The 72,089-nt window shown below is 44.6% G+C and overlaps 1 protein-coding gene across 1 annotated transcript; it reads right to left on the bottom strand.

Moving 5' to 3' along the window:
• Positions 1–8,363: 8,363 nt before the first annotated feature.
• On the bottom strand, positions 8,364–25,518 carry LOC103639123 (villin-2). The gene is made up of 24 exons (XM_008661919.3): positions 25,282–25,518; positions 24,964–25,074; positions 24,716–24,815; positions 24,550–24,615; positions 24,239–24,475; positions 23,978–24,155; positions 23,756–23,888; positions 23,048–23,207; positions 22,814–22,970; positions 22,630–22,739; positions 22,381–22,539; positions 21,938–22,006; positions 21,785–21,853; positions 21,485–21,622; positions 20,824–20,952; positions 11,414–11,564; positions 11,273–11,283; positions 11,039–11,179; positions 10,833–10,958; positions 10,143–10,199; positions 9,939–10,037; positions 9,687–9,840; positions 9,113–9,309; positions 8,364–8,911 (listed from the first exon to the last, which is right to left on the bottom strand). Exons 2-24 carry the CDS (start codon positions 25,017–25,019, stop codon positions 8,798–8,800), a joined length of 2,811 nt encoding a protein of 936 aa, XP_008660141.1. The 5' UTR covers positions 25,020–25,074; positions 25,282–25,518; the 3' UTR covers positions 8,364–8,797.
• Between the last annotated feature and the right edge of the window lie 46,571 nt (positions 25,519–72,089).

Below are 72,089 nucleotides of genomic sequence, written 5' to 3' on the forward strand. Positions count from 1 at the left end.
TGGATTCCACTGCTGGGTGCGAAACCCTGTCTTTCCTCGATGCCTACTCAGGGTATCACCAAATCAGGATGAAAGAGTCCGACCAGCTCGCGACTTCTTTCATCACACCTTTTGGCATGTACTGCTACGTTACTATGACATTTGGTTTGAGGAATGCGGGTGCGACGTACCAAAGGTGCATGAACCACGTGTTTGGCGAGCACATTGGTTGAACGGTCGAGGCTTACGTCGATGACATCGTAGTCAAGACGAGGAAAGCCTCCGACCTCCTCTCCGACCTTGAAACGACATTCCGGTGTCTCAAGGCGAAGGGCGTGAAACTCAATCCCGAGAAGTGTGTCTTCGGAGTCCCCCGAGGCATGCTCTTGGGGTTCATCGTCTCCGAGCGGGGCATTGAGGCCAACCTGGAGAAAATTGCGGCCATAACCAACATGGGGCCCATCAAGGACTTGAAAGCCGTACAGAGGGTCATGGGATGCCTTACGGCTCTGAGCCGTTTCATCTCGCGCCTCGGCGAAAGAGGCCTACCTCTGTACCGCCTCTTAAGAAAGGCTGAGTGCTTCACTTGGACCCCCGAGGCCGAGGAAGCCCTCGGGAACCTGAAGGCGCTCCTCACGAACGCGCCCATCTTGGTGCCCCCGGTGCCGGAGAAGCCCTCTTGATCTACGTCGCCGCTACCACTCAGGTGGTCAGCGCCGCGATCGTGGTTAAGAGAAGAGAAGAAGGGCATGCATTGCCCGTCCAGAGGCCGGTCTACTTCATCAGTGAGGTACTGTCCGAGACCAAGATCCTCTACCCACAAATTCAGAAGTTGCTGTACGCGGTGATTCTGACGCGGAGGAAGTTGCGACACTACTTCGAGTCTCATCCGGTGACTATGGTGTCATCCTTCCCCCTGGGGGAGATCATCCAGTGCCGAGAGGCCTCAGGTAGGATTGCAAAGTGGGTGGTGGAAATCATGGGCGAGACAATCTCGTTCGCCCCTCGGAAGGCCATCAAGTCCCAAGTCTTGGCGGACTTTGTGGCTGAATGGGTCGACACCCAACTTCTAGCAGCTCCGATCCAACCGGAACTCTGGACCATGTTTTTCGACGGGTCGCTGATGGAAACAGGGGCGGGCGCGGGCCTGCTCTTCATCTCGCCCCTCGGGAAGCACCTCCGCTACGTGCTGCGCCTCCATTTCCCGGCGTCCAACAATGTGGCTGAGTATGAGGCTCTGGTCAACAGGTTGCGCATCGCCATCGAGCTAGGGGTCCGACGCCTCGACGCTCGCGGTGACTTGCAGCTTGTCATCGACCAAGTCATGAAGAACTCCCACTGCCGCGACCCAAAGATGGAAGCCTACTGCAACGAGGTTCGACGCCTGGAAGACAAGTTCTACGGGCTCGAGCTCAACCACGTCGCCCGACGATACAACGAGACTGCGGACGAGCTGGCTAAGATTGCCTCGGGGCGAACAACGGTTCCCCCGGACGTCTTCTCTCGAGACCTATATCAACCCTCAGTCAAGACCGACGACACGCTCGAGCCCGAGAAGGCCCCGGCCCAGCCCGAGGCACCCTCGGCCCCCGAGGGTGAGGCACTGCGCGTCGAGGAAGAGCGGAATGGGATCCTGCCTAATCGAGACTGGCAAACCCCGTACCTGCAATATCTCCACCGAGGAGAGTTGCCCCTCGACCGAGCCGAAGCTCGGCGACTGGTGCGGCGCGCCAAGTCGTTCGTCTTGCTGGGGGACAGGAAGGAGCTCTACCATCGCAGCCCCTCCGTCATCCTCCAGCGATGCATATCCATCGCCGAAGGCCAGGAGCTCTTACAAGAAATACACTCGGGGGCTTGTGGTCATCACGCAGCGCCTCGAGCCCTTGTTGGAAACGCTTTCCGACAAGGTTTCTACTGGCCGACCGCGGTGGTCGACGCCACTAGAATTGTCCACACCTGCCAAGGGTGTCAATTCTACGCGAGGCAGACCCACCTGCCCGCTCAGGCTCTACAGACAATACCCATCACCTGGTCATTTGTTGTGTGGGGTCTGGACCTCGTCGATCCCTTGCAGAAGGCACCCGGGGGCTACACGCACCTGCTGGTCGCCATCGACAAATTCTCCAAGTGGATTGAGGTTCGACCCCTAAACAGCATCAGGTCCGAACAGGCGGTGGCGTTCTTCACCAACATCATCCATCGCTTTGGGGTCCCGAACTCCATCATCACTGACAACAGCACCCAGTTCACCGGCAGAAAGTTCCTGGACTTCTGCGAGGATCACCACATCCGGGTGGACTGGGCCGCCGTGGCTCACCCCATGACGAATGGGCAGGCAGAACGTGCCAACGACATGATTCTGCAAGGACTCAAGCCGAGGATCTACAACGACCTCAACAAGTTCGGCAAGCGATGGATGAAGGAACTCCCCTCGGTGGTCTGGAGTCTGAGGACAACGCCGAGCCGAGCCACGGGCTTCACATCGTTCTTTCTAGTCTATGGGGTCGAGGCCATCTTGCCCACAGACTTAGAATACGGTTCCCCGAGGGCGAGGGCCTACGACGACCAAAGCAATCGAACCAACCGAGAAGACTCACTGGACCAGCTGGAAGAGGCTCGGGACATGGCCTTACTACACTCGACGCGGTATCAGCAGTCCCTGCGACGCTACCACGCCCGAGGGGTTCGGTCCCGAGACCTCCAGGTGGGCGACTTGGTGCTTCGGCTGCGACAAGACGCCCGAGGGCGTCACAAGCTCACGCCTCCTTGGGAAGGGTCGTTCGTCATCGCCAAGGTTCTGAAGCCTGGGACATACAAGCTGGCCAACAGTCAAGGCGAGGTCTACAGCAACGCTTGGAACATCCGACAACTACGTCGCTTCTACCCTTAAGATGCTTTCAAGTTGTTCGTACACCTCGTTCACATACAAAGTCTAACCATCAAGGAAGGGTCAGCCTTGCCTCGGCAAAGCTCGACCCTCCCTCGGGGGCTAGAAGGGGTGAACCCCCTCTGTGTCAAAATTTTCCTCGAAAAAGGTCTTTCTGCCAGAACGTCTTTCGTGCTTTTCGACTACTTCAAAAGTGGGATCAAGAAAACGACGGAGTACACGCAAGCAACCAAGGCCGACCAAGCCGAGGGACTCCTACGCCTCCGGGATACGGATACCTCACTCATCACCTTCTGCGATAAGTAACTCACGCTCGGATAAGCGATTCCGCTGACCGAACAAGTCTTAATGCTCGGAAACTTCTGTGCCGAAAGGATTTTTCGGGTCTTCTCGACTATATCGATAGCAGAATCCTACGGACGAGTAAGAGTACACGTAAGCGGCAAGGCCGACCGAGCCGAGGGACTCCTACGCCTCCGGGATACGGATACCTCACTCATCACCTTCCGTGAAAAGTAATCTCGCTCGGACAAACAATTCTGTTACCGACAAATAAGTCTTGATACTCGAAACAAGGGGAAAAGAAACGCAGCTTTACAACACAACGACGATATGTTTGGGCCTCGGCGGCCGCAGAAAACATACGCACGCTACAAGATGAACCGATCCTGCAGGCTCATACATTGATGGAGGGGGAGCAGCAGCACCCTCGGCGTCAACTCCACCTTCGGCGAAGTCCGACCGAGCCTCGGACGGCAACACGGGCGAAGGATCTCCGCTTCGAAGGACGACGTCAGTACCATGCCCGGGCTATCGCCGCCAGGGTCTCCTCCAGGAATCCGGCCCGAGCAGACGGCTCGGTCGGCCGCCCCGAAGCCTCAGCCAGCTGTCCCCCGAGGACATGCATCAGCCCGGCTCATGGCCTTGGCAACTCGACTCCGGCGCTGGTCCCGCCAGTGGACGGCCCGGCCAGGCTCCGGCCGACGAAGTCCTCTTTTCGAGCCAACTCTGCCTCTGTCCACACTGACACCGCTGCCTCCGGCTTCGGCTCATCGCAGAGCGGCCGAGGGTTCCTTTAACTAAGCAAGAGAAGCCTCGGGCGGCAAGGCCGACCGAGACGAGGGACTCCTACGCCTCCAGGATACGGATACCTCACTCGTCACCTTCGCACGAGGCAACTCACACTTGGTGAAGCGGTTCAGTTAGCCGACATGCGAGTCCTAGTGCTCGAAATGAGGAAAAACACGGCTTCACGCCAAAATACATACATGTTCAGGCCCACGCGTCATGTAACCGGCGCGCCGGTTATTACATGCGAGAAACTGCACCGCCACTCGCGCCAGTGCCGCGCCTTCTCGACTGCGGAACCGGTGCCGCGACTCGAGGTGACCCTGCGCATGACCCGACAGTGCCAACCAAGCACATCGGTCACGGGTCAGTCAGCCGCGGGAGAAGGCGCGACGGTCGATACGGCCAGAAATGGGCTGGCAGGCGAGCGGAAGCAGCAGTCACGTCGTCAGCAAGCTCACGCCCCCTCTTGGGACAACGAGAGAACCCTCTCCCACGGCGTGAAGACGGCGCGTCCGTGTTCCGTTCCTCGAACGGCTCGCGCACGCACAACGACTGCCCCGTGAACCACTCGTCCCGTCGCATTAACTCTGCGGCAAGACATGCGACACCTTTAGCAGGCGAAGCAGGCGACGCTTCACCTCCGCCATAATGACCGCGTCAAAAAAGGTGCGCCACATCGTTCGATTTCATATCCTTTTCCACTTCCTCTTTCACTCTCTTGCTACAGGGACCGAGAAAGGGGATACTCCGAAAGGGATCCTTCTCCGCGAAGGAAGCGGGCCCCGAGCCCCACTACTGATCAGAGGTTCGAAGGCTGGCCCCTCAGAAGGGTTCAACAGTCGCCTCAGAGCACTCGGGCTCCGCGCCCACTACTGGTCAGAGGTTTGAAGGCTGGCCCCTCGGAAGGGTTCAACGGCCGCCTCAGGCCACTCAGGCTCTGCGCCCACTACTGATCAGGGGTTCGTAGGCTGGCCCCCGAAGGGTTCTGACAGCCGCCTTAGAGCACGCAGAGCGAGGGATGACCCTGGGTACGTTCGATACATAACCAAGGCTCGGGCTACGCTCCCGAGGTACCCTAGGACATTTCCGAGACCGATGGGAACAATTTTGTAACGGAATCCCACCAGAGGGAGGCATCAAGCCCTCGGACCCCGTCAAAAGGGGACCGGGTCCGGCAAATCACCCGCAGGTACTTTTGGAGCACGCCTCCGGGCCACTAGCCGACCCCTAACGAATGGGGGCATGGGCGTCCACTCGGATTACCCGTTAGCAACTCACTGGAGACACCATGTTCGGCGCCCTCCGAGGGCAACATGGCGCTTTCCCCCCCTCCTCCTTGCGGAAAGGCGACGCAGGGGCGTATGTAAAAAAGCCGAGTCTGTCCCTGACCGTCCTCTCGCTCTATGCGGAGGCTCGGGGGCTACTCTCGCAAACCCGGCTCCGGCCAAACCGTTGACAGCGTCAACATACCAGCCCGAGAACTTGGGACTCGACAACGCACCCGGGCTACGGCCAATTCGCATGAGGGAACAACCAGACCGGCCGAAGCATCACAAAACGCGCTAAGACCTCGAAGGAGTCAAATCACTCCTCCGAGGCCTCGGGGGCTACACCCGGCGAGTGCGCTCGCGCGCACCCCCAGAACGAAACGCAACCGAGAAAGGCCGGTCCCCTTGCAAAAAAGTGCGACAAAAGCCTCCAAGCGAGTATTAACACTCCCTTCGAGGCTCGGGGGCTACTGTCGGGGACCATAATTAGGGGTACCCCTAAGACTCCTAATCTCAGCTGGTAACCCCCATCAGCACAAAGCTGCAAAGGCCTGATGGGTGCGATTAAGTCAAGGCTCGGTCCACTCAAGGGACACGACCTCGCCTCGCCCGAGCCCAGTCTCGGGCAAGGGCAGCCGACCCCGGAGGATTCACGTCTCGCCCGAGGGCCCCCTCAAGCAACGGACACACCTTCGGCTCGCCCGAGGCCCAGTCTTCGCCGAGAAGCAACCTTGGCCAGATCGCCACGCCGACCGATCGTATCGCAGGAGCATTTAATGCAAGGATCGCCTGACACCTTATCCTGACGCGCGCTCCAATCGACAGAGCCGAAGTGACCGCAGTCACTTCGCCGCTCCACTGACCGACCTGACAAGAAGACAGCGTCGCCTGTGTCGCTCCGACTTCTGTGCCACTCGACAGAGTGAGGATGACAGCAGCCAAGTCCGGCCTCGGGCGCCATAGGAAGCTCCGCCTCGCCCGACCCCAGGGCTCGGCCCCCATCTCGGCCTCGGACGATGGACTCCGCCTCGCCCGACCCCAGGGCTCGGGCTCAGCCTCGGCTCCGGAAGACGACGAACTCCGCCTCGCCCGACCCCAGGGCTCGGACTCAGCCTCGGCTCCGGAAGACGACGAACTCCGCCTCGCCCGAGCCCAGGGCTCGGACTCGGCCTTGGCCTCGGACGACGGTCTCCGCCTCGCCCGACCCGGGGCTCGGACTCGACCCCGACCTCGGAAGACAGACTCGACCTCGACCTCGGAGGAGCCTCCGCCTCGCCCGACCCAGGGCTCGGACCGACCACGTCACAGGGGGCCATCATTACCCTACCCCTAGCTAGCTCAGGCTACGGGGAACAAGACCGGCGTCCCATCTGGCTCGCCCCGGTAAACAAATAATGATGGCGCCCCGCGTGCTCCATGACGACGGCGGCTCTCAGCCCCTTACGGAAGCAAGGAGATGTCAGGAAGGACTCGACAGCCCCGACAGCTGTCCTTCCGCAAGACTCCAGCGCTCATCCGACGGCCACGACATCACATGAACAGGGTGCCAAAATCTCTCCGGCTGCCACAACGGCATGTACTTAGGGCTCTAGCTCATCTCTGCTAGACACGTTAGCACACTGCTACATCCCCCATTGTACACCTGGGCCCTCTCCTTACGCCTATAAAAGGAAGGACCAGGGCTCTCGTACGAGAAGGTTGGCCGCGCGGGAGGACGGACCGACGCGTAAAGTCTCTCGCTCTCTCCCACGCGGACGCTTGTAACCTCCTACTGCAAGCGCACCCGACCTGGGCGCAGGGCAACACGAAGGCCGCGGGATTCCCCTTTTGCCTGTCTCCTTTTTTCCCCTTCGTGCTCCGTCTCGCGCCGACCCATCTGGGCTGGGACACGCGGCGACAATTTACTCGTCGGTTCAGGGATCCCCGGGGTCGAAACGCCGACAATACTACATAGTGAACTTTTTTTTCCTAAAAAAAGGAGCTAATTAATTACTGCCTACTGCCAACTAAAGCAATGCAAGCATGCATCTAATCTGATGGTGGTTGGGCGAACCGACGAGATAACACTTTCCAATGGAAGCCAGATTTGTCAGCATGCCTATCTGCAAATGGTATTCATACAGACCAACGCAACCAGACGATCACTTTTTTTTGCACGGACAAAATGGTCGTTGCTCGTCATTACAGTCGGTTGACGGACAGATGAGAATGGCGTGGTGTGGAAATCTGTTTCGGTGTGTCTGGCCGTTTCTGTGGCAGCTGAGCTGAGCTCCGCACGGGGGACAGGAAGGAGCTACAAAAGGCAGACCGGGTTCTAGAGCCCCGACGGCTGACGGCACGTATCTACCGCAGTGTTACTGTCCATAGATGTGTAGTGCTCAATCATTATTATCAACCTATAATCACGTCAACTTCCCATTCAACCTTTTCTTTTACAGTTTTTTTTGTTGCAAATAAAATATGATGTTTCATTAAAGGAAAAAAAAAATCATCGAACACCTAAATAAGCAAATATAAACTATTTACTTTAGAAATAAAATTAAAATTTACATTACTTAAAAAATTATATACCTCATAGGTTAGTCTAAAATATAAAACTTACATCACCCAAAAAAAGTACATAACTCGTAAAAATAAAATCTAAGTCTCGTGAGTCGTGATGTAGATTACAAATATCCTGCATTAAATTATTTTGAAGCTAATCATGCACCGATCATGAACAGAAACGAGAGTGAGATGAGAATAACAACTCAGTGGTGCTGAGCAGGACTGGAATCGGTTGTCTTGGCTTTCCAGATATGTGAATTCAGTCGTTTTGCCCTGCTATGCACCGCCATTTTCCTTCCACTGCTTCGGGACTTCCAATAAATTTAACTGGTCGCTCAGAATTCCGACTGAAATATGAAGCGGGCAGTGAACCTCACTAGTTGGCGCAATGGCGCCTGTTTGTATTGAGGTGGATTATGATACACTCTAATTTATCTCAATATATATGGATTGAGGTGAATACGGAAATATTTAAACAAAGCCTGAGTGGGCAGAGGCACTGGCCAACTGATTTCTACGGTTCAGATCTGTCCTTCCGGTAAAGGAGGTCCTGCCCTGCCAGGTAGCACTAGCAAGATGCATTCTGCTGATGAAATTCCGTGAGACAAACATGAGCAACGAGGAGGCCGGGGATCCTTCAATTAGACGAGTAGAACACCGCCAGAACAATAGAAGCTCAAGTCTTATAGCAAAAAAAAAAAAAATGTTCCATACACCTTGGTGCCAGTGCATCATTACATACGAAAATCTCACTGGTAATGACATCTGAACAAATTGATTTTTAATGATTACAAAAAGAAACACGTGAAAGGTCAACTTCCAGAACGTGGACTCCAGAATAATGGAGGGGCTAGGGGAATAATAATAATATATATAACGCGCCCAAAACGTGTGCAGATAAAGAGTATACAACTCACGGATAAAGCTGCTGGTGATCACGCATCCGTGGAACGAGCATGGTGAGAATGCTGGACGACAGCCGTGGAGAGAGAAAGGGTCGCGCAACGGGGAGGGCTTTTATTCGTAGCTAGCCGTGTGTGTGAGTTCAGAAAAGATCAGCTTTCTTCTTCTGCAACTCTTGCTTCCACCTTGGCTGCTCGTAGAACTCCTCTTTGGTCATGCCAAACACGGTCTCGAACTCATTGTCCACCAAATATGTCTGCAGAAGCAACATGGACTTAAGCCTTTGGAAACCCATAAACATAACATGTAATGCACTCAATGCAGAGAAGAGGCAGCCATCAGTTGTGATAAAATAGAACATGTGTAATTACGACAAACCACTCAGCCCTCACACAACGAAATGAGGTAATAGGAGAGATAGAGAGCTTTTCTCAAGGAAGCAGTGGGAATCACAAACCTCTCTGCGCTTGTGGTCTATCCCACTGACAGGGTCAGTAGACTTTGATACCAAGCGGTCGTAGCTAAAGGTGGTCTGGCCTCCGTTTTCGTTAGCAGTTTGTTCCTGTGAGACATCAGGCTCTGTCCGGACATCTTCTGCAGGCCCTGTTTCCAACTGGTGAGGAGAAGCAGGAGCTAATTCAGTCTTCTCAGCATCTGCATCAAGTGAAGGTATCGTCAACCTTTGGCACCAAAGCTAGGGGGTAAAAAAGAAAACAATCACAGAGTTCTCCTCGGTTCATCTTCACCTACTTCCTTGCCGGCTACTAAGCGAATCCTATTCATTATGATGAGTAAAAACTCGAATAAAAACAGTGAACAAACTAAAACACATCCCCAGACCCTTTTTTTACTCTTCTACAAAAATAAAACGAAGCACATGCCGGTGGTAAAAAAAATGCTCAATATTATTTACCGGAACTACTAGCATCACAGGAACAATATCGGTGGGAGCTTAGGACACGCTTCTAGTTTTGTTATCTTCCTAAAGAAAAGGGGAAACCGCAAATCAAATTCAGGCTGGCAAGTCTAACCTGCTGTTGGGGACGACCTACTGTGGCGGGGGCTGTGCGATCCCTCTGCAGTCAAAACATTGGAAAGTGCTGCAACAGCAGCGGCTCTCTGTGACCCTTGGCCTGAATGAGACTGCGCCTGTGTGCTGCTGGGTTTTGTGGGCCTCTCATCTGACTGAAAACCCACAGGATTTGGTGGTTAGCTGATAAGGAAAAACGGGAAGGGAATTATTAGTATTTTTGGAACGGAACGGAGGAGATTATTAACCGTACCTGTTTTCCTTGCGACGATGGATTCAATGCGGATGAAAGAGCTGCCAAGGCTGATGCCCTTTGAGTTGGTCCACCATCACCTGAGCTCTTATTGCCACCCTGCAAGGAGTTAAAAAGGCATGAAGCAAGAGAGAGAGATAGAGAGAGATGGAAAAACCATATGAGTATCACGCTTTGTAAATTGAATAGCAAAAGTGGACTTACCTCTGAACGCATTCCGAAAAGAACTGAAAGTTTCTTCTCAAAAGAGTTTCCATGAACCTGTTTCAAGGATGACACGTATCAGCTTTACCGCAAGCATTTCGTTCAAAAAAAAGCTTTACCGCAAGCAAAGAAAACAAAAGTACGCCCAAAAATAGTAGAATCTATTGGACATATGAAGAAAAAAACAATTCACTCCCTTCCCACTCTGACCCCCACCCCCCAACACACAAAAATATTCCAGGTAATCACGGTAATGTCCTACTAGAATAAATATCCTGCCCTTTTGAATGTTCACAAATATATGTTCTCCTTTTATATTATTTTCACTTTTGAATAGCATGACCCTAATTTTGTTCTTAAAATTTTATGCCAGCCTTCGAGCCTAGGCTAGCGAGTAGTGACGAGGTTTCATCGACCCACGGACTTCAATGATCTAACTAGTGTAACTCAGGAGAAGTTGGTAAAAGACAATGGAAATAAGTCCGCGGTTTTCATAAAATTGTTTCCAACAAGCTGAGCTGAAAGGTACTGAAACCTAGGAAGATGGCAAAGCTTTCTGTCTCTACAAAGTTGATGCTACCATTAAGTGAAAAAAGGTAAACCTTCAAAACATCAGCCGTCCGATACAAATACATAGTTAAACGAAAAGCTGAACTTATAAAATACAAAAGTAAATATCTAAGAGCATACCAGGGACCGTGTGCTATCCCAGGAGAAGAATGTCCTGAAGAAGCAAGGTTCATTCCCTTCATTGACTTTATAGAGAGGCACATCAGGAGAAATTCCTTCAAAGGCCACGGCATTTTGTACGTATTTCTGGGAGGGAAGCAATCGTTGCTAGGATTTGGAAGATAGTGATCCAACCAAAAACAGAAAGGTTAACACTTGGTACCTACCTGGCCAATGTCAAATGCTTTCTGTTTTTCTTTTGTCTCCACGCACTGACCCATCCAGACAAAAACCTCAGAGTGTGTATCAAGTATCATCATGTCTTCGGTCAACAAATCATCTTGTGAAAAATTGAAAATTTCAGTAACCTGCGTACAAGTGAGCTTTCAGTATTTTTTTTTCTAAAAAAACAAGATTACTGGAACACAACCAATTTGGATCAAATCAATAGAGCAACAAACCTCCAGCTTCCCTGATAAATGGTGATGATGTTATCGCGGTTGAAACCAAAAAATGAAAACAAAACATTAGGGTCGCTATGCATAAAACCCAGAATGTGGTAAGATTGAGAAACACTGTGAATAGAAGGTTTGACTACTAACCATTCCTAAGAGAGAAGGTATACAAATGAGGTTCTCTAAGAACAACATCAGGTACAACATTTCTACTTGTATAACTCTGCTTTCCACCAAGAGAAGACCAGAAAATAGAGCTCTCAGTGCCCTCCTTACAATGTTTGACAGCAACACCGGTCTGTACGATTGGGGGTACAAATAATGTAAGTGAGTAATAGTGGCAGGATAAGAAATGTCAGTAACTTCCAATTTTATCAGAATCAAGTGCTTTCGAGGAAGGAGGATTCAGCAACCAGTGTAGTTCTGTGTAACTTCGTTGGATCATGAATAGACCTTAAATTAGACAACAGTGAGAAAACACCAGTATTTGTGCATACAACTATTACCTTCCAGCATGATGAAATTTTATCCTAAAGATCATTCTGTTAGCAGCTCTCAACAAATTCATCTTTCAGAATTGTTCTCAAAACAGGTTTTCCATAAGTTTGACCATAATACTCCAATAAAGAAGCACAAAACTGCAAATAAACTTGAAAAATATATTCTAAAATCCTTCTCAATATCCACTCCCAACCAATCTACTAAGTGGTAGAGAAGAAATGTTTTTTTCCGTAGTGATGAGGTAGTACCTCCAACCAAAAATAAGACATTCAAACTTCAAAAATGTCTCCATTGTTATACATTAATCATTTTGATTGTCATATGCCATCAAGGTTCTAAATAGCCCACTATAACTTTTTATAGGGTATACTGACTACTGCTAAGTACACTATGATATTGTCAATTGTTCCACTATTGCCGCTAAAGATGCTCTAGCTCTACTAAACACCACTATTTGTCTTAGCTATGAAATAGCTTTAGCACCACTAATCATGACTGAGGCAAAAATTCATACCTTACTCTAAAGGAAAGGGTTGACTTAAGCACCCAACCTATTGATGGTTGTCTATTTCATGACCTCAACCTATAAAACCATGTATTATGCGCCTTAAACTATTGAAACCCGTATAAATAACCCCCTAAGGTAGTTTCCCTAACATGGCATACTAAAAAACCTACATAATCCTCTAACATATCAAGGGTTGACTACATAGCCCTTCAACTATAAAACCTAAAAATATGACCAAGTATCTAATTATGTTCAAATGACCACCTGATGATCTTGTAGGGTTGTTGGATACCATACACCGCTACACTGGCCTAAGTACCTATGCACATAGGTCCATTCCTTCCCTTCACCTCCCTACTCTTTCTAGGCTGGCCCACCGCCCAATAAGCAGCATGCGACATATTGTCTCTTGGTTCAGCTCCTATCAATCATCGATGATATTAAACTCAAGCACCACATCATCCATCCAATTGTCATTTAGCTTTTTAGGTAGCCACAAGAGAGTGAGAAGGGGTGAGGATGTGGGAGAAGCCAGATGACAAGGGCGAAGATGCAGTGCAAGAGCTCAATATGTCTCGAGAAGTGACGTGACATGGAACAAGAGACAATGTGGTGCTCATGGTAAGATGGCGCAAGCTTGGAAAGAGTAGGGAGAGGGAGACAACCAATAGGGTTTGCGTGCAAGCATGGGTGCTTAGGCCAGTGTGGTGGGATGCGATATCTAAACGGCCCAACAAGACCATCCAAGAGGGCTATTTGAGCATTATTAGATGCTCAATATAAAGTTTTATAGTTGAGAGTGGGTTATATAGTCAACCATTTAGACAGTTCTCAATAGTTTAAAGGGTAGGATACATGGTTTTATAGGTGAAGGGATGGAGTAGAGAACTACCAATAAATTTGGGGGCTAAGTAGATTTTTTTCTACTCTAAAACAATATATAATATGTGTCTCTCCATTAGGTTCCTGACATTATACTAATTTAATAAACCATTGAGCAATTATTGAATTATTGGACATTGAATATTGAATGAATATGATATTAATTGCAGTTGTGGGTACGTTGATTGTGTTAGATGTATATAGATGCATATCTGTGCCTTTTGTATTTCCCCATTGTATAAGGGGCTTAGTGCATATTTACCTTTATGTACTTATATATACTGGCGAGCCTCATATTGAATACAAGTGATATTCATAACATGGTATTGGTATGAGAGCCAAAAATTAGGGTTAGGGTTTCTTTCCTACGCACTTACCTGCTCGCTGCGGTTTTGTTCACATCTCAGCGGCTTTCCAACCGGCGACCGCACTGCTTCATCCAGGCCGCCGCGTCCGCCGCCTCATCATCCGTGACTGACGCAGTGCATCTCATCGCGCTCCTCTGCGTCAGCGCAAGCTCCACGTCCGCTCCCTCCTCTGCGTCGGCGCAGCTCGTCGCTCACCCCCCTGTTTCTCCGCTCGGTGCACGAACGACACATATCCTCGGGCTCTTCTGCAACGGTGTGGTGTGGGTTCCACCACGCCGTGTGCTCCCCTTCGTCGGTCGCGCGCCGCCCCTGTTGCTGCGCCTACGCGTGTCGTGTCACGTGTGCCACCCCTGCTGTTCCACTCGGTTTGGCTCTATTAAGTTGCATGTACCAACCAATTCAATCTAAAAGCTTAAGCTAATAAGAGTGGTGGACAATTCATTTATATTACGGTGTGTTTGGTTTGAAGTCAAAGTAGGATGAGTCGGGGCACCACCGTCTCTTTAATTTTTTTGGATCACGCCGCCCCCAAAAATCACTCTGGTGTTCACCTCGCCCCCGTTTGACTCTCAACCAAACACTATAGAAAACGTGGCCGCTTCATTCCATCCCTCTTTATACATGCAACCAAACGCACCCTTATATTCCAACACTCCCCCTCACGTCAAGCCTCTCTTGGATCTCAGACGTGGAACAAGAGCGAGCAACAATTATTTTATTTAATTGTGCTAACCAGGATTCGAACTCGTTACCTCTGCCTCTGATACCATATTAAGTTGCATGTACCAACCAATTCAACCTAAAAGCTTAAGCTAATAGGATAGGTTGACAATTCACTTATATTATATTCCAGCAGGCTCGGCTGACTCGGGCGAACTCGCCAAGTCGTGCGTAATATACGACAAGAGCGTAGGGGAAGCTGAGCAAACTACAGTTTTTAGCGAAGGGAATATATCTGGTTCATATTATATACAAATTTCAAGTTCAAATTCATTATACTTTAGCTCCTTTGGTCTTATTGACATAAGAGATGTCATTTATAGTCTATCTCTTTCTATATATGGAAAGTCAAGAAATTCTCATCGAAACATCGAGAAATTGTGCATATAGAAAACTCTAAAGAAAGAAAAAAAGGAGACCCATGCCATGATTTTCAAATCTTTTCTACTTAAGTAGTCTAAAGTAGTCTAAGTTTCTCGATGAGGATAATTAATTCGGTCGTTGTAATAAAAAAGATAAAATTTCTAACAAGTTTAAATTAGAAAACCGGCTAAAAATGTTCTTTTTTTTATTACAACTAAAATATAACAAATTTGAACTTGAAATTTTGTATATAGTAGGAGTAAAGTGAAAAGAATATGTATGTTTTTTTTTGTGAACTTTGTTAGTTCATGTGCATCACATGTGCACCAGGCATATTCCCTTCACTAAAAACTGTAGTTGGTTCAGCTTCTCCTACGCTCTTGCCGTATATTAATTGTTGTTGATCAGCTATGGTGTCATCTCATCTTTGATGGTATCAACTAGTAGGTTGTTTTTGGTGGATCATGTAAAATAGGGGATGTGAAACTGTAGATGACACTGTTTACATAGTAAAGTTTGAAATAAGGCATGAGATAGTGAATCTGCTGGAGATGACATTATGTTTAGATTGTATGTAGGGGTGGTAATAGATCACGATCTAAATGCTTCTTCACACTTTGTTTGAGCCTTTAAAAAAATTAGTTCAAAAATGAATAGAAATAGAATCTAATCTGATCCTTAAATTTCATAGCGTAAAATTTAAGAGTTTATTACCACCCCCTAATTGTATGTGGTAGCATATGTGGGGTCTTTGTTTCTTGGATTTTCTTACTAGCGAGCTTCCCTTCCCGTCTTGTCCTAAGGCTCCTGCCCAACCTGTGATATCAGACAGGGTAACTCCTAAGACTAAAGAGCAGCTGCTTGCAGATTATGATGATCAGTTGGCATCATATGAGACTCAGTGTAGTGTATATAGGATATGACTGGATAAAGATGCTCGAGTTGGTTCTATTCTCACCGCTAGTATGGAGGATCGCTTTGCTACATAGCTTATTGAGTGTGACAGTTCTCATCAGATGTGGATCCTTCTTTGTGATCGCTATGAGCGTGGCCACTCTACTTATCTTGTTGGTATTCGTTAGAAGTAGTCCTTAAGACAAGATGATTATACTATCGATGAGTTCTACAACCAAATGTCTACTGTCTAGCATCAGCTTGACACTCTTGGTCCACAGATATCTTCTTAACCCTTCTGCATGATGAATTTGAGCCTCTTCGTACCCAGATACTTGCTCGTCATACTTGTGTGTCTTTGATGGATGCTCTTATGATGTTCACAATGAGAAGACTCATCTTCGTACAACTGGTTTGTTGTCTTATTTGGTTTGTTGTCTTCTTTGGTTTCAGTTTTGGTTGCTCGGTCTTTGCTTTCGCCTTCACAGCCTGTTGCTTCCCCGTCGTTGTTGTTGTCATCGACACCTTCTTCTTATACAAGAGGGGGCAGTGGTCTTCATCATGATCATTGTGAACATGATGGACATGTGGAGTATTTCTGTTAAAGAAGAGTCTGCGAGCTGCTCGTCGTTCTTCACGGACTACTAGCAGCTCTGCTGCTGGAGGTTCTCAGAGAAGTTCTACTGATTCAAATACCCAGGAGATGCTCATGCTCCTTTGTTGTCTTGTTGCCTCTACACTGCCTAAAGTCGTTGGTTTAGTAACTCAATCTTTTGCTTCGACAGGTTGTGCTACTACTTCTCACTCTTCTACTGAGGGACCACATTTCACTCTAGGTACTCATGCCTAGATTCTTGACTCTGGTGCTTTTTTTCATATGACTCCTTATTTCACCCATCTTTCTTCCATCCGAACTCTGTACTGTTCTCTAACTGTTCATATAGCCGATGGTTCCCCATTGCCTGTTGCTGGACAGAGCAATCTTTTATCTACATCGTTTCATGTTACTGATGTTTCTTATGTTCCTAACTTTACCATGCAGCTTATGACTGCCGGTTAGCTTATTAATCATGACTGTCATATTATTCTTGATCCTGATTTTTGTTACTTTCAGGATCGTTCCACGGGTTGCCTAGTTCGTACTAGCCCTGGCTGCCATGACTCTTAGCGCCTTTGGGAGCTTGACTAGCTTCATCTTCCTTTCGGCGCCCTTGTCAGTTCTGTCGGCTCTGCTTTAGTTGCTTCATCCATGTCATCCTTTCCTTAGTGGCATCATCGTTTAGGTTATCTTTGTAGCTCTCACTTATCTACTCGGATTCATCGTGGTCTTCTAGGTTAGGTTTCTGGTCATGAGTCCTTAGCGCAGTGTTAGGGTTGTCGTTTAGACAAGAAAATTCAGTTGCCTTATCATTCTAGTGAGTTTGTGTCTAAGCGTCCTTTTGATCTTGTTCACTCAAACGTATGAGGTCTGGCTCCCTTTGATTCAAAAGGGGACATCGATATTATACTATTTTTATAGATTATTTTCTCGTCACACATAAATTTAATTTATGAAAAATCGTAGTGAGGCTTTATCTATCTATAAGATTTTCTCTGCTATGGTTCACACTCAATTTGATACATCTATTCATGTATTTCGTGTTGATTCTGCAGGAGTATGCCTTTTTAGGGCTCTTCACAAGGTTCTTGATGCGCAAGGTACGCTGGCTCAGTTTTCTTGTCTTGGTGCTCATCTCAGAACGATGTTGCTGAGCACAAGCATTGCCATCTTCTTGAGACCGCTTGCGCTCTCATGCTTGTTGTTCCCGTTCCCCTCACTTCTGGGTTGAGGCTCTCTGCCGCTACTTACTTGACTGACTCTTCCGCTCTTCAGGGAGGCATTCCTTTTGAGTGCCTTTGTGGCAAGATGTCTGATTACTCCAGCCTTCATCTTTTTTAGTATGTGTGTTATGTGCTTCTTGCGGATCGTGAGCATTCTAAGTTGTCTGTACAGTCCATTGAGTGTGTCTTCCTTAGGTACAATGCTGAGTATAAGTGGTATCGCTGATGAGATCCAATTGCTCGTTAGATGCAGATTTCTCAAGATGTTGTCTTTATTGAGACTCATCCTTTCTATCCTCACCCCTCTTAAGATATTTCCTCTGCATCCTTCATTGACCTTGTCTTTCCCATCTATCCCTGACTCTGTGTGTCTCCTGCTATGCACCGTCTATGTCTTATTCATAGACTTTTGTTCTGATTCCTAACTACACTTTCAAGACTCATGTGGCATATTCTATACACGATGCAGTCTTTTGACTTCTTCTCGCTCACCTTCCTCTAGTGTGCCCTCTTCTCTTGATGTTTTAGCCTCTCCTGATGATTCATCTTCTTCAGCTGGACCATCTTCTTCTAGTGATAGCTCTCCTGAGCTGATTACTCGTCATGGTCTTCACACTCGTCAGCCTATAGATCGCTATGGTTTTAGCCCTGTTATATGGTAGGGTTTTGTCAGATTTGTTCTTTCTAAGCCAACTTCTTATGCTGAGATATTCTTCATCTTGAATGGCAACTTGGGGTTGTCTAAGGAAATTGCTACTCTTGAGCTTACTAGCACTCAGAGATTGTTCCTCATGCCTATCACCTGCAAGTGGGTCTATAAGGTTAAGGACCGCTTTGATGGTTCTCTTGAGCATTATAAGGCTCGTCTTGTTGCCCATGGTTCCTAGTAAGAACATTGACGTGATTATGATGAGACTTTTGTTCATGTCGCTCGTATGACCACTGTTCACACCTTCCTTGCTGTGACTTATGTTCGACAGTAGTCCATCTCTCAGATTGATGTCAAGAATGCCTTTTTTTAATGGTGAGTTGTGTGAGGAGGTTTATATGTAGCCACCATCTGGATATCCTGTTTCTAAAGGCATGGTTTGTCGCCTTCGTCGTTCCCTTTATGACCTCAAACAGGCCCCTCGTGTTTGGTTTAAGCATTTTGCTTCTGTGGTCATTTATGCTGGTTTTTCTGCCAGTGCTCATGATCGTACTCTGTTCGTGCACACTTCATCTCGTGTTAGGACTCTTCTTCTCATTTATGTTGATGACATGATTATTACAGGGGATGATTCTCAGTAAATTGCCTTTGTGAAGGCGCGTCTTAGTGAGCAGTTCCTTATGTTTGATCTTGGTCCTCTTTGGTATTTCCTTGGGATTGAGGTGCCCTCTACTCTGGAGGGCTTATATCTCTCTCAGGAGAAATACATTCAGGAGCTTCTTGATCGGGCTTCTCTTACTTATCACCACACTGTTGAGACTCTCATGAACCTCAATGTTTGTCTTTGTGCCACTGATGGTGAGCCTCTTTTGGGTCCTACTCGCTATCGTCACATTGTTGGTAGTCTTGTCTACCTTAGTGTTACTCGCTATGACATTTGTATTCTATACATATTCTGAGTTAGTTTGTTTCTGCTCTCACGCGGTTTCACTATAGTCATGTTTTTTGTGTTCTACGTTATCTTCGTGGAACTATCTCTCGTCAACTGTTCTTTCCTCACTCTAGCTCCTTGCAGCTTCATGACTATTGTGATGCGACTTGGGCTAGTGATTCCTCAGATTATCTGTCTCTTTCTGTCTATTGTGTTTTTCTTGATGGTTCTCTCATTGCTTGGAAGACTAAGAAGTAGCTAGCAGTTTCTCGTTCAAGTACAGAGGCTGATTGTGTGCTATGGCTCTTGCGACGATAGAGGTGACTTGGCTACGGTGGTTGCTTGCTGATTTTGGTGTATATGTACATTGGTGCTATTAGTATTGCCCATGATCCGGTAAAGCATGAGCTTAGTAAGTACATTGATGTTGATGCTTCTTATGCACAAGCTTAGGTTCAGGATGATGTCATTGTTCTTCGATATGTTTCTTTAGAGCTTGAGTTGGTTCATTTCTTCACCAAGGCACAAACCAGAGCTTAGCGTCGGTTCTATCTCTCTAAACTCAATGTGGTCGATCCACCTTGAGTTTGAGGGGAAGGGTGTTAGATGTATATAGATGCATACCTATGCTTTATGTATTTTCCACTGTATAAGAGGTTTAGAGCATATTTACTCTCCTGTACATGTGTATATATACTGGCCTTAGGGCCTCATATTAAATACAAGTGTTATGCATAATATATTGATATGATCAATGTTAACTAACGGATGTGGAAGCATGTTCTCTATGTTGATTGATATGATTAATGTTAAGTAATAGAGCTTGTACATGCATTTAGTTATTTATGTTGATAGGACTTTAATTTGCAAAATGCTTCCATATATAATTAATTAAGAATTTCATGTTATCGCTAAATGAAATAGCTCTTGCATTCAATCATTTTTTGAAGGATCCCATAGCTAAATATCTTAGCCCATGATTTAAAGTATTGCATTCAATCATTTTTTAAAATCAAGCATTCAGTCAATATAAATATTAAAATATAGTTAATTACATTCAGAATCAAAATATACTGATGTCACTATAATTCAATATTTTTTGGCAATGTTACTTTGAAGAAATATAGTCAAATGTGTGACAAAGTTGGGAAGAGAGTTATTATTGTTGAAGTGTATGAGTGGATTCCCTATCTTCTCCCAATAGCTTAAACTTTTGGCTTAAATTGGTTAGTGCGTCCACTCTAACATGGCATCAAAGCTAAAGGTCTCGAGTTTGAATCCTACCAGAGGCTTCATTTGTGCCTTCGCCCCTTTATTTTCCATCTCTGTTTGCACGTGAGTGAGAATGTTTAAGTGTATAAGTGGGTTGCCTGCCTTTTCCCTACAACTTAAGCTTTTGAGTTAAATTGATTTTTCCAACAACTTAAGCTTTTGAGTTAAATTGGTCAGTACATCTACTCTAACAGTTATGAACTCGAGTTCATTAGGAGATAGCAAGGCAAAGTCAGATTGGAGGGAAACTAGAATATTGAGAGATCTAGAATTAATTGTTCTTCTTTACTTCTTTTACATCTCCCTTCGTACATAGAGGATTATTGGTCCTTTAAAAGGACCAATCAAATCCTAACAAATTATATTCAATCCTATCTCTAATTGACCTAAATATAATCGTATCCCTAACTGATCCGATTCCTCTAAGGCTCTGTTCGGTTGCAGGGAGATTGAAGAGAATTGAGGGGATTCAATCCCTTCTTATTCAATTTTGAACAGGGAGGGATTTAATCCCTCCAATCCCCCTTAATCCACCCTTTACCGAACAAACCCTAATTAATATTATGGGCAGTTGGTCCTTAACTGACGCCCCATACCAAGGTTACCATGCGTGAAAAAAATGTCAAATTTGGTTCCATTGTTCCATACCTTCAGAAATTCAGCAACTTTAGAAGCCCACTGTTGCTGTTCAACAGAACTTGAAGTTCCATTCCATACAAAAATGGAGTTTTTAGATTGCAAAACAAAACAATCTGTGGAACTCAAGGATGCTGGGACCTAGAAAATCAAAGAACAATTAGTTCAAGGGAGTAAAAAGTTGAACTCTTTTAAGTTATTTACAGTGCAGTTTTTATTAGCTATACAAACAAGGATAAAGTTTGTTTTCATCCATTTACTCTTTAATTAAGAATGCTGGCCAAGAAAATCAATTTTTTTTTAAAAGAGAGAGGATGCTAGTATGCATGCCATAATGAGAACATAGCGATTCCATCCAGCATTAGTTCCATTTCCACACTTCATTTTCCATAGCTTAGGATTTTGAACAAACTGATAGATGCATAAGACTTGATATGCTATAAGAGTATAAGAGCAAAAGTTCTCGAGCCTCGAGACTTAATAAAAGCAACGCAAACCTAGAAAATTGTTATGACCCATTTTTAATCCATGCCACAGGTGTAATGGATGATAGGCATGACGGGTAGTGCTTAAGTATTATTGCCTACTTTTTCTCATTAACTTAAATGTTCAGGATGCTTTTCTGAATGGAAGTCAACATATATTTATAAGAACATGTAGATGTAAGAGATACCGCATCAACTTGAATTGTTTTATTGCTATGAACTGCTGTTCCAGAAATTTGAATGAGAGCGACGCCATCAGAACAATATGTTTCATCTTTCAGACCCTTCTCTTCTACATATTTCTTATAACCAGAGCTGGTACCACCCTGCATGATTTATCAAATACATTCTGGTAATTTCTGGAGTAACGTTACAAAACATTTTTCATTTCCATAGAATGCAGAATGCTCCAATATGAGTTCTTTGCAGACCAGCACACATTTATCATTAACTCACTATACATGACATAATCACAGCGAGCATCATACCTTAAGAATAACCATTGGCTGGAAAAGAGCAACAAATTGTGGTGGTTCTTTTCCTTGATAAATGCGACCCTACAATAACACAAATAAGATATGAAACTCATCCACAGGGCATATTTTATGCATAATCAAAAATTCAAAATATAAATACAGTACCAGGACAGGTCTTCCTTTCAAAGAATTCCATGTTGTATTAGCTATTTGAAAAGCGGACTCTTGATCTTCCTACATTAAATAAACAAAGAGTAAGTTTATATATGTCACAGCTCAGTTGCATGGACACTGGGTCCACCATGAACCCTTGTATATGTTAAGTACATCAAGGCTTATATATTAATTACAGGACACACAAATGTGTAAGGACCATCATTATTTTAAACAGAAGTGTGCAATAATAGCTTCAATTTGGATGTGAAAAGAATTCATGAGAAACAGCTTCACAAAAAAAATTTATTAAGCAGGTTCAGTTGGCAATGTGACTATGACAAGCAAAATAATAAAAATGCAGTCCAATAATGGGGTTCGACGGAAGATGCAGAGCAATAAAGTTCAGTGCCCTACATATTAAGCATGTACTGTTATATTTAAATGACAATTACCTGTACACTATTTTTCCCAATCCAGTAAGTTAGATAGAACTCTTCCTTTTTGTCAACAGAATGATAAGTGTAGAGAACAACATAACAGTCTCCACTGTAGAATTTTCCAAGTTCTTCCTTTGGAAGAGCAATCTTCACACTGTCATTAATACACCAAACCTGAAATATGCATAGATTGCTTGTGATTTCATTTCTACATTGCATTCACTATTGTACTTGGTAGGAAAATGTGATTAAGTTCAGCAAAACCTCGAGCTTTCCACCACCATCTAGCAAAGGTGGAGGAATTTCATCATTTACTGCTGGCACACTAGTTTTTGATATTCCTTTGACATCAACACCTTTCTGCTTCAAGAGTGCTGATAGAACATAGATGTTAATAATAAATGATAAAAGGTCAATTGTTTAAATACTAATAAATAAAATATTGTACCTGTAACTTTCCCTCGGCCTTCCTCCGTGCTGGCACTCCCTGCCGTGTTACTTACTGGCCATGACTCAAACTTAGACTTGAATGTGTGATTCTCAAAACCTTGAATCACTTGAGTTATTCTTGTTGTCTTTGGTCTATTTTCTTTAATAATGAATTTCTACAGGAGGTAACTTTTAGATAAGATATATGTTTTGAACAAAGCAAGAAAGCAATAAACTTGGGATGTAGGTTTACCTCAACTGCCGCACTGGCAGCTTTCCTGTCCTCTACCTGTGTTACCCGACCAACCCACACAAATAGCTCAGCCCCACAGTCAAGTAAAAAGCATTTGGTATTCTCCAAAATTGATTTTGTAAGAACAGTGTCTTCTAACTTCAGTTGGCCGTTACTAATACTGCAAACGTAAAAATTAACAATAAAGAATAAAGTTTTTTTGAGGAAACGGCGAATAAAATTATTGGAATATTTATATAAGTAGTAGGCTAGCAGTTCTGTACTTCTGTTTAGTCGTGTTGTAATACTTAATCAAAGACAAATGTTTCTGTACAGGGGGTGCGAGGTGTGAGTCTTGGGTTCATTGTATTTCTCTAAGTTATTCTTCTTAATGCAATGATAAGCAGCTCTCATACGATCCAGAGGGAAAAAACTTCATAGAAGTGCTTATACACTAGACTATGCAATGCAGGACGATAAGTAATTTACGTAAGGCCCATCCCAACCATCCACAGCCCACACCCAGTTCAGTGATCCCTTGCTGCCAATGCATTAGGCAAAGTTTGACACAAATATTTTATTTGCCTTTCTTAATTGAACTCACCACGATAAGTGACTTGAAAGGATCATTAGGAAAACTTTGCAGCTCTTAGGGGTTAAGAACAAGCACCGACAATTAAAATCAGAAGATCAAATATAGCTAATTGTACACTCATAAAAAGTACATACCTGAAAAGCCTTGGTGATGTAGTTTCAAGAACAACATCATCATCACTTACTGCTTTCTTCCCTATTGGCGCAAAGCCTCCAAAAACGACCCAGAATTCTCCTGAATCTGATTCTGCTTGCAATTTCCCGTCGTCTATTATTAAGGCAAGAAAGGTATAAGTGTGTGTTTACTTGCTGACATTTTACATGTATGAAATGAAAATTGTATCATTGTCATCTCACCGACAATTGCAACAGCACACACTCCGTCATGGTATTTCTCCTTCAAATGTTGGATCACCTCCAACGCTTTGGCTCTTTCCTGAATGTTGGAGTTGGCGCCGTTGAATTGATATATCTTATTTTCAGTGTCCAAGATAAAGACATCGTCATGGTTCAACGACGAGCGAGCAAAGGGAACCTGAGTGAAGAAGCCATCATTAGGATTGACTTTAAATACTTGATGAAACATATAGGAAGCAAGGAGGTGGAACACCGATGCACCTCTTTAACTCTGATAGCTCTCTTCCCTTTGCAAATATACAGCCGCGTTTCGAACTTGTCCACTTCTGGCTTCTTAAAGCCAGAGGCAAAACCACCCTCCATGGGTATGATGCATGGCTTGAAATACGAGAGGAATTTGTCGGACTCGTAGCACTGTGGTTCCCTGTGCTGCACCGCGCGACCTCCAAGCATGCTGTCGAGTTCAACCGTCTTGATCGCGGCGGTTCCAGCTTCATCCTGCGTGGTAGCAGCAACGGTTTGGAGAAGTGGGCGTGTGAAATGTCAATCGTAGCATAGAGAATCCGACCTACCTGGCTAGAATCCTTCCCGATCCAGAAGTGGATATCGAAAAGATAAGCACCTCCTTTGCACGTCGTCTAAAAAACGGGGGGACGACAGATGCATTAGTATAAAAAAAATGCAAGAGATGCATCTAGAGAGAGAGAGAAAAAAGAGAGGAAATGTTGAAATTATTGCCTGCAGAACTATGTATGAATCCCCACAGTAGAATTTGCCGTAATCTGATTTTGGCAGAGGGACTGGCTTGAAATCCTCGATCCTCCATATCTCTGTTCCTCTGTGTCCAAGTTAAGGTGGCATGTACACACAAAATGAAGAGAAAAAGAGAATCCATGCGTGGAATGGAATGCAAACCAAAAAGAAAAAAAAAGAAAGAATAAGGTGGCCGATGCATCTGCTAGTAGTAGCAGCAGCAGTAAGGATACGGTTTATGGCCAGCTCCTTGAAATGCAGGTTCAAGCACCGCTTTTGCATTCGACATTGCGCGGAAATATGACTAGAGAGAGGAGGGAGGGCACTAGAAACTCATGTACTGCCTGCAGGAGCGCACAGAAGAAATTCTAAACCGTGATCATGAGGAACGAGAGAAAACCAAAACTGCGTGATCGCAACCCACGCGTCCACGGCAAAGGGCAGATCAATACTCAACCCCGCGCGCGGGCTCGCTCGTGAGGTGAGGTGAGGTCCTAAAAAACGAAGTGCGCGATCGAGAAACAGGGAAGCCGTCGTCGATGGAGCGGTACCTGCTTGACGACGCGTGCGTAACGCCGATCGATCGATCGATGGAGGCGGGGTGGGCAGGCACTAGCAGGCGAGAGGCGACGCGCGACGGGAAGGGGACGGTCCCTCTGTGTGTGTGTGTGTGTGTGTGTGTGTCTCCGAGCCGGCGTAGGAATGGAACGGATTGGTTGGATGGATGTTACTACGCGGCGGCCCGGCGTTTGCGCTTTGCCTGAATTTAGAAATGGCCCCCCTACTTGAACGCGCGCGGCGATCTGCGGCCGCTACTTATACTTGCGGCAGCGACGGACGGAACGGACGGATGGTCGGTCGGTAGTAGGAAGGAAAGGGAAAATCGAGCTCGAGTACGAGAGGGTCGGACAGAGCTTAACTGGAATAATACATGTGTACATATGTCATTTAAGCGTTTCCTTAAGCTATCTTAAAAAAACTAGAATTTACTATATCCGAGAATAAGTAGCAATAACTATGATGAGTTATGAGAGTCAAAGCCAAGTGAGGCCGCGTTCGTTTGTTCCAACTCGAAGACAACTCGAAGACAGGTATATTTTTTCAATCTGAGCCGGATAGAGTGGATCCGAGTGGTTCACTAAAACCTATAAAGGGTTGGTTTGGTTTGATTCCAGGTGATTATAGGTGTGGCTCTAATCCAAGTTGTTGAGTGGGTAAAAAGGCCTGGTTTCATTCTAGAATGGTTTGGTTTCATTACGGAACAGGTCTATCCGAACAACCATTTTAGATTGATTCTGATTTAAATCCAGATCAAATAATTCCGGGTGGAACCGACCGTGTTCGATGTCGTTCCGGCACAGTCGAACGAGGCCTGAGCCGATCTCACCGCAAGGACTCAACCAAACGTGAAACTATTGTCCTGGGCTGTGCCGGGAAAAGTGAGGCCCTGTACAAAATTATCGAATAGATGTCTTTTTTTACAAAATCACTAAAAACTAACAGTATAATAATATAAATATTATAATACAACATAGAAATAAATTTTATGAAAAGCATACCTATTAAACTCTTGGTTACATAAATTTTACTTGAACAACTTCATTCTCCTTATGTTCCTTGAAATAAATTCCTCAACAATATGATCATATTCAATCTTATCCAACAATTCCCTCTCAAGTGTTATTGTGGCTAAATCAGTAAGTCTTTGTTGTGTCATTGTAAAACGTAAGTAGGACTTCAATAGTTTCAGTTTAGAAAAACTTCGTTCTGCTGAAGCAACAGTCACAGGAATGGTCAATAGAACTCTGAAAGCAATACTTGCATTAGGAAAAGAATCATGTAGCTTTAAAAAATTTAGAATTTCCATAGGCCCCATCTTTTCTTTTGGAATGAAATTCTGAAGAAACTTCAACTCCGCATACAATTCTTTAGCATCAATATCAGATTGTCCCTCTTTGTTTAGGGTAGTCTTCAGATTATCACAAGAAGAATGTAGGCTCTCATTATCTAATGATTGCAATACTTCAGAATTAAATAAGAATCCAAAAATTTTCTGATAGCCTTGATACTGTTCAAATCTCCTTGTAAGTGAGGAAACTGCTTGATCAACAATAGGTAGAAAATAGGTGATTCTAAATGATTCCTCTGCAGACTGTGTAGCAATATTTGCCTCATCAGGGTTTTCATCAAAATGTCTCTTTCTTTTAATCTCCCGTCTTTTACGAAAAGATGTGTCAATATCCATCTCATGTGCAATGTCTTTGGCTGTCTGTAATGCTTCTAAGAAACCAATTTCTCTATAATTTTTGAAGAAAGAAATCAACACTTGCACTTTATCAATAGCACCATCAACGCTGGCATGATTTGAAGATAAATCCACATATCTTATTATTAAGGACATTTGTTCTTGATGGCTTGCATCAGGGGTACAATCAAGTATTATAGAAAATTATTTTACCCTCTTTATTTTCTTAATAATTTCAGACTTAATAGCAGAAGCAAGCAAGTGTATCAACTCATTCTGAATCTTATTATCAAGATAATGAGCTTGAGTTTCTTCATTTGTAATACGATGAACATGTTCTTGAATAACTGGGTTGAATTCAGCCAACATCTCTACTAAGCCCAAGAAATTCCCATTGCTATCATCATACAACTTACTATTAGAACCACGAAAGGCTAGATTATGCTTGGCAAGAAACTTTACAATGCAAACAATTCTAAATAAAAACCTTTCTCCAATGGTCCTTTTCTTTCTCAAGTTGTTGCTGGACAGTTTTATCAATAGTGTCATCCTTTGCCAATCTATTGCGCAATTCATACCAAGTGACCATACTCAAATTATGATCAGGACTTGTCTCATGCTCTTTAAGCCTAGCGCCAAGATGTATCCAATCATTATACCCGTCATTTGCCAACTGACCTTTCCGATGACCTTTCGGAAACAATTTACAACCAAAGCAAAAGACTCTGTCAAATTCCTTAGAATAAACAAGTCAATCTCTATCACAAAGTTCTCCATTTGGTAGAATTCTATTATAGAATAATGCAGAAAACCTTCTAGAATATTTATCTCTCGGACCTTTCTGAATTGATAAGTCCCTTCTAGGACCCTTTTGCGCTAAAATATCAATCTGCTTAGAATCAAGAGAATCCCAATATCTTGGATCAAATATATCAGGATGAAAAGAATCATCGACATCAATAATAATATCCTCAATCTCAACATTATTCTCTGCCTCTGTCTGATCATTTATAGTATCATTAATAACAACGTTATTACCAATTGCAGGGTCTTGATCAAGTGAATGATTATCAGAGGATACTTGCGATTCTTTTATAATAAATCAATCCATAACTGAAAGTAGCCTAGAGGGGGGGGGGTGAATAGGCTACACCTGAAATTTTTCACTAAAAACTTCGAGATATGTCAAATTAAAGTTGCACTGGTGCAAACCGGTTCAGTTGATTTTGTTTACAACTGAACAAGTTTGAACCTACTCAACTTAGATTAAATAATCAGTTAAACAAATATGACGAAGTAGTGAAAGATTTTGCTAATGACTTGCCCTACAGAAAATCCGCTCAAATAGATGAATATAAACCAACCAACAATTTAAGGCACTTAACAAGAACGCACAAGAACACGCGATTTAACCCGAGGTTCGACAACCACCACAAAGGTGTTCTACTCCTCGTTGAGGAGCCCACAAAGGGCCGGGTCTTTTCCAACCCTAATCCTCCACAAGCCGACCACCAAGGTCAAGGCAATATTTTCTCAAATTTGCTCAAAGAGTGGGTAATACAAACTTCTTGGGGTCGTCCACAAATTTGGAGACTCCCAAGCAACCTCTAACCGTCAAGGAACACAAGGCTCCAAGAGTAACAAATCCGCACAAGGTTAAGTTTGCAATGAGCTCAAGAACAAAGAGAATGGGAGAATCAAGATGAAATTGACAGCGCGTTAGATCGACTTCACCTCACACCAAGGAACCTTCAAGCAATTGAAGGAGATGCGATATCGGGTGTGAGATGTGAATTGAATGCATTTGTTTGTGGTTTGGTCAGCTGAGAAATCGTGGAGAGAGCAGAAGTAATGAAGAGAGAGAGTGTGGGGGGTATTTAAAGGATCCCCCAAAAGCTGGCATCCGTTGGGAGAAAAGATCCAAAAACCGGTTGAACCGATTTGCAAACCGGTTGAACCGGTTTCCACCAGGAAGATCTCGGTTCACTGATCTACTCAGCCGGAGACTCGACCGGATCAAAAACCGGTTGAGTCGGGGAAAAATCCAGTTGAACTGGTTTCCCAAAAATATCTGCATATGACTTTTCTGACAGCTCTGACTGTCAGACTGGTCAGAGCAGGGATGGCAGAGAAACAGTCTAGAAACCGGTTGAACCGGTTTCAGGTCCGGTTGAACCGGTTTCAGAGGCTGAAGAGCAAGTTTTGAACATTTTGAAGTGAACAAAGGTGGAACTCTTGTGGGAAGTAAAAGTGGTTTTTCACAAAGGCATTCATGATCTAGAAAAGTGTTCTCTAAGATGATTTTGAAGGATTTTGAACTTAGCTCATTACATAACTTACTTAACCATTGCGGATCCCTCTTAATTGAACGACGATTCCTATAACTCAAGAATTATAAAATGAACACTGTCGTTGTTTCCAAGCACTTGGAGCACGCCATATGATGTAGAATTTAAATCCGCTGTGCTTTACATTTTTATGCTCATAAGATCTGTGCTTCTCCTGTCTGTAGAATAACTGTGTACATGCTAGGAGCAAACTTGTTAGAATCTCTGTTTGTTTGGTCATTTAATCACCAAAACCCTCAATTATGGTTGATTGCACTTACAATCTCCCCCTTTTTGGTGATTGATGCCAAAACAAACTAGAGTAGAGATAAAAATTAAAAAGTAAGAACACTGGCGAGTTATAAGTACTTGTGTATGTGCAGCTCCCCCTAAATAGGTGCATGAGTTTTGTGATATTCATATTGACTTGATATGTCAATTTGCAACATATTTAGAGAGAGTGAACAACCAACCCAGTACACAAAAAAATTGAGGGATGCAACAGAAGTATATTAAGATGTGATGATAAAAAGAATAGCATACAAACAAGTCCATCATTGTATAGCATAAGATATGAAGTGTTATTACTGGCTATTACAATAAGGTCATCACATCACATCATTAAAAAGTTTGTGGCTCTAAGCCATCACCACATGCATCACAAGTCAGATGAATAATTATTACAGACCAAGTGTTCATTACATAAATTAAAAGTACTGCGAAGATGAGAATCCTTCTCCCCCTTTTTGGCAACTAGCACCAAAAGGGAGAGAACCACCAGGCACACATCACCACTGAGGAGGAGGCGGACCAAAGAACTGATGCGCCAGATGAGTTGCAAAGTGTTCTTCCCCAGACTGAGCTGGGGGAGGATAGCTTCCTGAAGGATCCTGGGGCGGAGGATAAGAAGAGGATTGACCCAGATCCCCCTGGTGGGGAGGCGGGGCAAACTGAAAGGGAAATGTGCCCTTGGGCCATTTCTAAGTATTTTGGTGATTAAGTGTCCAACACAAATGGTTGTGTGTTAAACTATGACAAATGGTGGACAAAGTGCAAATCAATACAAATGTATGATTCTAGACTTAGTACATTGGTTTTTGTGTACTAACATATTTGTCTAAGTGCTAGAATCAGAGAAAAGACAAATGGAAAAGACTTGGCTTGAGCAGCCAAGACTCTGCTCAGTCTGGGTGCACCGGACTGTCCGGTGGTGCACCGGACAGTGTCCGGTGCGCCAAGCTAGCGCAGGTCAACTGGCCGCTCTCGGGAACTCGATGGCGGCGTACGGCTAAAAATCACCGGACTGTCCGGTGGTGCACCGGACTGTCCGGTGAGCCAATGGTTGGTCGCGCAATCCGCGCGTTACGCGTGGCCGGGCCAACGGTCTGAAGGGGGCACCGGACTGTCCGGTGCGTCAACGGCTCCAAATCGTCAACGGTCGGCTGCGCCAGAATAGGAAAGAAATCTGCACCGGACAGTGTCCGGTGGTGCACCGGACTGTCCGGTGCACCAGTCGACAGAAGGCAAGATTTGCCTTCCTGGATTGCTCTCAACGGCTCCTAGCTGCCTTGGGGCTATAAAAGGGACCCCTAGGCGCATGGAGGAGAACACCAATCATTCTTTGATCATCTCTTAGCACCAAGACATCTCTCTAGCGCATTTGATTCGTTATGATAGCAATTTGAGCTCCTCTTGAGTTGAGAACTCCGTGTGTGATTTTAGAGCTCAAGTTGTGACTTGTGTGCATGTTTGTGCTCGTGCTTTGAGGCTTGTGTGCGTTGCTCTTCCCACTCTTACATCTGTGCTTCTTTGTGATCATCTCATTGTAAGGGCGAGAGGCTCCAAGTTGTGGAGATTCCTCGCAAACGGGAAAGAGTAAAGGAAAAAGAACACCATTGTATTCAAGTTGATCATTGGATCACTTGAAAGGAGTTGAGTGCAACTCTCGTCCATTGGGACGCCACAACGTGCACTAGGCAAGTGTTGTACTTGGCCGAACCACGGGATAAATCTCTGTGTCTCTTGTGCTTGTTCTCATTGTGTCAATTGTGGTTCACAAGAGCTCTCCTTAGCCACTTTATTTTGTTGTGCTAACACTTAATCAAGTTTGTGGCTTTAAGTTTCTAGTTTTTACAGGATCACCTATTCACCCCCCTCTAGGTGCTCTCAATTGGTATCAGAGCCGTCCTCTTCAAGGAAGGGACTAATCGCCCGAAGAGATGGATCCTAACAGAAAGGGGATGGTGGTCAACGACAATGAGAAGGAGTCCATCTTCAACGAGCCAAGGGACGACAAAGTCAATGACTCCGGCTCGAGTCAAAAGAAGAAAGACGGAAAAAAGAAGAGGCGCATCAGGAAGGTTGTCTACTACGACAGCGACGAATCTTCCTCTTCTCAAAAGGACGACGAATACGAGGAGAAAAAGAAAACAGTCAACTCAAACTTTTCTTTTGATTATTCTCGTATTCCGCATAATTCCAATGCTCATTTGCTTTCCATTCCACTTGGTAAACCCCCACACTTTGATGGAGAGGACTATGGATTTTGGAGTCACAAAATGCGTAGCCACTTGTTCTCTCTTCATACAAGTATATGGGAGATAGTAGAAAATGGAATGCAATTTGATAGTTTGGATAACTCCATGTTTATCAATGAACAAATCCATAAAAATGCACAAGCTACTACTGTTCTTTTAGCATCCTTGTGCAGGGAAGAATACAATAAGGTGAGCGGCTTGGATAATGCCAAGCAAATCTGGGACACCCTCAAGATCTCGCATGAGGGGAACGACGCCACCATGCTCACCAAGATGGAGTTGGTGGAAGGCGAACTAGGAAGGTTCGCGATGATCAGGGGAGAGGAGCCAACTCAAACGTACAATAGGCTCAAGACCCTGGTCAACAAGATAAGGAGCTATGGAAGCACGAGATGGACGGACCACGACGTCGTCCGACTTATGCTAAGGTCTTTCACTGTCCTTGATCCTCATCTTGTAAACTCTATTCGTGAGAATCCTAGGTACATCAAGATGACGCCCGAGGAAATACTCAGAAAGTTCATAAGCGGGCGAATGATGATCAAGGAAGCAAGATATGTTGATGATGCATTGAATGGCCCAATGCCGATCTACGAGCCTCAAACTATTGCTCTCAAAGCAACAAGTAGCAGGGAGGCACTACCTAGCAAGGTGGCACAAGTAGAGGCGACCGGGCTAAATGAGGACGAAATGGCCCTCATCATCAAGCGCTTCAAGACGACGCTCAAAGGTCGCAAGGAGCATCCCAACAAGAGCAAGATGAAGGGAAAGCGCTCCTGCTTCAAGTGTGGTAAGATTGGTCACTTTATTGCTAACTGTCCCGAAAATGATAGTGACTAGGAACAAGGAAAGAGCGGAAAGTGGGAAAAGAAGAAGACCTACAAAAAGACAAAGGGCGAGGCACACCTTGGAAAGGAGTGGGATTCGGATTGCTCCTCGTCCGACTCCGACAACGAAGGGCTCGCCGCCTCAGCCTTCAACAAGTCGGCTCTCTTCCCCAACGAGCACCACACCTGCCTCATGGCAAAGGAGAAGAAGGTAAGTACTCGAAGTACCACTACGTATGCTTCTTCATGTGACGATGAGTCTAGTGATGATGAAGTAGACTACGCTAGCTTATTCAAAGGTTTAGATAGAACTAAAATTGACAAGATCAATGAATTAATTGATGCTTTGAATGAGAAGAATAGATTGTTAGAGAAGCAAGAGGATCTTTTATATGAAGATCATGATAAATTTGTTAGTGCACAAAATTCTCTTGCTTTAGAAGTTAAAAGAAATGAAATGCTTTCATGTGAAATATCTACTTGCCATGAATCTATTTCGAGCTTAAAGAGTATTAATGTTGATTTAAATACTAAGTTAGAAATAGCTAATAAATCAAGCTCTTGTGTAGAACATGGTGTGATTTGCAATAGGTGTAAGGATTTTAATGTTGATGCTTGTAGCGAACACTTAATTTCCATTTCCAAATTAAATGATGAAGTGGCTAGTCTTAATGCCCAACTTAAGACTAGCAAGAATGAATTTGACAAACTAAAATTTGCAAGGGATGCCTACACTATTGGTAGACACCCCTCAATCAAGGATGGGCTTGGTTTCAAAAGGGAAGCCAAGAACTTAACAAGCCAAAGGACTCCCACTTTCACAAAGGAGAAAGGGAAGGCACCTATGGCTAATAGTGCTCAAAAGAATCATGCATTTATTTATGATAGGAAATTTTCTAGAAATGTTCATCATGATAGGAGTTGTAATGCCTATGATTCAAATGACATGTTTGCTTCAAGTTCTTCCTATGTGCATGGTAGAGATATGCCTAAGAAAAATGTCATTCATCATATGCCTAGGAGAAATGTTGCTCATGTTCCTAGGAAAATAATTAATGAACCTTCTATAGTTTATCATGCTTGCAATGCTTCCTTTGCAATTTGTAGAAAGGATAAGAAGGTGATTGCTAGGAAATTAGGGGCAAAATGCAAGGGAGATAAAACTTGCATTTGGGTCCCTAAGACCATTGTTACTAACCTTGTAGGACCCAACAAGAGTTGGGTACCTAAAACCCAAGCCTAATTTGCCTTGCAGGTTTATGCATCCGGGGGCTCAAGCTGGATTATCGACAACGGATGCACAAACCACATGACGGGAGAGAAGAAGATGTTCACCTCCTACGTCAAGAATAAAGATTCCCAAGATTCAATCATATTCGGTGACGGGAATCAAGGCAAGGTTAAAGGACTAGGAAAAATTGCTATTTCATCCGAGCACTCCATTTCTAATGTGTTTTTAGTTGAGTCGCTCGGGTATAACTTGTTGTTCGTTAGTCAACTTTGTAATATGGGTTATAATTGCTTATTCACAAATGTAGACATGTCTGTCTTTAGAAGAAGTGATGGTTCATTAGCTTTTAAGGGTGTACTAGATGGCAAACTTTATTTAGTTGATTTTGCAAAAGAGGAGGCCGGTCTAGATGCATGCTTAATTGCTAAGACTAGCATCGGCTGGTTGTGGCATCACCGTTTAGCACATGTGGGGATGAAGAACCTTCACAAACTTCTAAAGGGAGAACATGTGTTAGGTCTAACAAATGTGACTTTTGAAAAAGATAGACCTTGTGCAGCTTGTCAAGCAGGTAAACAAGTGGGAAATGCTCATCACAGCAAGAACGTGATGACCACATCAAGACCCCTGGAGCTGCTGCATATGGACCTCTTCGGACCCGTCGCCTACCTTAGCATCGGGGGAAGTAAGTATGGTTTAGTAATTGTTGATGATTTTTCCCGCTTCACTTGGGTATTCTTTTTGCAGGATAGATCTGAAACCCAAGGGACCCTCAAGCGCTTCCTAAGGAGAGCTCAAAATGAGTTTGAGCTCAAGGTGAAGAAGATAAGGAGCGACAACGGGTCCGAGTTCAAGAACCTTCAAGTGGAGGAGTACCTTGAGGAGGAAGGAATCAAGCACGAGTTCTCCGCTCCCTACACACCACAGCAAAACGGTGTGGTAGAGAGGAAGAACAGGACGCTCATCGACATGGCGAGGACGATGCTTGGAGAGTTCAAGACGCCCGAGCGGTTTTGGTCGGAAGCTGTGAACACGGCTTGCCACGCCATAAACCGGGTCTACCTTCATCGCCTCCTCAAGAAGACTTCGTATGAGCTTCTAACCGGTAACAAACCCAATGTGTATTACTTTCTTGTATTTGGGAGCAAATGTTATATTCTAGTGAAGAAAGGTAGAAATTCTAAGTTTGCTCCCAAAGCTGTAGAAGGGTTTTTGTTAGGTTATGACTCAAATACAAAGGCGTATAGGGTCCTCAACAAATCATCGGGTTTGGTTGAAGTCTCTAGCGACATTGTATTTGATGAGACTAATGGCTCTCCAAGAGAGCAAGTTGTTGATCTTGATGATGTAGATGAAGAAGACGTTCCAACGACCGCAATACGCACCATGGCAATTGGAGATGTACGGCCACAGGAACAAAAGGAGCAAGATCAACCTTCTTCCTCAACAATGGTGCAACCCCCAACTCAAGAAGATGAACAGGTTCATCAAGAAGAGGCGTGTGATCAAGGGGGAGCACAAGATGATCATGTTATGGAGGAAGAAGCACATCATGTCCCTCCAACTCAAGTTCGAGCGACGATTCAAAGAAATCATCCCGTCGACCAGATATTGGGTGATATTAGCAAGGGAGTAACTACTCGCTCTAGATTAGTAAATTTTTGTGAGCATTACTCTTTTGTCTCTTCTATTGAGCCTTTTAGGGTAGAAGAGGCCTTGCTAGATCCGGACTGGGTGTTGGCCATGCAGGAGGAGCTCAACAATTTCAAGAGAAATGAAGTTTGGACACTGGTGCCACGTCCCAAGCAAAACGTTGTGGGAACCAAGTGGGTGTTCCGCAACAAACAGGACGAGCACGGTGTGGTGACAAGGAACAAGGCACGACTTGTGGCAAAAGGTTATGCCCAAGTCACAGGTTTGGACTTTGAGGAGACTTTTGCTCCTGTGGTTAGGCTAGAGTCAATTCGCATATTGTTAGCCTATGCCGCTCACCATTCTTTCAGGTTGTTCCAAATGGATGTGAACAACGCTTTCCTCAACGGGCCAATCAAGGAGGAGGTGTACGTAGAGCAACCCCCTGGCTTTGAGGATGAACGGTACCCCGACCATGTGTGTAAGCTCTCTAAGGCGCTCTATGGACTTAAGCAAGCCCCAAGAGCATGGTATGAATGCCTTAGAGACTTTTTAATTGCTAATGCTTTCAAGGTTGGGAAAGCCGATCTAACTTTATTCACTAAGACGTGTGATGGCGATTTATTTGTGTGCCAAATTTATGTCGATGACATAATATTTGGTTCTACTAACCAAAAGTATTGTGAAGAGTTTAGCAGGGTGATGACTCAAAAGTTTGAAATGTCGATGATGGGCGAGTTGAACTACTTCCTTGGGTTTCAAGTGAAGCAACTCAAGGACGGCACTTTCATCTCCCAAACAAAGTACACACAAGACTTGATCAAGCGGTTTGGGATGAAGGACGCTAAGCCCGCAAAGACTCCAATGGGAACTGACGGACACGTCGACCTCAACAAAGGAGGTAAGTCTGTTGATCAAAAAGCATACCGGTCTATGATAGGTTCCTTGCTTTACTTATGTGTTAATAGACCGGATATTATGCTTAGTGTATGCATGTGTGCTAGATTTCAATCCGATCCAAGGGAGTGTCACTTAGTGGCCGTGAAGCGAATTCTTAGATATTTAGTTGCTACGCCTTGCTTCGGGATCTGGTATCCAAAGGGGGTCTACCTTTGACTTGATTGGATATTCAGACTCCGATTATGCTGGATGTAAGGTTGATAGGAAGAGTACATCAGGGACGTGCCAATTCTTAGGAAGGTCCCTGGTGTCTTGGAGTTCTAAGAAACAAACTTCTGTTGCCCTATCCACCGCTGAGGCCGAGTATGTTGCCGCAGGACAGTGTTGCGCGCAACTACTTTGGATGAGGCAAACCCTCAGGGACTTTGGCTACAAACTGAGCAAAGTCCCACTCCTATGTGACAATGAGAGTGCAATCCGCATGGCGGACAATCCTGTTGAACACAGTCGCACTAAGCACATAGACATCCGGCATCACTTTTTGAGAGACCACCAGCAAAAGGGAGATATCGAAGTGTTTTATGTTAGCACCGAAAACCAGCTAGCCGATATCTTTACCAAGCCTCTAGATGAGTCAACCTTTTGCAGGCTGCGTAGTGAGCTAAATGTCTTAGATTCGCGGAACTTGGATTGATTTATAGCATACATGTGTTTTATGCCTTGATCATGTTCCTTATGCATTTTGTTGTTTATTTATGGTGCTCAAGTTGTACAAGCACTCCCCGGACCTCACAAGTCCATTTGCAAGTGATGCACATATTTAGGGGGAGATGTGCTACAACTTGACCCTTTGAGACTAACCATGTGTTTGAGCTTGCTTGATTTAGTCTCAAAGGTGGATTGAAAGGGAAAGGTGGACTTGGACCATGATAGACTTCCACTGCACTCCGATGAGAGGGTAACTTACTCCAAGTTCATCTCCATGTCTCTAATTGCCTTTTATTCTTATTTGAAGATTTTGGCAAGGCAATGGGGTTTAAGGGCCAAGATTGATCCCGTTTTGGTGCTTGATGCCAAAGGGAGAGAAAATAAGGCCAAAGCAAGAAATGGATCAGCTACCACTTGAGAATTTTGAAAATTGAAAATAGTAGAGTTAGAGTTTTTGTTTTGGCAAAATTCTCTTAATGTCTCTTCTTGTCAAAAGTTGGTCTCTTGTGGGGAGAATGTTTGATTATGGGAAAAAGGGGGAGTTTTTGAATCCTTGATCAATTTCTCTTGGAATACCTTTCTCTATGCCTCAACAAGTGAATTTGACTTAGAGATAGGAAATTGAGTTTGATTTGCAAAAACAAACCAAGTGGTGGCAAAGAATGATCCAAATACGCCAAATTTGAATCAAAACAAATTCTTGTTCTAATTTGCATTGATGTTGCACTTCTATATGTTGCTTTTTGTTGTGTTGGCATAAATCACCAAAAAGGGGGAGATTGAAAGGGAAATGTGCCCTTGGGCCATTTCTAAGTATTTTGGTGATTAAGTGTCCAACACAAATGGTTGTGTGTTAAACTATGACAAATGGTGGACAAAGTGCAAATCAATACAAAGGTATGATTCTAGACTTAGTACATTGGTTTTTGTGTACTAACATATTTGTCTAAGTGCTAGAATCAGAGAAAAGACAAATGGAAAAGACTTGGCTTGAGTAGCCAAGACTCTGCTCAGTCTGGGTGCACCAGACAGTGTCCAGTGCGCCAGGCTAGCGCTGGTCAACTGGCCGCTCTCGGGAACTCGACGGCGGCGTACGACTAAAAATCACCGGACTGTCCGGTGGTGCACCGGACTGTCCGGTGAGCCAACGGTCGGCCGCGCAATCCGCGCGTGACGCGTGACCGGGCCAACGGTCTTAAGGGAGCACCGGACTGTCCGGTGTGCACTGGACAGTGTCCGGTGCGTCAACGGCTCCAAATCGTCAACGGTTGGCTGTGCCAGAATAGGAAAGAAATCTGCACCGGACAGTGTCCGGTGGTGCACCGGACTGTCTGGTGCACCAGTCGACAGAAGGCAAGATTTGCCTTCCTGGATTGCTCTCAACGGCTCCTAGCTGCCTTGGGGCTATAAAAGGGACCCCTAGGCGCATGGAGGAGAACACCAAGCATTCTTTGATCATCTCTTAGCACCAAGACATCTCTCTAGCGCATTTGATTCGTTGTGCTAGCAATTTGAGCTCCTCTTGAGTTGAGAACTCCGTGTGTGATTTTAGAGCTCAAGTTGTGACTTGTGTGCGTGTTTGTGCTCGTGCTTTGAGGCTTGTGTGTGTTGCTCTTCCCACTCTTACATCTGTGCTTCTTTGTGATCATCTCATTTAAGGGCGAGAGGCTCCAAGTTGTGGAGATTCCTCGCAAACGGGAAAGAGTAATGGAAAAAGAACACCGTGGTATTCAAGTTGATCATTGGATCACTTGAAAGGAGTTGAGTGCAACTCTCGTCCATTGGGACGCCACAACGTGGACTAGGCAAGTGTTGTACTCGGCCGAACCACGGGATAAATCTCTGTGTCTCTTGTGCTTGTTCTCATTGTGTCAATTGTGGTTCACAAGAGCTCTCCTTAGCCACTTTATTTCATTGTGCTAACACTTAATCAAGTTTGTGGCTTTAAGTTTCTAGTTTTTACAGGATCACCTATTCACCCCCTCTAGGTGCTCTCACAAACTGCTCACGATCATCAAAATCTTCTTCATCTTCTGGAGACATGAAAGGCACCCCATATGCCTGCTGGTGCCACTCATTGATTTCCGGTGGAGGAGGATGAAGAGGCACATCAGGTGAACGGGGAGCAAATGGCATACCCGTAGAGGAAGCTTGACGACGAAGATTGTCGTCAGTCTCTCGCTGCCGCCGAGCCAGCTCATGTACATCTGAAGATATATTTCTGCACTTGGAAAAGAATGCTGCAATGCCATGGGCCAGACGAGCACCCATCCCACGACCACGACCTTGACCACGACCACGACCACGTGGTGTGGGAGATCCGCGACCAGGAGATGGACGCGAGGGTCCGGTAGCAGCAGGTCCACGAGAGCTGGAGGGCGCTTTCCTCAAACGCCCTGCTGGATTGTTTAGATCAATCCAGAAGGGGGTTTAAGATAGATGCCTTGTGCCTTTCTCATAGCGAAATTGAGTCACCACTTCAATCATTTTCCTCAGAAGGGGGCATGAAGACATCCCTTAAGGGGGAAGCAGGCAGCATGAATAACTTCTTGCCAAATCATGTCAAAAACGTTGATGCTTTCAGAGCTATTGGGCTTCATAAATGAGAGCAAGACTTTGCTCTCTCCTAGAATGTTCATCTGATTACCCCCTTTGGAAATGAGGGTCATTCTGCAGAGAGAATTAATATATCTGTAAAACTTATGCAGATTGGTGGACTCCCAAAATTTTCCAGTCTCAGATATATGAAGATCCTGGGCTTCATCCTTAGTGGGTTGACGGAAGTCATGAATTTTGATCTTGTCCCCAGAAATGTCTTCATCAGAGAATCCAAGAATGTGAGCAAACCTACGGTAGCTCACCTTGTACCAGCTGCCTTCGATATAGAAATTTAGATAAGGAAAGTTATAGGGACTTTCCTCATCGGCCAGCTTGATCCATAGAGTAGAATAGAACTGAGCAATAATCTCATCATTCCAATCAAATTGAAATGTCATAATGTTCTTCATTTTCTTCCTCTCACAGATCCTCAAAGCCTGTGTCATCTCTGGATCTCCAATAGCTTCACATCCTTCCCAGTTGATGTATCTCCGATGCAGAGTAGGCTGATGCTTCTTGGGAAGAATCACAGAGTTATAAAAATCAACATGTTGAAGGGTCCAGAACTGATTACCATCGATCCTAGCATCACGAATACACAATGTAGGGTTTTGGAATCGGATGTCCTAGAGAAGCGCGGACCCTCCGCTGGCAGTAAAATCTGTGACAGGCTCATTTGCAAATCGACGAGCCTCTGCCCTGTGAAGAACCAACCCCCGGAGAATGGGTGCGTTGGCAGAGGGGAGGTCAATTTCATCATCCTTGCCTCCATCATCATCACTTGTTGGATCCCATGCATGTGGATTTGCTGCGGGTCGAGACCGACCAGAGGGATTCTGGGCCATCCGACCGCGAGCACCATGAGACCCTGAGGCCTCACCACCTTGCATTACATTTCTGGATCCTCGCTCATGCTTGGATCTGGAATGCGGAGGAGTTTCTTCATGAATTTCTTGATCATGATCGGAGTCCGATTCAACAACTGATGGGTTCCTCCGACGCACCATCCTTAAGATAAAAGTAGAACCTATGGTGAGTGAGGAGATTGATGTTCAAGGATTTTAACAAACACATGTGAGTAAAGACGCGTATGATATTGAGCATGCACTTCAACCGTTCATGCGAGCGGTTCAACTACAACGAACAATACCAAACTACTAAACTCAAACAATGTTTGAGACAAAAGAAGATAGTTTAAGTGTTGCAAGCACCTAAACTAAGAAGTATCCTTGAAACGATACACAAGATAATCAAGAACGGGTGAGATCGAGTAAAAACATGAGAAAATAAGGTAATAACTCGATCTGAAGATTGAACCACAGAAATCCCAACGAAAGTGAGGGAGTTGATGGAGGAAGCCGAGAGGAACAAATCTCCAACAAACTCCCAAGGATTTGATGGCACAAATGGGCTTTGGAGTGTGGTGAGAGTGTGAAGGAGAGAGAGGAAAAGTGTAGGCGACGGCGGCTGGAAGAAATGAACGGGTAAGAAGTGAAGGGAGGAAGGGGAGGAGAAAAAGGAGGCGACGGCTGCTGGTCAGTGGACCAAAACCGGTTCAACCGGTTTTGCGGCAGTGTGAACAGTTAAAGCACGCAGAAAAAGATGCTGAATGCGCGGAATTCCTACCAGACTGACAGCACAGTCTACGAGACTGATGGTGCAGACTGCGGGGCTGACTGACAGCACGGACGGAGAGGCGACAAAAACCGGTTCAACCAGTTTTCACCCGGGGAAAACCGGTTGAGTGGCCTACTTAGCCGATTTACTCAAACTATTTTGAGATTTTTCCCGGTAAGGCTTTAACTACACTCAACATATATGACATGAGTAATTTTAATAATAAAAACAATATTTCTCATGTCATTTTGTGCATACAACAATTTTATATCCATCAATCATGTGTTCAAATTTTAGTTTTATGACACATTTCGAGAATCCAAGATGTTTAGTTCACTCCTAAGAAAACAAAACCTAGTCTCATCAAGGGGTTTTGTGAAGATATCAGCCAGTTGATTTTTGGTGCTCACATGAAACAATTCGATATCTCCTTTGGCTTCATGGTCTCTCAAGAAATGATGTCTAATATCAATGTGTTTGGTTCTAGAGTGTTGCACAGGATTGTTTGCAAGTTTTATGGCACTCTCATTGTCACACAGTAGTGGAATCTTATTAAACTCACAACCAAAATCTCTAAGGGTTTGCTTCATCCATAACAACTGTGCACAACATACCCCAGCTGCTATGTACTCAACTTCTGCAGTGGAAAGTGCAACACAATTTTGTTTCTTGGAACTCCATGACACTAAGGACCGCCCAAGGAATTGGCAAGTCCCAGTAGTGCTTTTTCGATCTACTTTGCAACCGGCATAATCTGAGTCAGAGTAGCCAAGCAAATAAAAAGGGGAGCCTTTAGGATACCATAATCCTAGGTTTTGGGTGTGGACTAAGTATCTTAGGATTCTCTTAACGGCAACAAGATGGCAATCTTTTGGATTAGCTTGAAAGCGTGCACACATGCAAACACTTAACATGATGTCAGGTCTAGATGCACATAAGTAAAGCAGTGACCCTATCATTGAACTATATAAGTTTTGATCTACCGGTTTACCTTCTTTATTTAGGTCGAGATGTCCATTTGATGACATCGGAGTCTTGGCGTGCTTTGCCTTTTCCATGCCAAACTTCTTGAGCATATCTTGTGTATATTTGGTTTGGCATAGAAAGGTACCTTCCTTGAGTTGTTTGACTTGAAACCCCAGGAAGTATTTGAGCTCGCCCATCATAGACATCTCAAACCTGTTCGTCATTACTTTGCTAAATTCTTCACAAAATTTTTCATTAGTACTACCAAATATAATGTCATCGACATATGTTTGGCACACAAATAACTCATTGTCAACTTTGCGAGTAAATAATGTAGAGTCAGCTTTTCCTATTGTAAATCCATTCTTAATTAAAATATCTTTAAGACAATCATACCAAGCTCTAGGGGCTTGTTTAAGCCCGTAGAGCGCCTTGTGAAGTAGATAGACGTGGTTTGGCTTCCTTGGATCTTCAAAGCCCGGTGGTTGCTCCACATAGACCCTCTCTTGTAGTGGTCCATTTAGAAATGCGCTCTTGACGTCCATTTGATATAACTTGAAATCATGGTTAGTAGCATAAGCAATTAATATTCTAATTGACTCTAACCTTGCTACCGGCGCATATGTTTCACCAAAATCAAGTCCTTCCACTTGAGTGTAGCCTTGGGCAACCAACCGTGCTTTGTTTCTTGTAACAACGCCATGTTCATCTTGTTTGTTCCTAAAGATCCATTTTGTCCCAATCACATTTTGCTTGGGTCTTTGAACCAAGGACCAGACTTCATTCCGGGTGAAGTTGTTCAACTCCTCTTGCATGGCAATTATCCAATCCGGATCACCCAACGCTTCTTCAACCTTAAGTGGCTCAAGAGAGGAGACAAACGAGTAAAATTCACAAAAAATTGCTAAACGGGATCGAGTTGTTACCCCTCTCCTGATGCTACCCAGGATGTTGTCCACCGGATGATCTCTTTGAATGGTATGATGGACTCGAGGATGAGGCACTGATGGTTGTCTTTGAATTTGCTCCTCCTCATCATTCACTTGATCAAGAGGCACTTCACCATCAACATTTTCATGTTCATCTTCTACCACGGTTGGCATCCTTTGGGGTAGATGAACTTCATCATGACTTGGATGACTTGAGGTTGATGGGTTTGCTTGGGTGGAGGATTTATCATCCACCACCTTTGCACCCACATCAAAAACCTCATTGGTCATCCACAAAGTTCCTTCCTCATCATCCTTTTCTTGAGGTATCACTTCACCTATTGCAAGCTTCTTTATGGCCTCACAAGGTGGTGGTTCATTTCCTGCAATGTCATTAGAAACATGCCCTTGCGAGCCATTAGACTCATCAAATGTCACGTCTATCGCAATTTCAACAAGACCGGTGGTATTGTTGAAAACACGATATCCATGCGCATTTGATGCATAACCAAGCAAGAAGCCCTCGTCCACTCTAGGAGCAAACTTTGAGCTCTTGACTTTCTTGTTAAGAATAAAGCATTTACAACCAAATACTCTAAAATAATCAACTCTAGGTTTGTTACTAGTGAGAAGCTCGTAGGCAGTCTTCTTGTAGATCTTGTGAAGATAAAGGTGGTTGATTGCATGACAGGCGGTGTTGACCGCTTCTGCCCAAAAGTTGTCAGGGGTCTTGTACTCATCCAACATGGTTCTAGCGGCTTCAATTAGAGTTCGGTTCTTCCTTTCCACAACACCATTTTGTTGTGGAGTGCAGGGAACCGAGAACTCATGGTTGATTCCTTATTCGCCTAAGAATTCTTCGACACCCGTGTTCTTGAATTCTGTCCCATTATCACTTCTCACTTTCTTGATTTTAAGCTCAAACTCATTTTGAGCTCTTCTCATGAATTTCTTCAAGGTCTCTTGGGTTTCACCTTTGTCACTCAAAAAGAAAACCCAGGTGAAGCGAGAAAAATCATCAACAATAACTAAACCATACTTACTACCACCAATACTGATGTAAGCCATAGGTCCGAAGAGGCCCATGTGAAGAAGCTCCAATGGCCTCTTTGTTGTGACCACATTCTTTGATTGATGTGGGACTCCATGTTGCTTTCCTGCTTGGCATGCGCCACAAACCCTATCTTTCTCAAATACAACATTTGTTAGTCCAATGATGTGACTATCCTTTTGAAGTTTGACCAAATTCCTCATACCGACATGAGCTAGCCGGCGATGCCATAGCCAACCCTTGTCGGACTTTGCCACTAAACAAGTCTCAGGCGTCACTTTACTTGTTGTGAAATCAACAAGATAAAGTTTGCCCTTCAAGTGACCCGTAAAGGCAACTGAGGAATCCTCCCTTCTAAGGATCTTCACATCCACATCAGAAAATAAACAATTATAATCCATTCCACAAAGTTGTGAAACGGACATCAAATTGTAACTTAAAGAATCTACTACCAAAACATTTGAAAGTGATTGTTGGTCAGAGATAGGAATTTTACCAATACCAATCACCTTACTCTTGCCACTATCTCCAAACACAATTTCTTGTGCTTCTTGAGTTAGTTGTAAGGAATGAAACATGTCTTCCTCCCTGGTCATGTGATTTGTACATCCACTGTCAAGCACCCAACTTGACCCACCAGAGGAGTAGACCTGCAAAACAAATTTAGGCTATGCTTTTAGGTACCCAAATTGAATTGGGTCCTGCAGTGTTAGTTATAGCCTTGGGTACCCACACACTTCTTTTCATGACTTTTCTTTTAGTGTAGGCACCCACATATTTAACAACCAATTTCCCTAAATCCCAAGTCAACATATAATCACAAAGATAAGAGTGAGAAATGGGAGTATTAAATTTTTCTCCACTTGTTGATCCCGCTTCCTTCATCTTACTCTTTGTGGAACTCAAGTTTACCTTTACTTGAGTTGACTTGTCATTTGAGGAGTGAATCCTCCCCAAGGCATCATATAGGGTGGTTCCCTCTATGAACTTGGGGGATCTCCACCCCTTATGCACTATGCTAGGGTTTTCCTTAACTGAGTTGAACCCAAGCCCCCTTTTTCCATTGTTGGGCTTTAAGGACTTGTACTTGGGTTCAACTTTCTTTAACCCATCATTGCTAGAGCTTCTCTTCAATATTTCTTTGACCTTCACCTGTGGGCTTTTCTTCCTTGCATGGTTAGTTAAACAACAAGAAGCATGGTATTTGGCACAATGTTTGCAAAAGGTATTATTTGAGGAGCTAGACTTAGATTCAATCAATAAAGATAAGACATTGATGTTCTTGCAATTTTCAAGTTGCACTTGAAGTTCTTGATTTTGGATAGTCACGCTTAACATGCTTGATTCAAGTGCATCCTTTTCATCTGCAAGATTAGCTATAGAGGTTTTCATATTTGTTACTTCTTTTTCTTTATCCTCTATAGTTATCTTGTCTAAAGATACTTCCTTGGTCAAGGCATCTAGCATTTCATCTTTATTGAGTAGCGATTCTTGAAGCTCTAGGTTTCTCTCCTTTTCAAGGATGAGCAAGTCTTCTTGAGCATCAAGAGTTGCTTTTCTTTTATCTAGCTTCTCCATTAATTTAGTGATAACATTATATCCATTCAAGCCAAATTCTTTAATCATTTTGTTTTTCATGGCAATTTGTTCATCATCATCATTTGAGAAATCATCACTAAATAAAGTTACCTTATCTCCTTTTGCCATGAGGCAAGTTGGAGTGTAGGAGTCGTCTTGGAGGTTGGTGAAGAGTTGCGAGCTTGAAGTAGATTGGATGGCAACGTTTGCCACCACTTCCTCTTCTTCGGAGCTAGAACTCTCTTCATCGGAGTTCCATTCTTCACCAATTTGGGCTTGACCATATTTCTTCTTCTTGAAATATCCCTTGTTCTTGCCTCCCTTTTTGAACTTGTCCTTCTTGTATTCCTTCTTGGCTTCTTGTTCCTTTTTGTTAGGACAATCCGCTATGAAATGACCGGTTTGGCCACATTCATAGCATGCCCTCTTGTTTCCTTTCCTTTGAAACTTATCATTTTTCCTTACAAATTTCTTGAATGTTTTGATGAACATAGCTGTGTCTTCATCACTTGAGCTATCTTCATCACTTGATGTCTCGACCACTTTCTTTGCCTTGTGGTCTTTGTTCTTCTTGGAGGTGTCTTGTTCATTTGAGATCAAGGCATGAGAGTCTCTTGTCTTGATTGGGGCTTCTTCGGATTCATGTTGTTGAATCTTTGCAAATAATTGATGAGGTGTCATTTCCTCATAGTCATCTCGGTCCCTTATCATCCTTGCTAGACTCTTGTCCTTTTCCTTGTATGCTCTCATGAATAGTCTTGTGACCTTGGAGTCACTCCAATCTTCACTTCCAAGCACTCTTATTTTGTTTACCAACACCATTAACCGATCAAAGAGTGATTGAAGTGACTCACCCTTAGTCCAATCATATCTAGCAAGCTCACTCTCCAAAGCTTCAATTCTATGTCTCTTAGCTTTGGGGTCTCCTTCATGTGACATTTTAAGAATATTCCAAATGTCACGGGCATCTTCTCTTCCTTGAACTTTCCGGTATTCTTCCGGACAAAGACTTCCTTTTATTATGCTCACTGCTTGAGCATTGCGGTGAACCTCTTGCATCGTTTCCGGAGTCATCTCTTCTCCTTGGGTGGGCTTATACATACCTACATTGACAATCTCTCGAAGACTAGGATGTACACCGATTAAATGCGACTTCATCTTATCGGCCCACTCGTCATAGTTCAACTCACTAAGAGTTGGTAACTTTCCAAGTGGGGCGGAAGAGAAGTTGGGAATAAAATTTCTAGGATAATCAAATTGAACTTTATTGAACTCGTTACCTTTACTTTTTGTGGATGATCCTTCGGTGGTGATACTTACCTTGCTCATCACCTTTGACACCAAAAGTTCTACCAAGTCATCATTGTATTCAAATTTTCCCTTACCTTTATCTTCTTCGGCCTTTCTTCTTGATTCTTATTCTTTGACCTTTTTCTTAGCATCTTCCTCTTTCATTTTGAGGAACATCTTCTCGGCAATCTTCATGGCGAGGTCGAGGACCTTGGGGGTCCACTTCCTCACCAGAAGATGTGACGAGGATTTCCTCGAGGAGAGAATCCACATGGTCCCGTTGAGTAGACATGATCGTTTCCTCACGCGGTTAAGCATAGAACGAGGTACGAAGCTCTGATACCAATTGAAAGTAGCCTAGAGGGGGGTAAATAGGCTACACCTGAAAATTTTCACTAAAAACTTCGAGATATGTCAAATTAAAGTTGCACTGGTGCAAACTGGTTCAGTTGATTTTGTTTACAACTGAACAAGGTTGAACCTACTCAACTCAGATAAAATAATCAGTTCAACAAATATGACGAAGTAGTGAAAGATTTTGCTAATGACTTGCCCTACAGAAAATCCACTCAAATAGATGAATATAAACCAACCAACAATTTAAGGCACTTAACAAGAACGCACAAGAACACACGATTTAACCCGAGGTTCGGCAACCACCACAAAGGTGTCCTACTCCTCGTTGAGGAGCCCACAAAGGGCCGGGTCTTTTCCAACCCTAATCTTCCACAAGCCGACACCAAGGTCAAGGCAATCTTTTCTCAAATTTGCTCAAAGAGTGGGTAATACAAACTTCTTGGGGTCGTCCACAAATTTGGAGACTCCCAAGCAACCTCTAACCGTCAAGGAACACAAGGCTCCAAGAGTAACAAATCCGCACAAGGTTAAGTTTGCAATGAGCTCAAGAACAAAGAGAATGGGAGAATCAAGATGAAATTGACAGCGCGTTAGATCGACTTCACCTCACACCAAGGATCCTTCAAGCAATTGAAGGAGATGCGATTTAGAGTGTGAGATGTGAATTGAATGCATTTGTTTGTGGTTTGGTCAGCTGAGAAATCGTGGAGAGAGCAGAAGTAATGAAGAGAGAGAGAGAGTGTGGGGGGGGGTATTTAAAGGATCCCCAAAAGCTGGCATCCGTTGGGAGAAAAGATCCAAAAACCGGTTGAATCGGTTTGCAAACCGGTTGAATCGGTTTCCACCAGGAAGATCTCGGTTCACTGATCTACTCAGCCGGAGACTCGACCAGATCCAAAACCGGTTGAGCCGGGAAAAAATCCGGTTGAACTGGTTTCCCAAAAATATCTGCATACGACTTTTCTGACAGCTTGAAAGAGAAATGTGCCCTTGGGCCATTTCTAAGTATTTTGGTGATTAAGTGTCCAACACAAGTGCTTAAGTGTTAAAGTATGCCAAGGACTCAAGAAGTGCAAATCAAGATTAAAGGTATGTTTCTAGACTTAGTACATTATTTTGAAGACTAATGTATTGTGTCTAAGTGCTAGAAACAGGAGAAACATTATGGAGAAATTGGCTGTGTACAGCCAAAAGGCTGCTCGGTCTGGGTGCACCGGACTGTCCGGTGGTGCACCGGACAGTGTCCGGTGCGCCAGGCTGGCTCTGGTGAAAAGGCCGCTCTCGGGACTTCGACGGCGGTGTACGGCTATAAATCACCGGACTGTCCGGTGGTGCAGCGGACTGTCCGGTGAGCCAACAGTCGGCCGGGCCAACGGTCGGCCGCGTAATCCGCGCGCGACGTGTGGCAGAGCCAATGGTCAGATGGGGGCACCGGACTGTCCGCTGTGCACCGGACAGTGTCCGGTGCGCCAACGGCTCTGAATCTCCAACGGTCGGCTTCGCCAAAGAAGGAAAGAAATCCGCACCGGACAGTGTCCGGTGGTGCACCGGACTGTCCGGTGCGCCAGGCGACAGAAGGCAAGAATTGCCTTCCTGGAATGCTCTCAACGGCTCCTAGCTGTCTTGGGGCTATAAAAGGGATCCCTAGGCGCATGGAGGAGGACACCAAGCATTCTCTAAGCATTCCTAAGCACCAAGACACCAATTCCACGCATTCGATTCTTTGTGATAGCAACTAGAGCTCCATTTGAGTAGAGAACTCTTTGGGTTGTGTTGTGAGGTCGAGTTGTGACTTGTGTGCGTGTTGTGCTCTGATTTTGTGTCTTGTGTGCGTTGCTCATCCCAGCCTTACTTTCGTGCTTCTTTGTGAACATCAAATTGTAAGGGCGAGAGGCTCCAAGTTGTGGAGATTCCTCGCAAGCGGGATATAGTAAACAAGCAAAACACCGTGGTATTCAAGTGGGTCTTTGGACCGCTTGAGAGGGGTTGATTGCAACCCTCGTCCGTTGGGACGCCACAACGTGGAGTAGGCAAGTGTTGAACTTGGCCGAACCACGGGATAAACCACTGTGTCTATCTGTGCTGATCTTCTTGTGGTTATCGTGTCTTGCAAGAACTCCTCTCTAGCCACTTGGCTTTATTGTGCTAACTTCTAATCAAGTTTTGTGGCATTAAGTTTCAAGTTTTTATAGGATCACCTATTCACCCCCCTCTAGGTGCTCTCAATTGGTATCAGAGCCGTTCTCTTCACGTAAGGGACTAATCGCCCGAAGAGATGGATCCTAAGGGCAAGGAGATGGTGGTCAATGATAAGAAGAAGGAGTCCTTCGCCAATGATCCAAAAGATGACAAGCCTACTGACTCGGGCTCAAGCCACAAAAGAAAAGACGGGAAGAAGAATAAAACAAGGCGCATCAAGGAGATCGTCTACTACGACGACAGCGACGAGTCCTCTTCTTCCCAAAAGGACGACGACAACTACGAGAAAAAGAAAACGGTAAATTCAAACTTTTCTTTTGATTATTCTCGTATTCCGCAAAGTACAAATGCTCATTTACTCTCCATTCTACTTGGTAAACCTCCTCACTTTGATGGAGAGGACTACGGATTTTGGAGTCACAAAATGCGTAGTCACTTGTTCTCTCTCCATCCAAGCATATGGGAGATAATAGAGAGTGGAATGCAATTTGATAGTACTGATAGTCCCATATTTATCAATGAGCAAATTCACAAAAATGCACAAGCTACTACTGTTCTTCTAGCATCATTGTGCAGGGATGAATACCATAAGGTGAGCGGCTTGGATAACGCCAAGCAGATTTGGGACACCCTCAAGATCTCATATGAGGGGAACGATGTCACCATGCTCACCAAGATGAAGTTGGTGGAGGGCGAACTTGGGAGATTTGCAATGATCAGGGGCGAGGAGCCAACCCAAACGTACAACCGGCTCAAGACCCTGGTCAACAAAATAAGGAGCTATGGAAGCACACGATGGACGGACCACGACGTCGTCCGCCTAATGCTAAGGTCTTTCACTGTCCTTGATCCACATCTTGTAAACAATATTCGTGAGAATCCCAGGTACACCAAGATGACGCCCGAGGAAATACTTGGGAAGTTTGTAAGCGGGCGGATGATGATCAAGGAAGCAAGATATGTTGATGATGCGTTGAATGGCCAATCCACGAGCCTCAAACCGTTGCTCTCAAAGCAACGAGGAGCAAGGAAGTGTTACCTAGCAAGGTGGCAGAAGTTGAGGCGGTGGGGCTCAATGAGGAAGAGATGGCCCTCATCATCAAGCGTTTCAAGACAGCGCTAAGGGGTCGCAAGGAGCATCCCAACAAGAACAAGACGAAGGGGAAGCGCTCATGCTTCAAATGTGGTAAGATTGGTCATTTTATCGCTAATTGTCCCGATAATGATAGTGACCAGGAACAAGAGAAGAAGAGGGAAAAGAAGAAGGCCTACAAGAAGGCTAATGGCGAGGCACACCTTGGCAAGGAGTGGGACTCGGATTGTTCGTCGTCCGACTCCGACAACGAAGGACTCACCGCCTCGGCCTTCAACAAGTCATCCCTCTTCCCCAACGAGCATCACACATGCCTAATGGCAAAGGAGAAGAAGGTAAACACTCAAAAGTCTACCTATGCTTCTAGTGATGATGAATCTAGTGATGATGAAATAGACTATGCATGATTATTCAAAGGTCTAGATAGAACTAAAATCGATAAGATCAATGAATTGATTGATGCTTTAAATGATAAGAATAGATTGTTAGAAAAGCAAGAGGATCTTTTGTATGAAGAACATGATAAATTTGTAGAGGCACAAAAATCTCTTGCTTTAGAAGTGAGAGCACCTAGGGGGGGGTGAATAGGTGATCCTGTAAAACTTAAAACTTAAGCCACAAAACTTGGTTAAGTGTTAGCACAATAATCACCAAGTGGCTAGAGAGAAGTCTTAGCAAAACACAATAATCAACAAGAGATCAATCACAGAGATGGCACGGTGGTTATCCCGTGGTTCAGCCAAGACCAACGCTTGCCTACTCCACGTTGTAGCGTCCCAACGGACGAGGGTTGCACTCAACCCCTCTCAAGCGGTCCAAAGACCCACTTGAATACCACGGTGTTTTGCTTGCTTTTCTTAATCCCGTTTGCGAGGAATCTCCACAACTTGGAGCCCCTCGCCCTTACACTTGAAGTTCACAAAGAGGCACGGAGCAAGGGAGGGATTAGCAACGCACACAAGACACAAAAATCAGAGTGTCAACACGCACACAAGTTGCAACAAGAGCTCGCAACACAACCCAATGAGTTCACAACTCCACTAGAGCTCTATATGCTATCACAAAGAAACAAATGCGTGGAATCGATGTCTTGATGCTTAGGAATGTTGTAAGTATGCTTGGTATTCTCCTCCATGCGCCTAGGGGTCCCTTTTATAGCCCAAAGGCAGCTAGGAGCCGTTGAGAGCATTCCAGTAAGGCAAATCTTGCCTTCTGTCGCGTGGTGCACCGGACAGTCCGGTGCACACCGGACACTGTCCGGTGCCCGATTTCTTTCCTTAACTGGCACAGCCGGCCGTTGGCAGCCAGAGAGCCGTTGGCGCACCGGACATGTCCGGTGCACACCGGACAGTCCGGTGCCCCCTTCTAGCTGTCGGCTCGGCCACGTGTCCCGCGCAGATCGCGCGGCCGACCGTTGGCCCGGCCGACCGTTGGCTCACCGGACAGTCCGGTGCACACCGGACAGTCCGGTGAATTATAGCCGTACGTTGCCGGTGAATTCCCGAGAGCGACTAGTTCGCTTGAGCCAGCCTGGCGCACCGGACACTGTCCGATGCACCACCGGACAGTCCGGTGCTCCCAGACTGAGCAGACTTTGGCTGAACTAGGCCATCTCATTTCCAATTCGATTTTTCCCGTTTCCAACACTTAGACACAATACATTAGTCCATACAATAATGTACTAAGTCTAGAAACATACCTTTTGACATGATTTGCACTTTGTCCACCACATTGCATAGATCAACACAAAAGCACTTGTGTTGGCACTCAATCACCAAAATACTTAGAAATGGCCCAAGGGCACATTTCCCTTTCAATCTCCCCCTTTTTGGTGATTTATGCCAACATAACATAAAGCAAGTAGAACAAGTGCAAAATCACTTCAAATAAAACTCAAATTTGTTTTGAATTAGATTTGGCATATATGGATCATTCTTTGCCACCACTTGGTTTGTTTTTGCAAATCAAACTCAAATTTCTATCTCTAAGTCAAACACACATGTTAAGACATAAAGAGAGTCATTCCAAGAGAAATTGATTCAAGATTTCAAAAACTCCCCTTTTCCCATAATCAAGACTTCTCCCCACAAGAAGCCAACTTTTTGACAAGAGAGACAATAAAAGAGTTTTGATAACCCAAACCAAAAGCTCTATTCTACTATTTTCAAAATCTCTCTCAAGTGGTAGCTGATCCATTTATTGCTTTGGCCTTTATTTTCTCCCCCTTTGGCATCAAGCACCAAAACGGGATCAATCTTGGCCCTAGAACCCCATTGCCTCACCAAAATCTTCAATAAGAATACAAAGGCAATAAGACTACATGAGATGAACTTGGAATAAGTTACCCTCTCATCGGAGTGCAGTGGAAGGAAGTCTTTCATGGTCCAAGTCCACCTTTTCCCTTTCAAACCTCCTTTGAGACTAAAACAAGCAAACTCAAGCACATGGTTAGTCTCAAAGGGTCAAGTTGTAGCACATCTCCCCCTAAATATGTGCATCACTTGCAAAAAGGACTTGTGAGGTCCGGGGAGTGTTTGTACAACTTGAGCACCATAAGTAAGAAACGAAATGCATAAGGAACATGATCAAGGGCATAAACACATGTATGCTATAAATCAATCCAGGTTCCGCGAATCTAAGACATTTAGCTCACTACGCAACCTGCAAAAGGTCTTCTCATCTAGAGGCTTGGTAAAGATATCGGCTAGCTGGTTCTCGGAGCTAACATGGAACACTTCGATATCCCCCTTTTGCTGGTGGTCTCTCAAAAAGTGATGCCGGATGTCAATGTGCTTTGTGCGGCTGTGTTCAACAGGATTGTCCGCCATGCGGATAGCACTCTCATTATCACATAGGAGTGGGACTTTGCTCAGATTGTAGCCAAAGTCCCTGAGGGTTTGCCTCATCCAAAGTAGTTGTGCGCAACACTGTCCTGCGGCAACATACTCGGCCTCAGCGGTGGATAGGGCAACGGAAGTTTGCTTCTTAGAGTTCCATGACACTAGGGACCTTCCTAAGAATTGGCACGTCCCCGATGTACTCTTCCTATCGACCTTACATCCATCATAGTCGGAATCTGAATATCCAATTAGGTCAAAGGTAGACCCCTTTGGATACCAGAGCCCGAAGCAAGGCGTAGCAACTAAATATCTAAGGATTTGCTTCACCGCCACTAAGTGACACTCCTTAGGATCGGATTAAAATATAGCACACATGCATACACTAAGCATAATATCCGGTCTACTAGCACATAAGTAAAGTAACGACCCTATCATTGACCGGTATGCCTTTTGATCAACGGACTTACCTCCTTTGTTGAGGTCGGTGTGTCCGTCGGTTCCATCGGAGTCTTTGCGGGCTTGGCGTCCTTCATCCCAAACCGCTTTAGCAAGTCTTGCGTGTACTTCGTTTGGGAGATGAAGGTGCCGTCCTTGAGTTGCTTCACTTGGAACCCAAGAAAGTAGTTCAACTCGCCCATCATCGACATCTCGAATTTCTGCGTCATCACCCTGCTAAACTCTTCACAAGACTTTTTATTAGTAGAACCGAATACTATGTCATCGACATAAATTTGGCACACAAAAAGATCACCGTCACAAGTCTTAGTGAAAAGAGTTGGATAGGCTTTCCCAACCTTGAAAGCATTAGCAATTAGAAAGTTTCTAAGGCATTCATACCATGCTCTTGGGGCTTGCTTAAATCCATAGAGCGCCTTAGAGAGCTTACACACGTGGTCGGGGTACCGTTCATCCTCGAAGCCAGGGGGTTGCTCTACGTACACCTCCTCCTTGATTGGCCCATTGAGGAACGCGCTCTTCACATCCATTTGAAACAACCTGAAAGAATGGTGAGCGGCATATGCTAGCAGAATACGAATGGACTCTAGCCTAGCCACAGAAGCAAAAGTCTCCTCAAAGTCCAAACCTGCGACTTGGGCACAACCTTTTGCCACAAGTTGAGCCTTGTTCCTTGTCACCACTCCATGCTCGTCTTGTTTGTTGCGGAACACCCACTTGGTTCCCACAACATTTTGCTTAGGACGAGGCACCAGTGTCCAAACTTCATTCCTCTTGAAATTGTTGAGCTCCTCTTGCATGGCCAACACCCAGTCCGGATCTAGCAAGTCCTCCTCTACCCTGAAAGGCTCAATAGAAGAGACAAAGGAGTAATGCTCACAAAAATTAACTAATCGAGATCGAGTAGTTACTCCCTTGCTAGTATCACCCAGAATTTGATCGATGGGATGATCCCTTTGAATCATCGCTCGAACTTGGGTTGGAGGTGCTGGTTGAGTTTCTTCCTCCATCACATGATCATCTTGTGCTCCCCCTTGATCACACGCCTCCTGTTGATGAACCTGTTCATCGTCTTGAGTTGGGGGATGCACCATAGTTGAGGAAGAAGGTTGATCTTGCTCCTTTTGTTCCTGTGGTCGTACATCACCAATCACCATGGTTCGTATAGCGACCGTCAGAACATCTTCTTCATCTACATCATCAAGATCAACAACTTGCTCTCTTGGAGAGCCATTAGTCTCATCAAATACAACGTCGCTAGAGACTTCAACCAAACCCGATGATTTGTTGAAGACTCTATACGCCTTTGTATTTGAGTCATAACCTAACAAAAACCCTTCTACAGCTTTGGGAGCAAACTTAGAATTTCTACCCTTCTTCACTAGAATGTAGCATTTGCTCCCAAATACACGAAAGTACGATACATTGGGTTTGTTACCGGTTAGAAACTCATACGACGTCTTCTTGAGGAGGCGGTGAAGGTAGACCCTGTTGATGGCGTGGCAAGCCGTGTTCACAGCTTCCGACCAAAAACGCTCAGGGGTCTTGAATTCTCCAAGCATCGTCCTCGCCATATCGATTAGCGTCCTGTTCTTCCTCTCTACCACACCATTTTGTTGTGGTGTGTAGGGAGCGGAGAACTCGTGCTTGATCCCTTCCTCCTCAAGGTACTCCTCCACTTGAAGGTTCTTGAACTCGGACCCGTTGTCGCTCCTTATCTTCTTCACCTTGAGCTCAAACTCGTTTTGAGCTCTCCTTAGGAAGCGCTTGAGGGTTCCTTGGGTCTCAGACTTATCCTGCAAAAAGAATACCCAAGTGAAGCGGGAAAAATCATCCACAATAACTAAACCATACTTACTTCCCCCTATGCTTAGATAGGCGACGGGTCCGAAGAGGTCCATATGTAGCAGCTCCAGGGGCCTTGATGTGGTCATCACATTCTTGCTGTGATGTGCTCCTCCCACCTGTTTACCTGCTTGACAAGCTGCACAAGGTCTATCTTTTTCGAATTGCACGTTAGTCAAACCTGTCACGTGTTCTCCCTTTAGAAGCTTGTGAAAGTTCTTCATCCCTACATGTGCTAAGCGGCGATGCCACAGCCAGCCCATGCTAGTCTTAGCTATTAAGCATGCATCTAGACCGGCCTCCTCTTTTGCAAAATCAACTAAATAAAGTTTGTCGTCTAATACACCCTTAAAAGCTAGTGAACCATCACTTCTTCTAAAGACAGACACATCTACATTTGTAAATAGACAGTTATATCCCATATTGCACAATTGACTAACAGATAGTAGATTATATCCCAGAGACTCAACTAAAAACACATTAGAAATAGAGTGTTCATTTGAGATTGCAATTTTACCTAACCCTTTTACCTTGCCTTGGTTCCCATCACCGAATATTATTGAATCTTGGGAATCCTTGTTTTTGACATAGGAAGTGAACATCTTCTTCTCCCCCGTCATATGGTTTGTGCATCCGCTGTCGATAATCCAGCTTGAACCCCCGGATGCATAAACCTGCAAGGCAAATTTAGGCTTGGGACTTAGGTCCCCAACTCTTGTTGGGTCGTACAAGGTTAGCACAAATATCCTTAGGGACCCAAATGCAAGTTTTGTCTCCCTTGCATTTTGCCCCTAATTTCCTAGCAATCACCTTTCTATCCTTTCTACAAATTGCAAATGAAGCATTACAAGCATGATAAATTGTAGAAGGTTCATTAATTATTTTCCTAGGAACATTCTCAACATTTCTTCTAGGCATGTGATGAACAACATTTCTTCTAAACACATTTCTACCATGCATATAGGAAGAACTAGAAGCAAACATGGCATGAGAGTCAAAAACATTATAAGCATTACAACTCCTAAAAGACTGTCTTTTATCATTGTACATAAAAGCATGGTTCCTTTTAGCATTACTAGCCATAGGGGCCTTCCCTTTCTCCTTGGCGGGAATGGGAGCCTTATGGCTTGTTAAGTTCTTGGCTTCTCTTTTGAAGCCAAGTCCATCCTTAATTGAGGGGTGTCTACCAATCGTGTAGGCATCCCTCGCAAATTTCAGCTTATCAAATTCGCTCTTGCTAGTCTTAAGTTGAGCATTCAGACTAGCCAATTCATCATTCAGTTTGGAAATTGAAACTAGGTGTTCACTACAAGCATCAATGTCAAAGTCTTTACACCTATTACAAGTTGCAACAATTTCTACACAAGATGTTGATTTACTAGCTATTTCTAACTTAGCATTCAAATCATCATTAATGCTCCTTAAGTTAGAGATTGTCTCATGGCAAGAAGATAATTCACAAGAAAGCATTTCATTTCTTTTAACTTCTAGAGCATGAGATTTTTGTGCTTCTACAAATTTGTCATGTTCTTCATACAACAAATCCTCTTGCTTTTCTAAAAGTCTATTCTTATCATTCAAGGCATCAATCAATTCATTAATTTTATCTACCTTGGTTCTATCTAGGCCCTTAAATAAACATGAATAATCTATTTCATCCTCATCACTAGATTCGTCCTCACTTGAAGAAGCATAAGTAGAGTTTCGAGTACATACCTTCTTCTCCCTTGCCATAAGGCATGTGTGACGCTCGTTGGGGAAGAGGGATGACTTGTTGAAGGCGGTGGCAGCGAGTCCTTCATTGTCGGAGTCGAAAGAGGAGCAATCCGAATCCCACTCCTTGCCTAGATGCGCCTCGCCCTTTGCCTTCTTATAGTTCTTCTTCTTCTCCCTCTTGTTCCCTTGATCCTGATCACTATCATTGTCGGGACAGTTAGCATTAAAATGACCAAGCTTACCACATTTGAAGCATGAGTGTTTCCCCTTTGTCTTGGTCTTGCTTGGCTGCCCCTTGCGACCCTTTAGCGCCGTCTTGAATCTCTTGATGATGAGAGCCATCTCTTCATCATTAAGTCCGGCCGCCTCAATTTGTGCCACCTTGCTAGGTAGCGTCTCCTTGCTTCTTGTTGCCTTGAGAGCAAGAGGTTGAGGCTCACTGATTGGACCATTCAATGCGTCGTCCACATATCTTGCTTCCTTGATCATCATTCGCCCACTCACGAACTTTCCAAGTATCTCCTCGGGCGTCATCTTGGTGTACCTAGGATTCTCACGAATATTGTTTACAAGATGAGGATCAAGGACAGTAAAAGACCTTAGCATTAGGCAGATGACGTCGTGGTCCGTCCATCGCGTGCTTCCATAGCTTCTTATCTTGTTGACAAGGGTCTTGAGCCGGTTGTACGTTTGAGTTGGCTCTTCTCCCCTTATCATAGCGAATCTCCCGAGTTCGCCCTCCACCAACTCCATCTTGGTGAGCATTGTGACATCATTCCCCTCATGAGAGATCTTGAGGGTGTCCCAAATTTGCTTGGCGTTATCCAAGCCGCTCACTTTGTGATATTCATCCCTGCACAATGAAGCTAGAAGAACAGTAGTAGCTTGTGCATCTTATGAATTTGCTCATTAATGAACATGGGACTATCCGTACTATCAAAGTGCATTCCACTCTCTACAATCTCCCATATACTAGGATGGAGAGAGAACAAGTGACTACGCATTTTGTGACTCCAAAATCTGTAGTCCTCTCCATCAAAATGAGGAGGTTTACCAAGTGGAATAGATAATAAATGAGCATTTGTACTTTGAGGAATACGAGAGTAATCAAAAGAAAAGTTTGAATTGACCATTTTCTTTTTCTCGTAGTCGTCGTCGTTGTTGTCCTTTTGGGAAGAAGTGGACTCATCGCTATCATCGTAGTAAATGATCTCCTTGATGCGTCTTGTCTTCTTCTTCTTCCCATCTTTGCGTCTGTGGCCCGAGCCCGAGTCGGTAGGCTTGTCATCCTTTGGCTCGTTGACGAAGGATTCCTTCTCCTTGTCGTTGATCACGATTCCCTTCCCCTTAGGATCCATCTCTTCGGGCGGTTAGTCCCTTTCTTGAAGAGAACGGCTTTGATACCAATTGAGAGCACCTAGAGGGGGGGGTGAATAGGTGATCCTGTAAAACTTAAAACTTAAGCCACAGAACTTGGTTAAGTGTTAGCACAATAATCACCAAGTGGCTAGAGAGAAGTCTTAGCAAAACACAATAACCAACAAGAGATCAATCACAGAGATGGCACGGTGGTTATCCCGTGGTTCGGCCAAGACCAACGCTTGCCTACTCCACGTTGTGGCGTCCCAACGGACGAGGGTTGCACTCAACCCCTCTCAAGCGGTCCAAAGACCCACTTGAATACCACGGTGTTTTGCTTGCTTTTCTTAATCCCGTTTGCGAGGAATCTCCACAACTTGGAGCCTCTCGCCCTTACACTTGAAGTTCACAAAGAGGCACGGAGCAAGGGAGGGATTAGCAACGCACACAAGACACAAAAATCAGAGTGTCAACACGCACACAAGTTGCAACAAGAGCTCGCAACACAACCCAATGAGTTCACAACTCCACTAGAGCTCTATATGCTATCACAAAGAAACAAATGCGCGGAATCGATGTCTTGATGCTTAGGAATGTTGTAAGTATGCTTGGTATTCTCCTCCATGCGCCTAGGGGTCCCTTTTATAGCCCCAAGGCAGCTAGGAGCCGTTAAGAGCATTCCAGGAAGGCAAATCTTGCCTTCTGTCGCGTGGTGCACCGGACAGTCCGGTGCACACCGGACACTATCCGGTGCCCGATTTCTTTCCTTAACTGGCGCAGCCGACCGTTGGCAGCCAGAGAGCCGTTGGCGCACCGGACATGTCCGGTGCACACCGGACAGTCCGGTGCCCCCTTCTAGCCGTTGGCTCGGCCACGTGTCCCGCGCAGATCGCGCGGCCGACCGTTGGCCCGGCCGACCGTTGGCTCACCGGACAGTCCAGTGCACACCAGACAGTCCGGTGAATTATAGCCGTACGTCGCCGGTGAATTCCCGAGAGCGACCAGTTCGCTTGAGCCAGCCTGGCGCACCGGACACTGTCCGGTGCACCACCGGACAGTCCGATGCTCCCAGACTGAGCAGACTTTGGCTGAACTAGGCCATCTCATTTCCAATTCGATTTTTCCTGTTTCCAGCACTTAGACACAATACATTAGTCCATAAAATAATGTACTAAGTCTAGAAACATACCTTGTGACATGATTTGCACTTTGTCCACCATATTGCATAGATCAACACAAAAGCACTTGTGTTGGCACTCAATCACCAAAATACTTAGAAATGGCCCAAGGGCACATTTCCCTTTCAAGAAGTTAAAAGAAATGAAATGCTTTCATGTGAATTGTCTACATGCCATGAATCTATCTCTAGCCTAAAAAGTGTTAATGATGATTTGAATGCTAAGTTAGAGATAGCTAGTAAATCAACCTCTCATGAAGAACATGTTACGATTTGCAATAGGTGTAAAGATTTTAATGTTGATGCTTGTAGTGAACACCTAGCTTGCATTTCTAAACTAAGTGATGAAGTGGCTAGTCTTAATGCTCAACTTAAGACTAGCAAAAATGATTTTGATAAACTAAAATTTGCAAGGGATGCCTACACGGTTGGTAGACACCCCTCAATTAAGGATGAGCTTGGTTTCAAGAGGGAAGCCAAGAACTTAACAAGTCATAAGGCTCCTATTCCCGCCAAGGAGAAAGGGAAGGCCCCTATGGCAAATAGTGTTCAAAAGAACCATGCCTTCATGTACCATGATAGGAGACATTCTAGGGATGTTCATTATAATAGAAGTTATAATGCTTTTGCTTCACATGACATGATTGCTTCAAGTTCCTCTAATGTGTATGGTAGAAATATGCCTAGAAAAAATATTGTTCATGCTCCTAGGAAAGTATGTAATGAATCTACCACTGTATTTCTTGCATGCAATACTAGATTTGTTCTTTCATGCAAAAATAAAAAGGTGATTGCTAAGAAGGTGGGGGCCAAATGCAAGGGAGACAAGACTTGCATTTGGGTCCCTAAGGCTATTATTACTAACCTTGTAGGACCCAACAAGAGTTGGGTACCTAAGACCCAAGCCTAATTTGTCTTGTAGGTTTATGCATCCGGGGGCTCAAGCTGGATTATCGACAGCGGATGCACAAACCACATGACGGGGGATAAGAAGATGTTCTCTTCCTACGTCAAGAACAAGGATTCCCAAGATTCAATCATATTCGGTGATGGGAACCAAAGCAAGGTGAAAGGACTAGGAAAAATTGCTATTTCATCCGAGCACTCTATTTCTAATGTATTCTTAGTTGAGTCGCTTGGATATAACTTGTTGTCTATGAGTCAACTTTGTAACATGGGATATAAATGTTTATTTACAAACGTAGATGTGTCTGTCTTTAGAAGGAGTGATGGTTCATTAGCTTTTAAGGGTGTATTAGACGGCAAACTCTACTTAGTTGATTTTGCAAAAGAGGAGGCCGGTCTAGATGCATGCTTAATTGCTAAGACTAGCATGGGCTGGCTGTGGCATCGCCGTTTAGCACATGTGGGGATGAAGAACCTTCACAAGCTTCTAGAGGGAGAACACGTGATAGGTCTAACAAATGTTACTTTCGAAAAAGATAGACCTTGTGCAGCTTGTCAAGCAGGTAAACAGGTGGGAAGCTCTCATCATACCAAAAATGTGATGACCACATCAAGACCTTTAGAGTTGCTTCATATGGACCTCTTCGGACCCGTCACCTACCTAAGCTTAGGAGGAAGTAAGTATGGTCTTGTTATAGTTGATGATTTTTCCCACTTCACTTGGGTATTCTTTTTGCAGGATAAGTCTGAAACCCAAGGGACCCTCAAGCGCTTCCTAAGGAGAGCTCAAAATGAGTTTGAGCTCAAGGTGAAGAAGATAAGGAGCGACAACGGGTCCGAGTTCAAGAATCTTCAAGTGGAGGAGTACCTTGAGGAGGAAGGGATCAAGCACGAGTTCTCCGCTCCCTACACACCACAGCAAAACGGTGTGGTAGAGAGGAAGAACAGGACGCTCATAGACATGGCAAGGACAATGCTTGGAGAATTCAAGACACCCGAGAGGTTTTGGTCGGAAGCCGTGAACACGGCTTGCCACGCCATAAACCGGGTGTACCTTCATCGCCTCCTCAAGAAGACTTCGTATGAGCTTCTAACCGGTAACAAACCCAATGTGTCTTACTTTCGTGTATTTGGGAGCAAATGTTATATTCTAGTGAAGAAAGGTAGAAATTCTAAGTTTGCTCCCAAAGCTGTAGAAGGGTTTTTGTTAGGTTATGACTCAAATACAAAGGCGTATAGGGCCTTCAACAAATCATCGGGTTTGGTTGAAGTCTCCAGCGACGTTGTATTTGATGAGACTAATGGCTCTCCAAGAGAGCAAGTTGTTGATCTTAATGATATAGATGAAGAAGACATTCCAACGGCCGCAATACGCACCATGGCGATTGGAGATGTGCGACCACAGGAACAAAAGGAGCAAGATCAACCTTCTTCCTCAACAATGGTGCATCCCCCAACTCAAGACGATGAACAAGTTCATCAAGAGGAGGCGTGTGGTCAAGGGGGAGCACAAGATGGTCATGTAATGGAGGAAGAAGCACAACCGGCACCTCCAACTCAAGTTCGAGCGACGATTCAAAGGAATCATCCCGTCGACCAAATTTTGGGTGATATCAGCAAGGGAGTAACTACTCGCTCTAGATTAGTTAATTTTTGTGAGCATTACTCTTTTGTCTCTTCTATTGAACCTTTCAGGGTAGAAGAGGCCTTGCTAGATCCGGACTGGGTGTTGGCCATGCAGGAAGAGCTCAACAACTTCAAGAGAAATGAAGTTTGGACACTGGTGCCTCGTCCCAAGCAAAACGTTGTGGGAACCAAGTGGGTGTTCTGCAACAAACAAGACGAGCACGAGGTGGTGACAAGGAACAAGGCTAGACTTGTGGCAAAAGGTTATGCCCAAGTCGTAGGTTTGGACTTTGAGGAGACTTTTGCTCCTGTGGCTAGGCTAGAGTCAATTCGCATATTGTTAGCCTATGCTACTCACCATTCTTTCAGGTTGTTCCAAATGGATGTAAAGAGCGCTTTCCTCAACGGGCCAATCAAGGAGGAGGTGTACGTGGAGCAACCCCCTGGCTTTGAGGATGAATGGTACCCCGACCACGTATGTAAGCTCTCTAAGGCGCTCTATGGACTTAAGCAAGCCCCAAGAGCATGGTATGAATGCCTTAGAGACTTTTTAATTGCTAATGCTTTCAAGGTTGGGAAAGCCGATCCAACTCTTTTTACTAAGACTTGTGATGGTGACTTATTTGTGTGCCAAATTTATGTCGATGACATAATATTTGGTTCTACTAACCAAAAGTCTTGTGAAGAGTTTAGCAGGGTGATGACTCAAAAGTTTGAGATGTCGATGATGGGCGAGTTAAGCTATTTCCTTGGGTTCCAAGTGAAGCAACTCAAGGATGGGACCTTCATCTCCCAAACGAAGTACACGCAAGACTTGATCAAGCGGTTTGGGATGAAGGACGCCAAGCCCGCAAAGACTCCAATGGGAATCGACGGACACACCAACCTCAACAAAGGAGGTAAGTCCGTTGATCAAAAGGCATACCGGTCTATGATTGGGTCCTTAGTTTATTTATGTGCTAGTAGACCGGATATTATGCTTAGCGTATGCATGTGTGCTAGATTTCAATCCGATCCAAGGGAGTGTCACTTAGTGGTTGTGAAGCAAATTCTTAGATATTTAGTCGCTACGCCTTGCTTCAGGATCTGGTATCCAAAGGGGTCTACCTTTGACTTAATTGGATATTCAGACTCCGACTATGCTGGATGTAAGGTCGATAGGAAGAGTACATCGGGGACGTGCCAATTCTTAGGAAGGTCCCTGGTGTCGTGGAGTTCTAAGAAACAAACTTCCGTTCCCCTATCCACCGCTGAGGCCGAGTATGTTGCCGCAGGACAGTGTTGTGCGCAACTACTTTGGATGAGGCAAACCCTCAGGGACTTTGGCTACAATCTGAGCAAAGTCCCACTCCTATGTGATAATGAGAGTGCTATCCGCATGGCGGATAATCCTGTTGAACACAGCCGCACAAAGCACATTGACATCTAGCATCACTTTTTGAGAGACCACCAACAAAAGGGAGATATCGAAGTGTTTCATGTTAGCACCGAGAACCAGCTAGCCGATATCTTTACCAAGCCTCTAGATGAGTCGACCTTTTGCAAGCTGCGTAGTGAGCTAAATGTCTTAGATTCGCGGAACCTGGATTGATTTATAGCATACATGTGTTTTATGCCTTTGATCATGTTCCTTTATGCATATTGTTATGTATTTGTGGTGTTCAAGTTGTACAAACACTCCTCGGACATCAAAAGTTCATGTGTGAGTGATGCACATATTTAGGGGGAGATGTGCTACAACTTGACCCTTTGGGACTAACCATGTGCTTGAGTTTGCTTGATTTAGTCTCAAAGGTGAATTGAAAGGGAAAAGGTGAACTTGGACCATGCAAGACTTCCACTGCACTCCGATGAGAGGGTAACTTATTCCAAGTTCATCTCCATGCTCTTATTGCCTTTTTTACTCTTAATTGAAGATTTTGGTGAGGCAATGGGGTTCAAGGGCCAAGGTTGATCCTGTTTTGGTGCTTGATGCCAAAGGGGGAGAAAATAAGGCCAAAGCAATAAATGGATCAGCTACCACTTGAGAATTTTGAAAATAGTAGAATAGAGCTTTTGGGTTGTCAAAAATCTCTTATTGTCTCTTTTGTCAAAAGTTTGTCTCTTGTGGGGAGAATGGTTGATTATGGGAAATAGGGGGAGTTTTTGAATCAATGATCAATTTCTCTTGGAATACCTTTCTTTATGTCTCAACAAGTGTGTTTGACCTAGAGATAGAAAATTGAGTTTGATTAGCAAAAACAAAACCAAGTGGTGGCAAAGGATGATCCAAATATGCCAAATTTGAATCAAAGCAAATTTGAGTTTTCATTTGCATTGATGTTGCACTTCTTTTAGTTGCTTTTTATTGTGTTGGCATAAATCACCAAAAAGGGGGAGATTGAAAGGGAAATGTGCCCTTGGGCCATTTCTAAGTATTTTGGTGATTAAGTGTCCAACACAAGGGCTTAAGTGTTAAAGTATGCCAAGGACTCAAGAAGTGCAAATCAAGATTAAAGGTATGTTTCTAGACTTAGTACATTGTTTTGAAGACTAATGTATTGTGTCTAAGTGCTAGAAACAGGAGAAACAATTATGGAGAAATTGTCTGTGTACAGCCAAAAGGCTGCTCGGTCTGGGTGCACCGGACTGTCCGGTGGTGCACCGGACAGTGTCCGGTGCGCCAGGCTGGCTCTGGTGAAAAGGCCGCTCTCGGGACTTCGACGACGGTGTATGGCTATAAATCACCGGACTGTCCGGTGGTGCACCAGACTGTCCGGTGAGCCAACAGTCGGCCGGGCCAACGGTCGGCCGTGTAATCCGCGTGCGACGCGTGGCAGAGCCAACGGTCAGATGGAGGCACCAGACTGTTCGGTGTGCACCGGACACTGTCCGGTGCGCCAACGGCTCTGAATCTCCAACGGTCGGCTTAGCCAAAGAAGGAAAGAAATCCGCACCGGACAGTGTCCGGTGGTGCACCGGACTGTCCGGTGCGCCAGGCGACAGAAGGCAAGAATTGCCTTCCTGGAATGCTCTCAACGGCTCCTAGCTGCCTTGGGGCTATAAAAGGGATCCCTAGGTGCATGGAGGAGGACACCAAGCATTCTCTAAGCATTCCTAAGCACCAAGACACCAATTCCGCGCATTCGATTCTTTGTGATAGCAACTAGAGCTCCATTTGAGTAGAGAACTCTTTGGGTTGTGTTGTGTGCTCAAGTTGTGACTTGTGTGCGTGTTGTGCTCCGATTTTGTGTCTTGTGTGTGTTGCTCATCCCAGCCTTACTTCCGTGCTTCTTTGTGAACATCAAATTGTAAGGGCGAGAGGCTCCAAGTTGTGGAGATTCCTCGCAAGCGGGATATAGTAAATAAGCAAAACACCATGGTATTCAAGTGGGTCTTTGGACCGCTTGAGAGGGGTTGATTGCAACCCTTGTCTGTTGGGACGCCACAACGTGGAGTAGGCAAGTGTTGAACTTGGCCGAACCACGGGATAAACCACTGTGTCTATCTGTGTTGATCTTCTTGTGGTTATCGTGTCTTGCAAGAACTTCTCTCTAGCCACTTGGCTTTATTGTGCTAACTTCTAATCAAGTTTTGTGGCATTAAGTTTCAAGTTTTTATAGGATCACCTATTCACCCCCCTCTAGGTGCTCTCACAGCTCTGACTGTCAGACTGGTCAGAGCAGGGATGGCAGAGAAACAGTTCAGAAACCGATTGAACCGGTTTCAGGTCCGGTTGAACCGGTTTCAGAGGCTGAAGAGCAAGTTTTGAACATTTTAAAGTGAACAAAGGTGGAACTCTTGTGGGAAGTAAAAGTTTTTTTTTTCACAAAGGAATTCATGATCTGGAAAAGTGTTCTCTAAGATGATTTTGAAGGATTTTGAACTTAACTCATTGCATAACTTACTTAACCATTGCGGATCCCTCTTAATTGAACGACGATTCCTATAACTCAAGAATTATAAAATGAACGATGTTGTTGTTTCCAAGCACTTGGAGCACGCCATATGATGTAGAATTTAAATCCGTTGTGCTTTACATTTTTATGCTCATAAGATATGTGCTTCTCCTGTCTGTAGAATAACTGTGTACATGTTAGGAGCAAACTTGTTAGAATCTCTGTTTGTTTTGTCATTTAATCACCAAAACCCTCAATTAGGGTTGATTGCACTTACAATAGCTCCCTTCTGAGACTGAGTTAAATCCTCGATTCTTTGTTTTCTCTTATGCTTTTGATAACCAGAATCATATTTTCTAGATCGATTGGCAGAAGACATAACACCAATAATTGGATCTTGAAATATTAATATTTAATATGCATGCATACGAGATGAATAAAATAATTAACATCTTATTTTATTAACAAAGTTAGACAATTAAATATACAATGCTTATGTAGGATGTTACCTTATGATTTGATGGCTTTATTTTAGAGGAAGACAGAGCGATCGGACGAAACACGGACAGAGCAAGATCCACAGCTGCGCAGCCGCTGGAGCACAGCACGAATGAACAACGGTTGACGATGAAGAACCGTAGAAGAAGCTAGAAGTGCGCTGGCCACTGGCAGTCTGGCACCTGACAGCGCAGCGGCCAGCGAGCAACGTGCAGCAGGGACAGCAGCGGAAGCCAGCAAGTCGCCTGTAGAAGGCAGAAGCCAGCAACGAGGACCATAGAAGGCAGAAGCCAGAAGCGTGTCGTCGCCTGGATAGAGATAAAAGCAGCCGAGCAGCCGCTGGAATCTCCAAAATTGATAAATAGTAAATGCTAATGACTAAACCTAATTAGTATTACTAATGGGCCAGATATTTGAGGCCCCAAAAAAGTGGAGGCCCTGTTCGGGCGCATAGGGTGCACATACCTGTGCACGGCCCTGCTATTGTCCCATGCTTTACTCACTCCAGTTTACAAATAGTAATGGACGGATTTAGAAACTTGGGGTGTTTAATTTCAAGACGAGGTGGTGTATCATAAGTTCATTCCTCAAATTTGGTGGGATGATTTTATTACTCATGTTAGTACTAACTAAAGGAATAATGTGGTGATAGATCAACTCATTTTATTCCACAAACCAAATAAAAAAGTGAGAAGTAAGAAGATGATAGACTAGCTTATTTCTCAAACCAAACATCCTATTAGAGTTTACAAATTTGGGATGTGAGGAGTGTCTGAATTGAACTAAGGCCCTCGTTTGGATCTTTAGACTTGAATTGTATTCTAATAATTGTAATTTAGGCATATATCAATTAAGCTAATATGGTTTTATATAGAATGTATTTATATATACTATTGTTGTCCATATGAGAGAGATATTAATATGCTGCATTTCTACTATAAGAGAGCGAGTTGGAGAATGTGTTATAAGTTGTAGAGTATGAACTAAAACTAGTGATACATAAAAAGAATTTCAACCTCATCATCCTATGAATTTGGGACACGCTTATATCTAAACTTTAGAAAGTGATGGAATGTCAAATTCCAAACCAAATAACCCACTTTATTGAGAAAATTCCAATTCTTTCAAAATGAAGGGATCCGAACGGCCCCAAGAGGCATTTGTAGATTTTTTAGAATCTATTCACCTAATGGGCCTTTTTGTTAGGATTCTAGATTTTTTTATAGTGAAACTGACTCAAAAAGTTGAACCAAAGGGACCCTTAAAGTTGAGGATCACTTGAACTCTTGTGTGATTGTTTTCATTAGGGCTGGGCAAAAAACCCGTAACCCGAAACCCGAACCCGGAATACCCGAACCCGAAATACCCGAAACTTGAATTTTGTTTGGGAATTTCGGGTAGCAACTTACAAAACCCGAATTTATTTCGAGTAATTCGGGTATCACAATCGGGTACCCGAATTACCCGAACTTTCATGTGTTCTGTACTTATGTCATGCTTAATTATTGATTTGTACATTTATAATTATGTGTAAGTGTGCATAACTTGTGATTGTAGATTGCTTGTGTTTTATATGTCCATATATATCATTATTCAAACTATATTTTATACTAATCTAATAGGGTGTATGTGTTTTTATGAAGCCGACACAATAGTTCGGGAATACCCGAACCCGAACCCGAACCCGAAATTCCGAGTACCCGAATTTTCGGGTATTGCAAAACCCGTTGTAATTTCGGGTATCGATTCTCAAAACCCGAATTACCCAACCCGAAATTTTCGAGTAACCCGAACGCCCACCCCTAGTTTTCATGAGCTTCTTTCTCATTGTCTTGAACTTGTTGAATTGCATAAGTATCTAATTCAGTTTGAACCTCCTTCAAGCTTCTTCACATGCCCTCAAGCGGTTATCTTATTGAAGTTGAATTAAACACATGTATAGCTCATTAGCTAGATCAAAGAAGACCCAAGTCGCCCCAGTGCTCCCATTTCTTGATGAAGCTCGTGGCAATGTAGTGAGAGCGGCACCGAGGCCTGGAACGAAGTAAGAAATAAACTTTCCCCAAAAGGAGTCAGTATGAGCATAAGTTTGGTCAACAAAGAAATAGTGGAATAAGGAAATGTAAGGAGTAACCCCAATGAAGACTTCACAAAGGTAAGCAAAAGGTGGAAAAGCAAGGATGGCATTAAGTGTGAGATGCCCATGTTTGAGCCGAACAACAGTGTGAGCAAAGTCAGAGATTAGGTAATGGATTCTAGCATTAAGATATCGAGTGAGGCGGGTGTCACCCGATCGCGGCGGTGACAACCATCCAAGGATTAATCGGACTTTGTGAAGGTCCTTCTTATTAAGCACCTTAGATTTGGGCAGATGCTTAAGGATTGAGGCATTCGCCAATGGCAAAAGCACAAGAGGAGCTAAGATAGTCTAGGCTAGGGGAGGGGGGAAATATAAACATGTCAAGGAAAAGAAGGGGCAATGGCTCGCCTAAAAATGGTAAAATCCCTCCTATATATTTAAAGGATGCATTGCCAACTCTCCTCAATCTCTCTCTCTCTCCATCTCAACATGTTTTTGGAAATATTGTGGCCTTCATTGAAAAGAGCACCTAGATTCCACCAACCCTATCAAGAAGTTACGACTAATATGCCTTAATGGCCATGTCAAATTGGTCACTAGATTCTCGAAATCCGAAACGACCAAAGGATACTTGAGCATGCAGGTCATCGCATCACAACGACAGAATGATGATTGTGGAGCCAATAGGCTGACAAGTACCATCACGACAAGACTAGCATCACATGCGTGCCACTATAACGCCATGGTTCATAGGGCGAAACATCACATTGTTGGCCCAGTAGGCCACTTGGGGAAATACTAAGGGCCAGAATGAATTGAAGAAGTATCAAGGGACACTTCGATTTCTGGTCGATCACAATTATGATTCATGAGGCACCACAAGGTCTAGGCCCACCTACAGGACCACCCTTGCAGTGGTCATAGGTGCCACTATTAGTGCCTAGGAAAAAGCATACTTCCGTCGCTAGCATGACGCACACAATGATCCTATTAAAGCAATATCTGCATACCCTGGGAGAAATTACCAAACTTGCCTTCAGAGTCCTGTATGATTTGGGACTGATAAAGCACCTCTAGGGCACCCCTCACATGCCCAGGACACCTACCAGGTAGGACCCACCAAAGCCCCACCGTCTTAGGGCACCTGACCGCTAGGACCCTAGGCCCCCTTGTGTCCTAAGGCGCCTAACTGCTAGAACCCTAGGCCCCTCAAGGCACCTAACCATTAGGAGTCCGTGGCCCCTCACACCGTAAGACCTAGGGTGTCGCACCCAATTTCAGAAGGCAAATCGAATGCGAACCATGTATGTATCAGGATCATAACTCACGTACATGCCAATTATATTAATTAACATCATTACACATTGCTCGAATAATAACATAAACAGGTATTAACTTATTACATCATGATGTAGGAAATATCCACATAGACTTAGACTTAACAAGTATCAAAGTGCTAGAAACAAAACGTAATAAAGATAAAGGCCTCCCACAAGCAGCTGACTGGGAGATCACACTATTCTAAGTCTAAATCTCCTCGTAGTCTTGGAACTCCTAGAAGTCCTCCACATTACCTTCGTCTTCTCCTGAGCAGAGGTTGCAGTATGGACAACCTAGTGTTTTGTGTTAAAGCAAGGTTGAGTACACATCAATGTATTCAGCAAATGCCCCGTTTGGCTGAGGTGGACTAGCTTTATGTGGGGTTAGGCTAATAGCAGGTCGCTTTTACTTTGTAAAGTTTTAATCATTAATATGAACCATGTTTTATCATCAATCCAAATTTATTATTGAAAGTCGCCTAGAGGGGGGTGAATAGGCGAAACCTGAAATTTATAAACTTTAAACACGTACTAAGGTCAGGGTTAGCGTTAGAATTAAATTAGGCTTCGAAAGATAGTTCTCCTTGCTTAGAGTTGCTCAATCAATGCAGATGACGTTTGGGAGCAAACTCAAATCAATATGAGCAAGGGAACTTTAGAGAGAGAAAAGAGGGGAAATAAATCAAGTGAGAATCAACAAGTGAACACGATGATTTGTTTTACCGAGGTTCGGTTCCAAAGAACCTAGTCCCCGTTGAGGAGGCCACAAAGGCCGGGTCTATTCCAACCCTTTCCCTCTCTCAATCGGTCACTTAGACCGGTCGAGGCTTCTCCTTAATCACTTGGGTCACTAAGACCCCGCAAGGATCACCACACTTAGGTGTCTCTTGCTAGCTTTACAAAGCACTTAGATAATTAAGAATGAGAAGGAGAAAGTAACCCAAGCAACAAGAGCAACAAAAGAACACAAAACACCCTCTGTCAAGTCACTAATGAATTCAGTTAATTTGGAGGCTTGGCGAGGATTTGATCTATTGAATGTATCTTGTAGTGAAGTCTTTTGCTCTTGCAATGAATGTTGAGTTCAGAAAACTTGGATTGCTTGAATGGAGGTGGTTGGGGGTATTTATAGCCCCAACCACTATTCTAGCCGTTGTTGGCGATGGGGCACGGTGGTGCACCCGACAGTCCTGTGGTGCACCGGACAGGGCATTGTTCACTGTCCGGTGCGTGCCACATCAGCACGCCGTTGGGGTTTGGAACGGCTTGACCGTTGGAACCCTTTGTCCTGTAGCTGCACCGGACAGTCCAGTGCCACACCAGACATGCTCTGACTTCTCTGCTCTGACTTCTGACGCGCACTGTTCATTTTGGCAGTCGATCGTTAGCGCCAGGTTACCGTTGCTCCGTTGGCTCACCGGACAGTCCGGTCAATTATAGCGAAGCGCGCCCTAGGAAAACCCGAGAGTGGCTAGTTCGAGTGGAGCTCGTCCTGGGGCACCGAACACTGTCCGATTCACACCGGACAGTGTCCGGTGCGCCACTGGCAGCACACTCTCAAGTCTTTGCTCCAA

Source organism: Zea mays, chromosome 9 (assembly GCF_902167145.1).
Source record: "Zea mays cultivar B73 chromosome 9, Zm-B73-REFERENCE-NAM-5.0, whole genome shotgun sequence".
Taxonomy (NCBI): Eukaryota; Viridiplantae; Streptophyta; class Magnoliopsida; order Poales; family Poaceae; genus Zea; species Zea mays.

Excerpts from the sequence above, each read along its gene's own strand:
- LOC103639123 (XM_008661919.3), bottom strand. The coding sequence starts at position 25,019 with ATGTCGAATGCAAAAGCGGTGCTTGAACCTGCATTTCAAGGAGCTGGC. Across the intron at positions 23,208-23,755 it reads ACATCACCAAGGCTTTTCAG|TATTAGTAACGGCCAACTGA; the intron begins GTATGTACTTTT and ends TTACGTTTGCAG. Across the intron at positions 22,540-22,629 it reads ATGGTGGTGGAAAGCTCGAG|GTTTGGTGTATTAATGACAG; the intron begins GTTTTGCTGAAC and ends TGCATATTTCAG.